At 45.7% G+C, this 70262-nt stretch overlaps 2 protein-coding genes and 1 pseudogene across 2 annotated transcripts; all 3 read left to right on the forward strand.

Moving 5' to 3' along the window:
* Positions 1–32842: 32842 nt before the first annotated feature.
* Positions 32843–36551, forward strand: LOC136507684 (cytochrome P450 76M5-like; annotated as a pseudogene).
* Positions 36552–38253: 1702 nt separating this feature from the next.
* On the forward strand, positions 38254–39254 carry LOC136509609 (uncharacterized). The gene has a single exon (XM_066504355.1). It carries the CDS (start codon positions 38457–38459, stop codon positions 39051–39053), a length of 597 nt encoding a protein of 198 aa, XP_066360452.1. The 5' UTR covers positions 38254–38456; the 3' UTR covers positions 39054–39254.
* An 884-nt stretch (positions 39255–40138) lies between these two features.
* On the forward strand, positions 40139–41084 carry LOC136509405 (uncharacterized). Its single transcript, XM_066504213.1, has one exon. The coding sequence runs from the start codon at positions 40202–40204 to the stop codon at positions 40745–40747; it is 546 nt and encodes a 181-aa protein (XP_066360310.1). The 5' UTR covers positions 40139–40201; the 3' UTR covers positions 40748–41084.
* Positions 41085–70262: the final 29178 nt, after the last annotated feature.

The following is a 70262-nucleotide window of genomic DNA, read 5'->3' on the forward strand; positions in this document are numbered from 1 at the left end:
CATGCACACAGCAGCACCAGCAGGTGCACGTAGTGACCCATGGCGACACGGTGACCCACAGCGGCGCACTAGCAGTAGCAGCATGTGCTTCCCCGATATCTACTTTTGAAACCACCAAATGAAACACTTGCAACAATAAAATACTTGAAACATGTGTTTGAAACATACGTGTATAGCCACAGCAACATGTGCAACACTAGATCTACTTTTGAAACATCCAAATGAAATATTTGCAACATACATCTCAAATAGATGAAACACTTGAAACATGCGTGTATAGGCATTGCAACATGTGCAACACAAAGATCTACATTTGAAACATTCAGATAAAACATTTGTAACGTACGTCTGAAACACCTGAATCATTTGAAACATATGCTTGCAACGTGAAACATACGCTTGCAACATGTGTATATAGCGATTGAAACATAGGCAACATCCACATGAAACACTAGAAAACATACGTCTGAAACACCTGAAATACGACATCGCCAGCGACCACAGCCTACCTGGTGGGGAACTGCGGTAGCCCCCTCCTCGACGAAGGCCGGGGACTCGATGGCGACGGACTTGAAGGAGGCGGCGAAGGCCTTGGCTTTGACGACTGTTGCAGCGCGCTCAGCATCGAGCTTCGGGACGGCACCGTAGCGCTAGGAGAGGACGTTGGGCCCGTGAGCGTCTACACAAGGCGGCGCACTAGGCGTAATGCATGCGCTACGATGGCGGCCAGATGCTGTGCAACTGGAGAAGCACCTCCGCGACCTTGGCGCTTGGGCCCCCGCCGGGGCGGCATCGGTGGATCCCTCAGAGGTCATGAGCTGGCTGCCCTCGGCGGCGGCATTGGGGGAGTCCTCCACCATGGATGTGACCTATGGGCAAGAGTGCGGAGTGGACCACACCGGAATCTGCAGCTGCACGGCCTCAGCGACGAGTGGAGGGTCGCATGAAGCTGGGCTCCGAACATTCTGGAGTGGATTTGTTTATTACAAACTTATGGAGTGGAATGTGGACAAGACGCAGTGGGCGTTCGGGCTATCATGGCCCACGACAACAGGAGCGTCCTGACGGTCGAACGGCGCTAAGCAGAGCATTTTTGAAGAAAGAACGACATGTAGGAGTTCACCGTGGCAACGTGATGACCTCTGTCCTGGAGTCATGGTACCATTTGCCATTTGGCCCATGTATCTCGCCAGGATGTTTCACAAAAAGCCCCTTGGGATAGAAATAAATATTTTTTTGATCGGATACAACTTAGACGCACACAGCCCACATACTCCACACTCACACCACACGCACACATGCATGCGCGTCCGTACACACACAAAGAAGAGATTGGGGGCATGTCGCCTCCGGTACATGGGAAACGTGCAGTACTACCAAACGCGCACGTGTGTGTACCTTAAAATTTCTAGAAATAATCCAGAAAAAGATGCGATCACCAGGGTTTGAACTCTGGTGGGTAGCTGAAAGCATCTAGGCTCCTAGTTGGGTTTTGGTGATTAATGACAATACGAGATTGCTGTGACTAACGTGTGTTTTGCAGATGCAATTAAGTTAGGTCATGGTAATAGAAATTGATTGGGCAATCATGGTTGTCATGCCCCTACGATGGAAATCGTTTTGGTTTTCAAAGGATGGACGACAAGGTTAAGGATGGACTAGTTCTAAGTGTCGTTTGGTATTAAAGAAATACTTAGAGTAGTTTAGGACTTTGTTTTTCCTTTGGCTGTACTATTAAGGGGGGTATGGATGGGTAGCTTGATCTAGGTCAGTCTAGTGGGTTAGGTTTGGTTCACACTTGTCAAATCTAGCACTAGGTAGCTCCAAAACAACCCTTAGATCAATTGGAGCAAACTTCATTCATATATGATTGCGAGTTGGAAGTCAATGGAGGGTCAAATGTTGACCGAACGCCGGTTCTGGTGTGACCGGATGCTGTAGCAGAGTTCGGTCAGTTCATTTGATCAAGGTGAAGTCATCTGGATGCGAGTGGACGCTGAGTGAAATGTGACCAGACATTGGGTGCCAGAGTCCGGTCAACTCTAGTAAGGTCCCAGAGAGGGAGAATCCTGATCGGACGCATCCGGTCAGTGCTGACCAGACGCTGGTGAGGTTCCAGCTACTGACCGGACGCTGAGCAGCAAAGTGACCGAACGCTAGGTGCCAGAGTCCGGTCAACATCAGTAAGGTTCCAGAGGGCAGTTTTTATGACCGAACATGTCCGGTTAGTGCTGACCGACCGGACGCTGGCCACAGTCCGGTCACAACTTAACTGCTTGGTTGCGGGGAGAACTGACTGAAGTGTCTGGTCACCCCGCAGTAGCACATAACGGTTTGTTTTGAATGAGGGGTTATAAATACTTCCTCTATTCACTCAAGGGATCACTTTTGCTCATTTCAACAGCTGAGAAACACCTTTGAGAGTGCAAAGAAGAGTAAGGTCCTAGTGAGGTGATTGAGATTTGAGAATCCAAGAGAGAGGCCTCATTAGTGAAAGCAAGAGTAGCAAAGTGTGCATCCACCCTTCTCATTAGGCTTGACGTGGTCAAGTGAGAGTTCGTGCTTGTTACTCTTGGTGATCGCCATCACCTAGATAGCTTGGTGGTGATTGGGAGCTTGATGATCATCCGGCGGAGCTTGTGGATGACGCAACTCAAGTTGTGAGTGGTTAGGGTGATTCACCATGATGGAGTGTCAAAGAATCGACCCATAGAGAGCACTTGATCCTTGCGTGGATCAAGGGGGAGCTACACCCTTACGCAGGTGCTCCAACGAGGACTAGTGGGGAGTAGCGACTCTCCGATACCTTGGCAAAACATCACCGCGTTCCTCCTTCTCTCTTTACTTTAAGCATTTACTTTGAGCAATTCAATTCTTGTCTTTACATTCATAGAATTGCCATGCTAGAGTAGGATTGGAACATAGGTTGCTAAACTTTTGTGCGGTAGAACAATAGAAACACTTTCTAGGCACAAGGGATGAAGTGGGCTAACCGTAGGGTTTAATTATTGCAAATAATTTTAGAATTAGCCCAATTCACCCCCTCTCTTGGGCATCTTGATCCTTTCAATTGGTATTAGAGCCTTGTGCTCACATATTTAGGCTTAACCGCCTAGAGAAAGATATCTCACGGGGATGGACCCCCTCCTATCTTTGAGGGCGATGATTTTCCTTATTGAAAAATCCGTATGGAGGCGTATTTAGAAGCTCTAGATACTGGAATACTTTGAGCCGCCTCACAAGGATTCCCAAAACATCATGATCCCACGCACCTTCAAGGCGATGAAGTGAACTATGAGAAATGGAATGCAAAGGCTCGAAACACCATCTTTAGAGGCCTTTGCAAAGATGTATTTAACCGGGTGGGGAACCACAAGGACGCCTATAACAGAACCGCCCAATTTATACAAGATCAAGTACAGCTATCTCCGCTAACACGTTGACACGCACATACTTTCACTTATATAAACCCGGTAGTCCGCCGAGTGTCCTGAAAGACCTCGGTAAATCAACATCACAACCAAGATCGCGTGATTAAGCAAATACACATCACATACACAGGGTTGCAGTGGAAAATAATATTACAAATGGATTCACAAATAATAGTACAAGTTTGGGTTTTAAAACCGCTTAGTGAAAACAACATAGCTTTCAAATGATTACATTAATATAAGTTCCAAATATATTGCTAGCATAAGTGACATCATCCGACAAAAGCATAGAGATGAGAAGTAAGTATAGAATCACCGAGCCCACCGGCGGTTATCCACCATCTTCAACAGGCCGAGAACTCTACCTGCAACATGGTGGGATAAACCCTGAGTACTCGAATGTACTCAGCTAGACTTACCCGTCGTAAACCAGAAATAAAGTGACACCAAGGATTATGCAAGGCTTTATTTGATGGAGCTGAGCTGACAACCTTTTTGCATAAAAGCTTGAGTAATCATTAGCATTATCCGCCTATACTAGCAGCGACTTTTAGCCATTACCTACCATCTATATTAGCACCTGTACTAATCAATCACTTAATTAAGTTGCAAACAATAATAACCATATCAGGTAATTCATGGCTCATTATCATAGTCATCATCATCATCATTTAACCATATCATTAAATTTAGTGAATCTACGTTGCCGCTGCTCAGTCAAGTTCTCACTATCTGGGAGAGACGGTGATTCGAATTGATTCCTATCCAGTTGGAGGGTTATTCCTAACACTCACCCAATCCACCTGATCAATGGTTTCCTCGGGTCACCTTTGGTACATCTCAGGAATCGCGGCTCCGAGTAGCACCGCACCCTCAGGGAGTCCACTCTGCTAGGTGGTCAATCTCACCTCGGACTTATGCCAATAGCTCCCCGCACATCCTTACTACCGCCAGGGTGCGCACTTTCACTTCTCGGTCTTCCGGCCTGAGTTGAACTACTCGGCTTCGCGGTCGGAACGAGTTATCCGGCCAACTAAGTGATAGGCATGCGTTCAACATGACATGAGGACGTACAGCGAATCGGTCCTTAAACGACACAGACGGGGATAGATTCACACCCAAGACCTCCATGCCTTGTTGCTGCACTACCATCATCCCATCCGGTCTCTTTTCATTATTAACACATGGTTCTTTTCCATGATAGCAATTATAGCCAACCGTGACCGGAGCTCATCCTACATCTCACAGGTGACAGGAAATCACCCGACTTCTACCGGTCTAAGCATAGCTAAGCATCATTCGATCCTACACTTAATTAGGGTTCATAGGATTTTATCTGGACAAGGTAAGGATATAATGCAACAATTGGTTCCAACCAATTCCTATACTTAATGCATCATCAACAATAAAAGATACTCAAGATCTTTGTAAAAACATGGGAGGCTTAGAATGCTCCAGGACTTGCCTGGGATCCGACACAAGTCAGTTCAGTTAGGTTGCACCGTCGTGGTGACATCTCAGGTCCTAGCACTTGCTTAGTCCTTCCATCTTCAGGATAGATCCATCAAACGTTGTCTTCGGGTTTGGCTCCAACATCTCATCTTCCACGTGGTTCATCTAGCGCACCTAGATGAGATACAAGATGCAAGTGTATGAATACATGGAAGTGCAATAGATAATGCATCGCATGCAGTAAGTAAGACAAGCACAAGGTTACATTAACATGCACAAGCACTTCGCATCATCTACTTTAAATATCGCACAATTTATCATCCCACGATAGCAAAGAAAATGACAACACCAAGCATGACACAAATTTCCTAAGATCTCAGGTGCTCTAACTCAGTCATCATTTAAGGCATAAGTCACACTTAACAATATACAAGCAAACACTATAATTGGAATCTACCAATTTCTGGACATGCAAACAGCAGCTACAAGATTTAGCTATAACTGGAGTTACACAAATCCAAATGACTTGCAAGAAGACATTCTGGAAATCTTATGAAATTGTCTACAATTCATATTTAAACCTATCAGCATGATTCCAAAGTTAACAAGGCTAAACAGGCACATTTATCAAGGCTGGTCCAGAAATTCCAGAAAGCTACAATTTCTGAAGACCAACTTAGAACAGTCATAACTCACAAACTACTTGGCCACATGCCATCAAAATTTAACACAAGCTAGTTAGGTGAGTTATCTACAACTTTTTTATTATCATCTTAAGATGATTCTACAGTTAGAAGGGTCAATTAATCCAATAATTGCATCTCTGTCCAAAACATAGATAGAAACTGACATGCCACTTTAAACAGCTATAAATGGAGTTATACATACCCAATAAATGTGGTTCTAGACTTTTTAGAAATCTTAGCAAATTCTAAACAACTTTGTTGTAAGCACCTAAAACTAATTCTACTACTAAGAAGGCCCCACAATACCAACAAGGTAACCCTGTCAGAGTTTGGGCAGAAACAGCCACTGATATTTAAGCAAGTATAACTCAAGATCTACTTAACCAAAAATCATGATATTTATCTTTTTGAAAAGCTTAATAAAAGTAATACAACTCATGTATTATCACAAAGTCATGATTCATAACCTAACTAGGCCAATTAATTTAATCTTGCAGGCCTATTCAGAATAGGGGTAAGGCAATACAGGCAATTTGTTATTTTTATAGATCTTAAACTATCAAGCCTAAAATACTGAAATTTTTACCAGACATCACTAATCACATCAGTAACACTCCATAAACATTTCACATTTATTTGAGTAAAATAACTGCAGTTATAAAAAGAACAAGACATGACTAGCATTAAGAACCTAACTGCCTAAATCTATTTTTACAGCTAAACCTTTAAACTAAAACATGTAATATTATTGATTTAGTACATAGAGAATTTCACAAGGATTCCAAAAAGTCCACATTTGTTATTCTAGGATTTTTATACTAATTAATACGAATTTTCAAAGTGGAGCATTCAAATCTATAAAAACCGGAGAAAAAGGGATTGAAATATTGCATCGGGGTCCCTGCGGAAAAGACAAATTAAATATGAACACATTGATCCTTTTTGGCACTGTTCACAGGAGTCACTAGTTCTTCACAAAACCCCCTGCCTTTTCCCTTATTGCCGCGCGAGGTCCATCCTTCTCCAACACACAGACGAACGCAGAGCACACTCTGTTGCCGGCCAGCGGCCAACTCGGCCGGCTGGAGGGGCGTCGGCGGCCACAGAGGGTGACACGCTGGGCTTGGCCGCAGCCAGCCATGGCCGCGCTTGGCCCAGGCCAGCCACGCTGCAGGTAGCAGCAGCGCAGTAGCAGAGTAGAGCCAGGGCATTGCCGGTGGCGGTGGCTTCGTCGACGGCGAGCACACGGTGGTCACGGCTCGGCCTAGGGCTTGGGGAGTCGGTCGCGGAGCCGTAGGCATTCATGGTGGCGACGCTGGAGGGCTGCAGGAGAAAGAACAGTGGCACAAGAGAGTTCGGCCGTGATGGCCATGGCGGCCGTGCACTGGCACGCGAGCAGGCGCGCGGTCGGAGCGAGAGGGCGATGGGAGGGCGAGAGAATGAGTGCTGGGCAGCTCGGGCGCTCAGTTAGGAAGAGCAGGGCATGAGGCAGTGCGTGGCGCGGTGCTTGGACGCGCGTCAGCCATGGCGGGAGCGCTTTGTGCATGGCGGCCATGCCCTGAACATGCGCCGCCCATTGGGGCATTTAACCGAGCACGTGGCGGGCAGCGACGTGGGCAAGGTGGAACGCCGTTTTGGGCCGCTTCCAAGCCAAATTAGACATTGGGCCATAAACGAAGTTTGTACACCTCGGCCTGCTCTACGTTTCTTATTTAAGGTGCCTGGCCATTTGAGCTCAGTAACAGCGGATAATTAAGCTCCAAAATGATAGTGTCAATATGTTAACAGCGATCACGGAAACTCACTTTCGGAGGTCGAAACTCGATCAAACTTAGTGCAACTTTTTGCATTCTCATCTCCATAACATAACCTTGAACTTTTATTTTTGGACTAACTCAAGTTGCTTAGCAAAATTTGGAGAACGCGGAATGTCCACGTTGTTGCTTAGCGAAACTGACTTAGAATAATTCTAAGTGTTGAAAACCACAGCAATTTCGATCTTGCGACCTTGATTTGACTTACTTTCAAGCTGATCTAGCTCTTAGTCCAAAAACCAAGTTTGTTCTACATGATATGTACTACAACTTTCATTTAAGGTCCAACCTCAAAACTAGTATAGAACCTACTGTTCTACTTTGACCAAAATAGGATCACGATGAAGCTTAAATTATCCTTTTTGATCCATTGGAGCATTTTCTGGCCACCTGCTCAATAGGAACCCTTCATATCATTTGTTCATGAGTGCAAGTAGAGTTGTTTGAGCAAGGTACCAAGGTTTGGTTGACTTCATAGGTTTCCATCCACTTGATAAAGCAATTCATGCAAAGATATGACTTATCATTTCATGTGATTTTTTTATTCCAAACTTCATGAAACTTTTCCATGGGTCTAGATGGATGCATGTGGATGTAATGTACATGGAATAAGCATGTTTAGCATTACTCTTGCATAATCTTAACAAGGGTCCATATGTAAGCAATTGTGCGTGGCCCAAGTTTAAGTTGGAGCTCCATTATGTAGATTTGATCTTGACACCTTGATTACCACTTGACATGTCATGTTTGAACTCAAACCCATTGCTTAACTGGTGATAAACACCGAGGGTGTTACAGCCCTCCCCCCTTAAAGGAATCATGTCCCGAGATTCGATGCGAAAGACTTTTAAGGGAAGAGAAACTTATCATCCAGTTTCCAACATCAGTGATAGCATTAGGCTACTTAACTTCGAAACATCAGAGAGGCTAATTTGGTCATGACACTTTCTGATACTTGCTCTTCGTCGTAAGCTATTGTCTGAAGAATTTCCTTTATTGGCACCCATAAAGCATTATTACATTGGAAGGAATCCAAGATAGCACTATCCTACGTACTTCGTCCTTGATGTACGAAGAGTGATACAAGTGTATACCAAATACTTGTAACATCTACTTCCCTAGTGGATATAGCACAGAACTTATGGACTTTGCACTAGATCACAGTCAGTTGATGGATATTCCTTGTAACGGTGCTATATTTGCTCTTAAGGTTTGAAAAGCAGTTCTCTACTAAAGTGGCTTGAGCACAACTTCTCGTAAAGGATGTGATCAAAGACGGGGTAAACATCCTTTGAGGGTATGAGAAGCTAGCTAACCAATATCCAAACTGGTTGTAGCAGTGCACTCACTCATATGTCCACTGATGGAAAGCTACACAATGATCCAGGTGTGCAGTGCTCTTTCTCTGATAACAATATTGTATGGTCTAAGTCTGCTGAGTGAGTGGTAAACATAGTAGTTGACTCTATCGACTCAACGTTCTTGATGATCATTCCTTAGGGAGCCTTTGGATCCAGGTTGCAATAGTGATCTGGATGGAATCTGATGCAACTTCTTGGGTAAAAACACATATAAGGTATCAAAGACATGTTAGCACTGGAGAACCATTGACGCAGAAGGATGTTAGCGAGGCTTGGAGGACAACACAAGTTGCAAGTAATCACAAAACTAGGGACTAGTTCACTACCAAGCATTCTGATCTAAGAGGGCAAAAGCAAGGCGCATAGGGGTGCAATTAGTCTTCTCAAGAGTATGGAGGGTTGTCTAACAGCAATACACCTACAAGTTGTAATTTCTTGACATGAATTACAAACACAACCGTCTAATGCAAGGGATGCTCGCAGTCACCGCGAAATTGCAGATTCTATACCCTTTTGTTTTCTATTCATATCTCACAAACTACTGCTTCAATATACACAAAATTTGGTGGGCATGTGGATCCATGGGTCTTCTAACTACACACCAAAATTCAACTCAACCGGACACCGTTTGACCATCCAAACAATTCATCTACCAAAACTGCTATGTTCTGAAATGGCAGCAACCGAGCCGACAAGATATCTCTCAAATCTGATGTTTTACTCAACCAATACTCAAACCAACTTAAGACATTGAAGGGTCCTAAGCAAGGAATGAGATCACCAAGTTTGGGGTCAATCCAACTTCGTTTGAGTCACTAATCGCCGGCTTGAAGATGACCGGTTTAGTGCCACCAAATCTGGACAGATTTCGTGTTCTCCCTTTTCTTTGCTTCTCACGTTGGGGTGTGTGTTTTGCACTCTCTAACTCTTTACTTAGCTGATATAGCATCCAGCACTATCTATGTGATTGTCCAAGATGGACTTGACTTGACAACATAGGGCTTGGAGAAGGAAGCAGTACTAGCATCGATGACCGGCTTTGCTGTTCGTTTGCTTAACATTGTTCTGTGAGATCTGGCCTTCATAATTAGCAAAAGTTGTCACCTAGCGGGAGGTGAAGCTTCATACTAGTGACTAATTAGTTGGCTCAACACTAAAAAGGTCCCAAATCTTCACTTTTGACAATAAGAATTGTGGTCGAAGCATAAACCGATGGTCGCCATTGAAGTCAGCAGAAAAGGGGTCACACTAGAGATTGTTGATCTCGACCGTGCGATCAACATGCACATAATAATCAAGACTTGGATAGCCATGTCATAATCATAATGTGACATTCGATTCTTATCTGACTAACAACTTATCCAACAATAAGTGTTGTGTGCCTTTCTGATCCAACAATGATGACATAAGTTGTTCACTAGGTGACGGACATCAATACTGGGACAACCAATTGGAGTCACTTGTCTACCACCTCTTGCAATCTGTTAATGATTATGCCGGTGATCTGCTCTTCAAAGGTTATCTTCTAGACGACATCAGGAGGAAGCTCTACTACATATGGTCCTAATAGATTGATCTTTTGATAAGATATGGGGAGATAACCAAGAAAGGATCACAAGAAAATATCACATCGGCTGTCATTTCATAATGGATCATGACTAGCAACCCTGATACCAGCGCATGCCGAGTAGCACAACCTTGTGTGCACGCCTACAGGAGGCTCTCGGTTTCGTCGTGGCACCATAGAATGTTAATCATAACACCATTACTAAACTGATAACCAAAGTGAAATTTCCAGTGGCACCAATTAGATTGTAAGAACAAGCATTGTGCAAAAGAGGGATAGCAAACAAGGATAGTCACAAGGTTAGGAATCAACAAGGAGGTGATCTGAAGATCAAAACATAGCGCAAGAGAACATAGCTTAATTGCCAAAGACAACTGAGCAGGGGACTTCTTGCCTAATTTCCATATACGCCTTGGGTCCACCAAAGTGATTATCAAATAAAGATTAACATGAGATTTGGTCTTGTCAAGCAGCAACATGAGATCAAGACTGATAAACATCCAGGGACTTGAAAGGGTTGGAGGCAAAATAAATGAGATTCAAGGGACATAGCCAATGCACTGACTAGGGATTGAGTTGATAAAGCAATGACAGGATCTACAAGGAAAAAGTTCCAAAGCCAGGGTAGATAGCGATTAGCGTTGCACCAGATCATCTGTAGGAGAAGGAGCAATGAAGTCCGACAAGAATTTTTGAGCAAGGTCCTCCCACATAGGAGCGGGACAACCACAACACATGCAAGCATTCTAGGGAATTAAGCTTGGGTCTAAGGTCAAGCAAAGGCATGGATAAAGGTCTTCGTAGCGCAACGTTCAAGGCTAGCAACCACATGTACATGCTTAGGTTCCTAAGAGAGAACTTAATTGGAGACGACAACCATGAGATTATTAAAACTTGGACGCTGCTCTAGGATAGCGCTCTTCCACACTCATATGCTTACCGAGGACAAAAGGGTAACAATTATGGCACTACCTAGATAACGAGCATCCACACATATATCATGTTCTTAAGCGAGCATTTCGAAATACTCAAACCAATTAGCTAAGGCGACTAATACTAAACACGAAGCTCACACACAACAAGCAGGCACCTACAGTAACACCACTACACATAAACATGTGAATGTGGTAGTAAGGTATCGTTATCTTTTTGTTTCCTATGGAAGCAAACATACAAGGCAAAGCTAATCACCCACTAACTTCAAGCATAGCTATTCAAGTAGCATGGGACAAGGCATTTTGGCTAGCCTCACATAGGGAAAATAGTGACATCACATTGATCACAAGTTACTTAGCATTAGAACAAGGTGAGGGAAGCATATTTATGCACAAGCACAATCATGATGCATGCTCATCCTATTTGTCCTCACGAAATTGCCAGCCTAAGATGGCAATCACGTTCTATGTTGGTGGCATAACACGTACTCTCTCAATATATAGCTAGTCGTCAGCTACATTCAATCTACGCATTCGTGGTTAGCGTACCTACAGGCAAATTCATTGCAGCCCATTCCCACAAGAGATAAATAAGCACACAATGAAAATAGTAAACTAAGATGCTCTCCATATATACATCCCTAGATGTATATACTTCGATATCCATAGCTACCCGATAGATATACCCGCAATTAAGTACCTTCATATATACATGTGTGTAACATGTAAATATTCCAGTAACCATAGCTAACTCTCCCCTAGACCGATAGTTGGACAGTTATGCTCTCACAACTCACACTTACCGAGGCGTAGAGGCAATTGATCCAAACATTACCATTCAAGTGAACGGCATCCATACAATAGCATGCCATATGAACGACGAAAGTAAAAACCCCCATGTTAGTACTTAGATAGCCACCTAATAGTCCTTAACTGGGATAAAGGAGGATGTCGCTAGCATAGTTTTGCAAATTAGTTTTGACAATCTGCCAGTAGCTAAAGTTTTAGTTAAACTAGGCTTTTTAAAACCAAAACTTTGTTTTTAAAACAATGTACATGACAGTATTATGCTTAATCTTGCTTTGATACCAGCTGTAACAGAACCGCCCAATTTATACAAGATCAAGTACGGCTGTCCCTGCTAACACGTTGGCACGCACATACTTTCACTTATATAAACCCGGTAGTCCGCCGAGTGTCCCGAAAGACCTCGGTAAATCAACATCACAACCAAGATCGCGTGATTAAGCAAATACACATCACATACACAGGGTTGCAGCGGAAAATAATATTACAAATGGATTCACAAATAATAGTACAAGTTTGGGTTTCAAAACCGCTTAGTGAAAACAACATAGCTTTCAAATGATTACATTAATATAAGTTCCAAATATATTGCTAGCATAAGTGACATCATCCGACAAAAGCATAGAGATGAGAAGTAAGTATAGAATCACCGAGCCCACCGGCGGTTATCCACCATCTTCAACAGGCCAAGAACTCCACCTGCAACATGGTGGGATAAACCCTGAGTACTCGAATGTACTCAGCCAGACTTACCCGTCGTAAACCAGAAATAAAGTGACACCAAGGATTATGCAAGGCTTTATTTGATGGAGCTGAGCTAACAACCTTTTTGCATAAAAGCTTGAGTAATCATTAGCATTATCCGCCTATACTAGCAGCGACTTTTAGCCATTACCTACCATCTATATTAGCACCTGTACTAATCAATCACTTAATTAAGTTGCAAACAATAATAACCATATCAGGTAATTCATGGCTCATTATCATAGTCATCATCATCATCATTTAACCATATCATTAAATTTAGTGAATCTACGTTGCCGCTGCTCAGTCAAGTTCTCACTATCCGGGAGAGACGGTGATTCGAATTGATTCCTATCCAGTTGGAGGGTTATTCCTAACACTCACCCAATCCACCTGATCAATGGTTTCCTCGGGTCACCTTTGGTACATCTCAGGAATCGCGGCTCCGAGTAGCACCGCACCCTCAGGGAGTCCACTCTGCCAGGTGGTCAATCTCACCTCGGACTTACACCAATAGCTCCCCGCACATCCTTACTACCGCCAGGGTGCGCACTTTCACTTCTCGGTCTTCCGGCCTGAGTTGAACTACTCGGCTTCTCGGTCGGAACGAGTTATCCAGCCAACTAAGTGATAGGCATGCGTTCAACATGACATGAGGACGTACAGCGAATCGGTCCTTAAACGACACAGACGGGGATAGATTCACACCCAAGACCTCCATGCCTTGTTGCTGCACTACCATCATCCCATCCGGTCTCTTTTCATTATTAACACATGGTTCTTTTCCATGATAGCAATTATAGCCAACCGTGACCGGAGCTCATCCTACATCTCACAGGTGACAGGAAATCACCCGACTTCTACCGGTCTAAGCATAGCTAAGCATCATTCGATCCTACACTTAATTAGGGTTCATAGGATTTTATCTGGACAAGGTAAGGATATAATGCAACAATTGGTTCCAATCAATTCCTATACTTAATGCATCATCAACAATAAAAGATACTCAAGATCTTTGTAAAAACATGGGAGGCTTAGAATGCTCCAGGACTTGCCTGGGATCCGACACAAGTCAGTTCAGTTAGGTTGCACCGTCGTGGTGACATCTCAGGTCCTAGCACTTGCTTAGTCCTTCCATCTTCAGGATAGATCCATCAAACGTTGTCTTCAGGTTTGGCTCCAACATCTCATCTTCCACGTGGTTCATCTAGCGCACCTAGATGAGATGCAAGATGCAAGTGTATGAATACATGGAAGTGCAATAGACAATGCATCGCATGCAGTAAGTAAGACAAGCACAAGGTTACATTAACATGCACAAGCACTTCGCATCATCTACTTTAAATATCGCACAATTTATCATCCCACGATAGCAAAGAAGATGACAACACCAAGCATGACATAAATTTCCTAAGATTTCAGGTGCTCTAACTCTGTCATCATTCAAGGCATAAGTCACACTTAACAATATACAAGCAAACACTATAATTGGAATCTACCAATTTCTGGACATGCAAACAGCAGCTACAAGATTTAGCTATAACTGGAGTTACACAAATCCAAATGACTTGCAAGAAGACATTCTGGAAATATTATGAAATTGTCTACAATTCATATTTAAACCTATCAGCATGATTCCAAAGTTAACAAGGCTAAACAGGCACATTTATCAAGGCTGGTCCAGAAATTCCAGAAAGCTACAATTTCTGAAGACCAACTTAGAACAGTCATAACTCACAAACTACTTGGCCACATGCCATCAAAATTTAACACAAGCTAGTTAGGTGAGTTATCTACAACTTTTTTATTATCATCTTAAGATGATTCTACAGTTAGAAGGGTCAATTAATCCAATAATTGCATCTCTGTCCAAAACATAGATAGAAACTGACATGCCACTTTAAACAGCTATAAATGGAGTTATACATACCCAATAAATGTGGTTCTAGACTTTTTAGAAATCTTAGCAAATTCTAAACAACTTTGTTGTAAGCACCTAAAACTAATTCTACTACTAAGAAGGCCCCACAATACCAACAAGGTAACCCTGTCAGAGTTTGGGCAGAAACAGCCACTGATATTTAAGCAAGTATAACTCAAGATCTACTTAAGTAAAAATCATGATATTTATCTTTTTGAAAAGCTTAATAAAAGTACTACAACTCATGTATTATCACAAAGTCATGATTCATAACCTAACTAGGCCAATTAATTTAATCTTGCAGGCCTATTCAGAATAGGGGTAAGGCAATACAGGCAATTTGTTATTTTTATAGATCTTAAACTATCAAGCCTAAAATACTGAAATTTTTACCAGACATCACTAATCACATCTGTAACACTCCATAAAAATTTCACATTTATTTGAGTAAAATAACTGCAGTTATAAAAAGAACAAGACATGACTAGCATTAAGAACCTAACTGCCTAAATCTATTTTTACAGCTAAACCTTTAAACTAAAACATGTAATATTATTGATCTAGTACATAGAGAATTTCACAAGGATTCCAAAAAGTCCACATTTGTTATTCTAGGATTTTTATACTAATTAATACGAATTTTCAAAGTGGAGCATTCAAATCTATAAAAACCAGAGAAAAAGGGATTGAAATATTGCATCGGGGTCCCTGCGGAAAAGACAAATTAAATACGAACACATTGATCCTTTTTGGCACTGTTCACAGGAGTCACTAGTTCTTCACAAAACCCCCTGCCTTTTCCCTTATTGCCGCGCGAGGTCCATCCTTCTCCAACACATAGACGAACGTACAGCACACTCTGTTGCCGGCCAGCGGCCAACTCGGCCGGCTGGAGGGGCGTCGGCGGCCACAGAGGGCGACACGCTGGGCTTGGCCGCAGCCAGCCATGGCCGCGCTTGGCCCAGGCCAGCCACGCTGCAGGTAGCAGCAGCGCAGTAGCAGAGTAGAGCCAGGGCATTGCCGGTGGCGGCGGCTTCGTCGACGGCGAGCACACGGTGGTCACAGCTCGGCCTAGGGCTTGGGGAGTCGGTCGCGGAGCCATAGGCATTCATGGTGGCGATGCTGGAGGGCTGCAGGAGAAAGAACAGTGGCACAAGAGAGTTTGGCCGTGACGGCCATGGCGGCCGTGCACTGGCACGCGAGCAGGCGCGCGGTCGGAGCGAGAGGGCGATGGGAGGGCGAGAGAATGAGTGCTGGGCAGCTCGGGTGCTCAGTTAGGAAGAGCAGGGCATGAGGCAGCGCATGGCGTGGCACTTGGATGCGCGTCAGCCATGGCGGGAGCGCTCTGTGGTTGGCGGCCACGCCCTGGACACGCACCGCCCATTGGGGCATTTAACCGAGCACGTGGCGGGCAGCGATGTGGGCAAGGTGGAACGCCATTTTGGGCCGCTTCTAGGCTGAATTAGACATTGGGCCATAAACAAAGTTTGTACACCTCGGCCTGCTCTACGTTTCTTATTTAAGGTGCCTGGCCATTTGAGCTCAGTAACAGTGGATAATTAAGCTCCAAAATGATAGTGTCAATATGTTAACAGCGATCACGGAAACTCGCTTTCGGAGGTCAAAACTCGATCAAACTTAGTGCAACTTTTTGCATTCTCATCTCCATAACATAACCTTGAACTTTTATTTTTGGACTAACTCAAGTTGCTTAGCAAAATTTGGAGAACGCGGAATGTCCACGTTGTTGCTTAGCGAAACTGACTTAGAATAATTCTAAGTGTTGAAAACCACATCAATTTCGATCTTGCGACCTCGATTTGACTTACTTTCAAGCTGATCTAGCTCTTAGTCCAAAAACCAAGTTTGTTCTACATGATATGTACTACAACTTTCATTTAAGGTCCAACCTCAAAACTGGTATAGAACCTACTGTTCTACTTTGACCAAAATAGGATCACGATGAAGCTTAAATTATCCTTTTTGATCCATTGGAGCATTTTCTGGCCACCTGCTCAACAGGAACCCTTCATATCATTTATTCATGAGTGCAAGTAGAGTTGTTTGAGCAAGGTACCAAGGTTTGGTTGACTTCATAGGTTTCCATCCACTTGATAAAGCAATTCATGCAAAGATATGACTTATCATTTCATGTGATTTTTTTATTCCAAACTTCATGAAACTTTTCCATGGGACTAGATGGATGCATGTGGATGTAATGTACATGGAATAAGCATGTTTAGCATTACTCTTGCATAATCTTAACAAGGGTCCATATGTAAGCAATTATGCGTGGCCCAAGTTTAAGTTGGAGCTCCATTATGTAGATTTGATCTTGACACCTTGATTACCACTTGACATGTCATGTTTGAACTCAAACCCATTGCTTAACTAGTGATAAACACCGAGGGTATTACAACGCCCATGCACTATGGTCGGACATTTGTGCGCTCCATAAGGGAACTAAGAGCGAGCATGAGGAACGCTATCATCTCATAATGAAAAAGCTTAATTCTTTTGAGATGCTTCCTAAAGAGAGTGCTAATGAAATATACTCACACTTGAATATTCTTGTAGAGGAAGTCAATGGGCTTGGACTCACTCAAATGCATCCATCCGATGTTGTAAGAAAAATCTTGAGTGTCCTCCCCATTGATAAATATGGGCATATTGTGACCATGCTTCATCAAGGTGATCTTTCCACCGCTACACCGACTCAAATCTTGAGAAAGATCAATGCTCATGAGATATACATGCACATCACACCACAAGATGGCTCATCCTCTACCAAGAAGAAAGACAAAAACTTAGCATTCAAGGCTAGCTAAGAGAGGGGCAAAGCAAGAATTAAGTATGAGAGCTCAAGTGATGATGAAGTTGATGATGTAAGTCTTGCTCTCATGGTGAGAAGAACCACCAAGATGCTAAAGAAGCTCAATAAGAGTGGCATTAAGTTCGATGGCAAGAAAAAGAAGTTCTTTACTAGCACTAGAAGGAAGCCAATCTCCGAGATGGATTGCTACAATTGTGGAGAACTTGGTTATCTAGCACATTAATGCACCAAGCTCAAGAAAGACAAGTATAAGAAGAAGAACAAGGGCAAGAAAGATGACTCAAGTGATGAAGATGAAGATAAAAAGAAGAAAAACAAGCCATACAAGAAGAAAGATGGCAAGAAGGACTTCCACAAGAAGAAGAAAAAGAGGAAGGTATACATCGTTGGTGATTGGCTCACGGACATTGATTCATCTAGTTGCTCATCCGATAATGATAGTGACAACGAGAAGGTGGCTGCCATTGTGATTGACTCTTCATCATCTTCACTGACACCACCGCCATCATCCTCTACACACCTATGCCTTATGGCCAAGGGTGAATGAAAGGTATCAAATGATGATGATAGTAGTGGTGATGATCATGCTAATAATGATGATAGTGATAGTGATAGTGATGATGAAGAATTTGAATCACCTTCATATGATGATCTTGTTAAATTGCTAAATCAATATACTAAGATCATTAGAAAGTCAAGAGCTAAGAATGAAAAGCTTGAAATTAAGAATGACTCTCTTTTAGCTAAATGTGACATAGCAAAAAAGGCTAGTGTTGAGCTTAGAGAAGCAAATGATGCTATGTCATCCAAACTCAAGGAGCTCAAATCTTCTAAGAAAGAGCTTAAAGAAAAACATGATAAACTTGAGACGATACATAATGAGCTCATCACTAGCCACAATATGCTAAAAGAAGAATATACAACTCTCAAGATCAATCATGATAATCTTGTTATCGCTCAAGAATTTTTATCCAATGAGCCACATGATGCTACTAACGATGTTGTTAAGATTGATATAGCTACATCATGTGATGATTTAATTGTTGAGAGCAATGAGCAAGGATCTAGTGGCAAAGGCAAGCAAGTGGTTGAAACCGACAACTATGATGAGTATGTCAAGCTCAAGCATGATAATGAAAAGCTCAAGAAAGACCTTGAAGAGCTCAAAACTACCAACACTATAGTGTTAGAAACTCTTGATCATGATGGTGATTTGATTCTTGAGAATGCGAAGCCCAAAGAATAGAACAAGAAACTCAAGGAAGAGAAAAATAATGATGCACTCAAGGAAAAGAACAAGAAGCTCAAGTTGGAGAAAGAGCATCTCAAGATTGGATTTAGCAAGTTCACAAGAGGCAAGCATCTTCAAAGAGAGCTACTAATGAACACCATCATGAAGATGGATAGAAGTGGCATTGGGTATTTGGCAAATTAAGAGAAGAAGGCTCAAGCTCAACAACAATAACACAAGTCAAAGCCAAAGCTAAAGAGGTGTTTTGAGTGTGGACAAGAAGGCCACTTTGCCCATGAGTGTCAAACTCCACCACCCCAACCCTTACCCAAGCATGCTACACCCTTTGCTTTCAATGCTCATTACATGCTTAGAAAGGATCCTAGTGGAAAGATAAAAGTTATGTTCTTAGGACCTCCCAACAAGAATAGGCCTAAGAAAATTTAGGTAGCAAAGTCACTTATTGAGAAAGTCAATGGCCCTCAACAAGTTTGGGTCCCTAAAGCTTGATCTCTTGTGTGTATGTGAACTACAAGACCGGTGGAAGTCATTGGATAATTGATAGTGGTTGCACACAACATATAACTCATATGTTCACCTCACTAGATGAAGAAGTAGATGGACAAGAAAGAATCACATTTGGAGATAATTCAAAGGGCAAAGTTAAAGGATTGGGCAAAGTGGCAATATCAAATGATCATTCAATCTCAAATGTGCTATATGTTGCTTCATTGAGTTTCAACTTGCTATCCGTTGGACAATTATGTGATCTTGGCTTTCAATGCCTATTTACAGAGAAAGAAGTGGTTGTATCCAAGAAAGATGATGATCAAGTGATATTCAAAGGATTTAGATATAACAACCTATATTTAGTGGACTTCACCTCCGAAGATGCTAATTTGAAGACATGTCTATTCACCAAAACAATACTTGGGTGGCTATGGCATAGAAGACTTGCTTATGTTGGGATGAGCTCACTCAAGAAGCTAATGAAGAATGATTTGATGAGAGGGTTGAAGGATGTGAAGTTTGAGAAGGACAAGCTTTGTAGTGCATGTCAAGCCAGCAAACAAGCTGCAAACACTCATCCTACAAAAGCTTTCATGCCAACAACAAGAGTGCTAGAGCTCTTTCATATGGACTTATTTGGACCAACAACATATAAGAGTTTGGGAGGAAATCTTTATTATCTTGTGATTGTTGATGACTACTCAAGATACACATGGATGTTCTCCCTTCATGACAAATCCGAAGTTGCATCATGCTTCAAGAAGTTTGCCAAGAGAGCACAAAATGAGTTTGAAGTAAAACTCAAGAAGATTAGAAGCGACAATGGAAAAGAATTTGACAACACAAACATTGAAGCCTATTGTGATGAAGTTGAGATCAAGCATGAGGTCTCCGCAACATATACTCCTCAATAAAATGGTGTAGTTGAGAGAAAGAACTGGACATTAATCACACTAGCAAGAACAATGCTTGATGAATACAACACACCCGAAGCTCTATGGGTGAAAGCTATCAACACCACATGCTATGCATCCAACCGTCTATTCCTTCAAAAGTTTCTTGGCAAGACACCTTATGAGTTGCTCAATGGGAAGAAGCCAGACGTCTCCTTCTGTAGGGTGTTTGGTTGCAAATACTACATCTACAAGAAGCGACAACACCTAGGGAAGTTTCAAAGATGTTGTGATATTGGTTTTCTTGTTGGTTACTCATCAAAGTCCAAAGCATATAGAGTATTTAATCATGACACCGGCTTGGTTAAAGAAACATATGATGTGGAATTTGATGAATCTAACGCCTCCTAAAGAGCACATGAGAATCTTGATGATGTAGGTGATGAACCATTGAGGGAGGCTATGAAGAACATTCTGGTTGGAGACATCAAGCCACAAGATGATGAAGATGATGTACAAGTGATTAATCCACCTTCTTCATCAAATGTGCTATAAGATGGTGATAAAGATGGGACAGTAGAAAATGAAGATACTTATGTCTCCCATGAGCAAATGGTGACACAAGCACAAGATGTTGATGCTCCATAACCTTCCCCTCAAGTGGTTGATAGAAGAAATTCACCTCTACTACAAGCTCATCCACAAGATCTCATTATAGGGAGTCCATCAAAGGGTGTAATGACTCGATCTTAAAAACTTGCTTCATTTATTGAACATCACTCTTTTGTCTATTGTTTTGAGCCTACTAAGGTAGAAGAAGCTCTTCAAGATCTGGATTGAATAAATACCATGCATGAAGAGTTGAACAACTTCACCCACAATGAAGTTTGGACTCTTGAAGAGCGGCCATAAGGTGCAAGAGTCATTGGAACAAAGTGGGTGTTCCGCAATAAGCAAGATGATCAAGGCATTGTTGTGAGGAACAAGGAAAGACTAGTTGCAAAGGGATTCTCTCAAGTTGAAGGGTTGGATTTTAGAGAGACCTTTGCACCGGTTGCAAGACTAGAAGTCATTCGTATCCTCCTTGCATATGCATCACATCATGAAATGAAACTATATCAAATGGATGTGAAAAGTGCATTTTTAAATGGCTTTATAAATGAACTAGTCTATGTTGATCAACCTCTTGGGTTTGATGACCCTAGATATCATAATCATGTTTATAGGTTGTCCAAGGCGTTATATGGGCTTAAGCAAGCCCCAAGAGCTTGGTATGAGCGTCTTTAGGATTTCGTCATTAAGAAGGGCTTCACCATTGGGAAGGTCGACACCACACTATTCACCAAGAAGCTTGATGGATATATCTTCATTTGTCAAGTGTATGTTGATGATATCATATTTGGATCATCAAATGAAGATTCTTACAAAGAATTTGGTGAATTGATGTCGAAGGAGTTCAAGATGTCAATGATTGGAGAAGTTACATTCTTTCTTGATTTTCAAGTCAAGCAAATGAGAGACGGGATTTTCATCTCTCAAGAAAAGTATACCAAGGATCTTCTCAAGAGGTTTAATATGGATGAATGTAAGCCAATCAAGACACCAATGCCATCTAATGGACATCTCGACCTAGATGAGGGAGATAAAATGGTTGATCAAACTCTCTACCGCTCTTTGATTGGTAGCTTATTATATTTAACCGCATCTAGGCCCATCATTATGTTTAGTGTGTGTATGTGTGCTAGATTTCAAGCTAATCCTAAGAAAGCTCATTTGATTGCCGTTAAAAGAATCCTTAGGTTTCTAAATCACACGCCAAGCATTGGCCTTTGGTATCCCAAAGGAGCTACATTTGAACTAGTTGGCTATTCTGATTCGGAATATACCGGTTGCAAAGTTGATAGAAAAAACACATCTAGAGGGTGCCATTTGCTTGGTAGATCACTTGTGTCTTGGTCCTCCAAGAAGCAAAATAGTGTGGCTTTGTCCACCGCCGAAGCGGAATACATTACCGCGGGTGCTTGTTGTGCACAAATACTTTACATGAAGCAAACTTTGCTAGACTATGGTGTAGTTCTAGAAAAAGTACCTCTTTTGTGTGACAATGAGAGTGCGGTGAAACTTGTTAATAATCCGGTTCAACACTCTCGCACCAAGCACATAGATATCCGCCATCACTTTCTTAGAGATCATATTGCTAAGAATGATATTTCACTAGAAGGTGTAAGGACCAAGGATCAATTGACGGATATCTTCTCTAAACCTCTAGATGAGGCAACATTTTGTCGGTTAAGGAATGAGCTCAATGTGCTTGATTTTAGCAACTTCTCTAGAAAATGAGCTTGTGTTGTCCCTTGCATTGCATTGTAATATACAACATGTTTACTTTGTGGTAATGCACTTAGGGCTTGTCTAACATGGTTAAGATAACCACCGAAAAGCGTGTGAAGAAGCTTAACCTTGGATCAAACTTGACAAGCAACTAGAATTACTTTCAAGTATCGCATTGCATATGCATGAATGTCGTTTTGTCGTTTCTCTTCAATCACCCTTTTATTGCCTATTTTCTTAAAAAGAATTATAGCCTAAGGCAAAATACTTTGAAAACTTTGAGGGTTTAAGAGAGGTCACTCACATCAGTCCCAATTGGTGTTTATTTGGGTCTTATTGAAGTTGGGACTCGATTGGGAACAGGCAGCATGAAGGACTTTGAAGATTTGCTGAAAAAGAGTGACTAGACGCTGTATCGGACTCTGAAGTCTAGCGTCCGGTCAGTTCACATGTGGTGAACCATTGCTACGAAGGAGTGACCGAACGCTAGAACAGTGTTCTCCCTACGTCCGATCAGAAGGTGATCCTGCGTCCGGTCAAGCGAAGAAGACGAAGATAGGATCGACCGGACTCTGGCTATGTCCGGTCAGTTGGGATCGAACGTGTCCGGTCGTGACTCGAGAGGTTTTGGACCTCTCTGGAGTCGACCGGACTCTAGGTGGCAGCGTCCGGTCGTTGCCACTGGAGTGTCCGGTCAGTAGAAAACGTACGGGATCTGAACTCTTTTTCGTTTCCTTTTCTATTCTGCCACGGGGCCCCCATATAACCACAAGCTGCCGCGATTTTGACCTATCCCGTACTCAGCACTGACTTCACCGTCCCAAGCCACCGTGCCACGCCTAAGTCGTCAAGTCCATACCCGTAGCCACGCCGCCCTGCTCCCACGCCCGCGCCGCTGCACAGCCACACCTCCCTGCGCCCGTGCGCCGCCGCTCACCACGCACACCTACTCCACACCGTGCCCACGCCACTGCTCCGTGTGCCTCATTGCCTCCCATGCCGTTGTGCCCTACTCCAGCGCCGCCGCCACGCCAGCCACCACGCGCCATTGCCCTAGCTCGCGCCAGCGTGACCATTGCATTCTCCATGGCCGATCTATTGCGTGTTGCCAACTCTAACCCTAATTGCCGATTCGATGGTGCCCACATGTCGTTCCTCTTCTCTTTGGTTCACCAGTTCGTCAGGTAGCGAGCCCTCATTTCCAATTTTGTATCTATTGCTTGCTTTCTTAGGGTTTCATATCTCTAGATGTATATTGAAATTATTCATATATCCAATCTATTCTAACGTGCAATGAGTCGGTGTTTCTGAGGTCACTTTGGCAGTTGTCAGTCAACTTAAGACTAAGCTCATGAGTACGGATTGAGGCCAAGCCTCGGGAGTGTTAGTGACAGTTGTTTCTTGTCCAAGGCAGCAGATCATTTTAGATGGCTCGTGTCAAGAACGCCGGAGGTGGTCCAGGTGATGAGGATCTGAGGCCTCCACCTCGCTTGCCTGCTGATATGAAAGGCAAGGCGACGAAGTAGATTGCATCAAAGAAGCGGAAGTATGTAGATTCTGATACAGCGAGAGCAGCCGTAGTTGCAGCCGCCGCAGAGTGTGCAGAGAGAGGAGGTGCTTGGAGTGGAGTCCAGATTACATATCAGCTTTCACCAGCACAGAGGGAAGCTATAGAGCAGGTTGAGCGTCATCATGGTAGTCCAGCTGGGACTGTCATGCTTGAGGGACACCGTGTTGCTTTGTAGGAGACTCGGCCTCAGGGGGAGCCACAACAGCAGACAGAGCAGGCTTAGGAGGGAGAGTAGGCAGAGGAGATAGAGAAGGCACCATAGCTTCGCCGCTCTAGTCATACTCATACCTAGGTGACATCGAGGGCAGAGACACATTGGAGGGGTTCTCGTCCACCTCCCAAACCACAGGGTCCACCTCCAGTGACTCATCTAGATTTGAGGGCCGCCATGACCAAACAGGTGCAGCAGCTCAGATTTGTGCAGTTTGAGGAGTGGTTCCCACCTAGGAGGGATGAGCGTGCTTCTGAGGGGTTCTATACACTACTACAGAAAGATTTTTATAATGCATATCTTAACAGTGGGGTTGCATTCAGGTCTCAGAGGGTCTGTTCTATTGAGGCCATTGTAGCAGCTGTAGGAGAGCAGATACGTCCACACCTCTCTTACTTGCCAGGACTAATAGATTTACTTGGACGGACAGGCAGATATGTTCCATTTTGGGCCCGAGAGTTCTATGCTACACTTTGGATTGACCCAGCTCACAGGTTCATTCACTTTTCATTCAGAGGCCGAGACTATAGGCTTATGAGCTTTAGGGTTAGGGAGATACTCAGGCTATAGGATTCACCCATCCGCATTCACGAGGTTTGCTATGGACACACAGAGCCTCCTAGACGCCTTCACGGTGGTCTTATGCCTCCTATAGATCTGGTTCGCCCTTGCTTCACAGATCCATTTGGCGAGGGATCGAGCAGGACTCCCAGGGATCTTACTCCTATAGCCAGACTACTAGACGCTATCATGAGGAGGACCCTGCTTCTGAGGATGGGATATCGCCAGGGCTTGACTCGCATTCAATTGTGGCTGCTGAACGCCCTGATGCAGCAGACAGTCTTTGATGTATGGGATGTTATTCTATCAGAGATGCAATAGACAGTCTTTGATGTATGGGATGTTATTTTCTCCCTCACCTCTATCTGATCGGTTGGGTAGCTTCTGCACAGATCCGCATGGCCACCCCGACGACGGCATCCTCTAGCACCGAGTTCTAGCCCACGGCGCGGTGGCGCAGCACCTCCACCTGCGACGCCCACCCGCAGATCACCAGCATGTGCGACGCCGTGCCCGCCTCGAGCACGTCCGGCACCGTAGTGCCCGTCCTCGCCGCCCACACGAATGCTGCCAAGCTCCACGCCAGCGCGTCCGGCGATAGCTCCATAGAGCCCACACGAACGCAGCAGCTCCGCCGAGCCCACACGAACGCAACCGAGCCCACACGAACGTGGCAGTTCCGCCATGGACGCCGCCTGCGCCGGTGACAGCGCCTGCTGCTTCCCGAAGCTGACGTACACGCGCCACTGCCACCGCGGACTTCCCACCGTGGTTGCCCCCCGATGATGTAGCCATGCCGGCAGCATCCGACGCTTGTTAGCCTACTACCGACATTGTGGCGCACGAACACCAGGGCACCCGCGCGCGCTGCGGTGGCTCCCGGCGGCAATGGCCCATGGCGGCGACCATGACTCGAGGAACGGAGCGGCACACGTGCAGAGGAGAAGAAGGCAGAGCCGGTAGTGGTTTTGGTTAGGGCCGAGGATGGCTGCAGGCAGTGGAACACGGCGACGCTGCGAGCTTTGCTCTCCGCCCATGGTGGTTGCGGCGGCGCTCTGTCGATCTCTATCCCTGAGCTATAATCGACCAAGGTAGGTAGTCCATCGGAACCCCCTTGCCCTCCTCTCCCTCCCTATGGTCTTGGATTAGAAAATGGTGAAGCTCTAGAGAGCTGCCATGGTGGTTGCGGCGGCGCTGTCGTGCCCCGTGACTCTGCTCTCTCTCCTCTCCCTGTTGCGCGGCGGGTGGCGGTATGGCCGCGGCGGCTTCACTCGCTCGCTCGTCCAGACTGGCCGGAGCACGTGGTGGTGGGGGCGCGTAGCCGGTGGCGGTGTGCACGGCCGGCAGTGGGGTGGGCGACCGAGACGCCGCAACCGCGGTGGAGCTAGGCGAAGTCCGCGCGAGCTCTTGCGGCCAGGTCGCGCGGGCAGCGGGCTCCGGCAGCGGGGCGCGCAGGGACACGGCTGGAGCTAAGGAGAGACACACAGCCGACAGCGAGCTACACGCGTCCAACATCGGGCTCGGGGTGGACTCGCCTCGCCGCGCGCATTCGTCGCTGCCCTCGAGGTTGGCCACGCGCTGACGCTCGCGTAGGCCACGCCTGCCGAGCCACCATCGTAGGCCTGTTTTTGGATAAGATGGAGGTAGAGGAAGATGACATGATGAGGAGGAAGACGGTGACTAGGTCACTTACGGCTTGGCCTCACCGGCTAAAGAAAGAAGGGTATTCTAGACATCGTCAGTGGTCGGGCTCGTATATCAGGGCTGTCAAACGGTGGAAACCTAACAGAAGGTGGACGAAATGGCGTGGAAGGGAAGAAAGTTTAGCGTCATGGCACCAAGGTGCGTTCAAACTTTTTAGTGTCCTGTGGGTCTGGAGCATCTTTCATAATGGCACACAAGTAAAAGGCTCATTGCGCTAGGGTTGGTACGCCTCTACGGGGGGTTGTTCGCAAAACTTCTAGGGGATTTCTGCAAAACGGTTACGTTATGGAATTTTTCCTTCTTCGCATTGAAATATTATTGTTTAGAAGGTATATATTGGACAGCGGGTTTACTTCCTAAAATGTGGAGGGCCTTTTGCAAAAGGTGCAGAGCCGCGTGTCAGCATGCCGATGCACCACCAATGCTCCAAATTCTCTCGTGCGAGCGAAGGCAAGTGGGTTTTAGACAAACCCTGATGAGAAGAACCACTGTGATGAACGAGGACGTCACCACTTCTTCGCCACGACGACGAACCGAGCAAGTTTGCCGAGCAATTCGACTTTGGATCCAGCCACACGCTTCTTTTTGTTTGGCCGATTCTGCTCCCTGTTCTCCTCTTTGTTTTTTTTCCTTCGTTCATGTCATGCGTCAACTTCATTGGGTGATACGGTACCTGGATTCCGTATCCAAGTGCTTCCATATCGCACGCACCAACTCTACTCACCGTAGACATCACAGCACGGACAGTGCCAGGCGCGGGCGGGCGGTAGAAAGTGACAGACACAAGACGCAAAAAGAAATTGCGGTCAGAAAATTCTATTTACTTCTAAGGTTTAGCTACTCCCATATCTTAATTTTAAGATCTATAAAATATATATGGCTCGACGAAGTATATGTTAGAGTATGTGATCATATTTGATCATCAAGAATAGTATATATGTCAATTATATACATAGTACATGGTTATACTTATTTCATATACTAATATGATGGTGTATATATATGGGCTCAAACCGGTAAATGAGTAAAATTTAGAGTGTGTCTTAAAACATGAGTATACTTAACTGATAAATAAGGCACTGTTTAGTAGCGCTCCCGGAGTTTCGAGAGCAGTTTCACACCTTCGCCTACCAAACGGGGTATGAAGTGTCCGCTCCTTCCATGAATCGTGCTCTTTAGAGCGGAAATCCTTCAAGGGAGTCCAAAAAAGCGGCGTCGCCCCGCTCCTCCATTTGGGCACATGGGCCCTTCCTGAACCTCCCTTCATCTAGCCGTGGAGGGCAGGGTGGAGAGTCGTCGGGTATGGAGTCGCAGGGCGGGGCGAAGTCGTGTCGGGGCGGAATCTGAATCCTAGTAGGTCATGGGGGACCGGACAGTTGAGGTGAGTCAGAGTCCTAGTGGGTGGGGTGGCAGAACAAGCGGCGAGGAGAAATAGATGTGCTAGAGTCGAAGAGAGGTGGGTGGGAGCGGTAGCACGAGCGAAGGGAGGAACATCGGGACAGGGTCGATGTCCGATGAGACGAGGAAGGGCAGAGTCGAAGAGAGATGGATGTAGCAGCGGAGACGGATGTGGTGGATCAGAGAAACGGAGAAACAGATGGTGGTCCAATGAACAGCATGAGGAGAAATAAGGAGAGAAAATAAATAAATAAATAAATAAAGGAGAATGAAGGTGAAAGAAAATAAAAAAAAAATTGAAGGTTATTATGGATATTTATAGGTTTTTGAACAGCTTTAACTTTACCGGCGAAGCTGCTCTATTAGCCAAAGCTAAGAAAGGCTACTCAACTAGCTTGTTCGAAGGATGCACACATATATAAGTGGTTTATTAAGGTAGTGTTTGGTTGGATGTATAGAGGTGAATATGATGGATCGTCCTGAACGGATGGACCATGGATGGGATAATTCTAGATGAGATGGTACATGTTGATTGTTTGGTTACTGTATATGGAATTGTATGATTCGGTATAAGATTATGTTTGGATGGTTGTATGGGTTCATCCAAATTTTTTGCGTGTGCCATGCATTTGCACAAATTTACTATTATAAATGCAACAATATAATAAGATAGCTGCAATTAGTTTGTGGTACTTCCCAATAAATATTTTTTAAGTGCCAGGAAATATATGCACAAGAAATGAAAAAGGGATATGAACGTGAAAGTAGTAACGAACGAATCCTGTGCGGCCGGAAGCAAAGGGCGCCAGTCACCGAGCCAGGGGAACGAGCGGGAGGCGAGACGTGCGCGAGAAATGCCGTCTTGGATGGCGTCGTTCGGCCTTTCACGGTGCACAGGATTATGCAGCATCTCAGAACAATATTCCTTGCATCAGTGCATGCATGATTTGGTCATGGCAACCAAACACTGCCTAAGATCAGAGTAAGAGAGAGAGAGAGAGTGTATATATATATATATATATATACACACACACTGCTCTGTAGCTGGCTACAAAATAACTTATTCTGTAGCCACTTTTAGTTACGATAATTACTATGTTAATTTACGAGATTATAGTAACTCCTTACTAAGTGGTTTACTGCAACGTTATGGTAAATATCATCATGTATTATAGTAACCCAATTATCATAATTATGGTAAATTAATATATAAAATTATCGTAAATTGAGGTGGCTACAGAATAACTTATTTTATAGCTGGCTACTGAATATACTCTCCATATATATATATATATATAGTTTCATACCTACCTTATATCTTTAAATCTAATGGCAGATGTTAATCTAATGATGGGCCATGTATGTAAAAAAGGTCTTACAGTCACGTCTTACGCGTTCCTGCCACGTAAAACCACTCCGTCGCCCTACCTCGCTACCTCGCCATGTTTTTTTACCAAATAGTTCTCCAACCCGCTCGTCGTACCCACATCGCCCCTCCCGAGTCCGACCACCCAAAATTGCTTTTCGCAGTTGTCCCATATTAAAGAATCAATAACAAAATTGGATTTTCCCCTCACGTAATCCTCCTCTTCCTGTAGTCCTAAAATAAAACCTCAAGTATACCGAGCCTCGGCACGGACTCACGTACACGCAGCAGGAAGATCAGGAAGTCCACCGCCTCCTTCCGGACCTCCGCATACAGCACGTGCCGTGAACGCGACCGACGGCCGGCGCCACCTTCACATCTGTAGCTGTCGACCTGCCGTCGTGGACACCTTCAGCTCTCTGCCTGACACACCAGAAGATTACAGCTTCATCTACGGGTCCCCAGTGGCCGGCGCCGCCTTCACACCTGTAGCTGCCGACTTGCTGTCGTGGACACCTTCAGCTCTCTGCCTAACACATCAGAAGATTGATTAATGCAGGTATACAATTATTTATTTTTGTGTTGATATGAACTAATAAAGATTGATTACGATCTAATAAAGATTGATTAATATAATATGTGATGCATGTTTATAAAAATTATTCTGACCTCTCTTTCAACTACATGTTTCTAAAAAGTAATCTACTATTTTCTGACTTGCAGATTGCAACTAAACTGGCCTCTCTTTCAACTGTCTGTTTCTAAAAAGTAATCTATTTTCCGACTTGCAAGTTGCAACTAAACCTCAATTGCTTAAAATTTTGTCGCTTGACTCTATAACATACTTCCAGTTTATGCATTTAACTTTAATTTTTTGTTTCGCCATTGCTTTAAAATTCCTTGATTGCAGTGCTCCATATTAACAATATAAACAAGACAACCTAAACCTTGTTATGGCTTCGACCATAAGACAAGATGGTAATCTGACCACAACATCAGGTGGCAATGTTCAAGGTGGTATGTTATTTGGTTTTTAAAAAACAGTCTATTTGGATTATTTATTTCAAAATCAATTAACCTTTTTGAATATTTGTTAGAGGATGAAGTCGGCTTGGAGAATAGAAATTCAATAAGATGTAAAAGGAAACGTGAAGCACAAGCTACTGATGTAATGTCTTGTGATAAAGATGTTGAAAGACAGGCTAGAAACCGAGAATATCAGCCTAACTATCGTGCACGGTTACGGGGTAAGGCTGATGGCAACCAAAAAGAACACCCTGATCCTGGCGTGATAATAGCGAAGCAACCAGGTTCGATTAAAAATAATGTTACTAAAAAAATGACAAGTTAGATTTAGGTGATGACTTCTGAAGTAAAATATTGCAGTACACACCTTTGCTTTTTAGATTTTTTTTCACCTTTTCGGGGTCGCCAATGGGAGCTTCCTTTGATACCATAGCATCCTTTGACAACAAATGTGGTTGCTCTGGTTCAACATAACATCTTGCTTCAGTATTGGAAAATACTAACCAAAACAAAGAAATTTACATTACAACCTGGATCTGTTTTATGTGATTTCCCCTTATGCTTTCCAGCAGGAGAAGTCTCGTTTGCCTCATCTTTTAAATCGGAGTCCTTCACTTGCATTGCACTGCTCACAAGCAAATAAAACAAATGACAGTCAGATCCACAATCTACTGAGTTTCAGCAGCAGCAAACTGTTAGGAGAGGAGCCTCACTATTCTCCTTCTTTTGCAAAAGTTCCTTCAGTGGAGCACTGATTCATTTCTAGCTTAACTCTGATTTTCCTACCAGGAACAGGAAATCCATTCTTTTGTTGAATAGCTCGATCAGCATCTTGAATAGTTGCACTGGCATATACGGGAACACATTATATTATCATTGCTATTTTCTGCAGTCAGGATGACAAGAAAGTAGTCAATCAGTAACTGGTCTGAACTACATTATCATTGCTATTTTATGCAGTAATGAGATGTTCAGAGTGTTCACTCAGATCCTACTATGATAGCTTCTTCCATTTTTTTGAAAAATGTAGATCCACCACTACAATTCTTATTTTAGAAAGCTAATTTGCTTACGAAGTTTGGAAAGGAAAAGCATTTTTTGACAGATATAATGCAGTATGCCAACTGTCAGCGTGAGATACTAAATCTTTCCCCATCCCTGGTCCCGCTGTAGATGATGAGGAGGAAGATTATGACAGTCGAGTCTGAGCGACTGAACTTACCATGAAATAGAGCGCGGCAAGGAGACGCGTGCTGCTGAAGCCACCACTGGACTCGCCGAGTAGGAGCAGAAGGCGCCCTTGTCGCCTCGCAGCCGAGAAGGAGGGCCTGCCCTGGCGGCCTCCGGACGGCACGACCAGCAACGGCAACCGGCCCGGCGGCGCGGCCCTGCCCCGGCGGCCAGCAGGCATCGCGGCCAGACCCGGCGTAGCCCTGCCCCGGCGTCCGGCGGGCGGATCTACCCGCTCCAGCGGCCGCCCCGGCGGAGGTGCTCTGCCCGGCACAACTTCTTCCCCGGCGGCGAGCCCTGGGCGGCGCGGCCAGCCCCGACGGCGGTGCTCTGCACGGCTCGCATTCTTCCCCGACATCTACGGCAAGGAACCATGGCGGGATTGGAGGATTGAAGCTGGGACGGAGTACGGAGAGGAGCTGGAGATAAATGGGGAAGACATTGAATTGGGATGCGCCGCTGTACATAAATTTATGCCGATAGGAGCAATTATGGGCCTTGGCCTGCTCGCTGCTCTGTGGGCTTTTGGTCCAATTAGAATTAGAAAATAGAATATATATACATGTACAAAGTTGCTAAAAAAACTAACAAGGGATTTAAAATTATGAAAGTAAAAAAGAAATAGAATTCATAAAAACAAAAATAAATTGGATACAAATACAAATGTTTCACAAAAAAACCATATATTGAAACAAAAAATCAAAAAATAAATGAATTTATATACAACAAAATTTACAGATACAAGAATAAAAAAATGTTCATTTCAAATAAATATAGAAATACTATGATAAGATGATAATGGCAAGCGAGCTAAAAAATAGCAAATAAAAAATACAAATGTCTTATAAGCATGTGTGCATGTGCGCACGTGCATGTTAACTAGTGATAATACAGTTATATATATAGTTGTATTCTTCTTGGCCGGAAGAAGTACACAATTGGGTCACAAACACGTGGTGAACTATGGAAACAACGCCATTTGCTGTTCTATGTACTCTACTAGCAGCTGTGTCGCTGTTTCATTGACAGCACGAGTTATCATGTAGTGTACTCCACATGTAGAATCAAGATGCTATCCAACTGACAGCAACAGCACGTCTCAGTGTCGCACTATCGGTCTGTCGCTAACAAAAGCTACCCAACATACCGAGTGGGGGACTTTGGCCCATCAAGCGGCGGCGATGGATACGCAAGCGCTCTCTATGACGCACACCACTATATATATGCCGCGCGCGCACGACACGAGCGAAAGATCCTGAGATGGCGGCGCCGGAGCTCTGGTGGCTATGGGTGACGCTCGCCGTCTCGACCCTCTGCTACCTGACCAACCAACACCGCCACCGCCGCTGGGGCTCCGACCGGCGGCCTCCCGGCCCGAGGCCTCTGCCGCTGATCGGCAACCTCCTGGACCTGCGGCGCGCGCGGGGCAACCTCCACCACACGCTGGCGCGCCTGGCCCGCGCACACGGCGTCCTCGTCATGCGCCTCGACCTGGGCCTGGTCCCGGCGGTGGTGGTCTCCTCCCGCGACACCGCCGGGGAGGCGTTCGCGGCGCACGACCGCCGCATCGCGGTGCGCCCCGTCCCGGACAGCAAGCGCGCGCTGGGATTCTGTGACCGCTCCGTCCTCTCGCCGCCCAGCTCGGACCCGCTCTGGAGGCACCTGCGCGGCGTCATGGCCACGCAGTCTCGCGGCGTCGCGCACGGCGCGGGAGCGGAAGGTCGCGGACCTGGTCGGGTACCTCCGGGCGCGGGCTAGGAAGGTGGTGGACGTCAAGGAGGCTGTCTATGGCGGCGTCGCCAACCTCGTCTCGACCGCAATGTTCTCCATCGACGTCGTCGATGTGGGCGCTGCGGCCGAGTCGCTGCCGTCGTCGTCGGTGGGACATGGGTTGCTGGAGCTCCTAGAGGAACTCATGGAGTGCCTGGGCAAGCCTAACGTGTTTGACTTCTTCCCGTTCCTCAGGGCGCTCAACCTCCAAGGATGTCGTCGCCGGGTGGCTGGCCAACTGAGGAAAGTTTTCTAGGTCTTGGTTGACATCATTGACCGCCGGTTGTCCGAGGAGGCTTCTTCCTTCTCCACGTCCAAAAAGGCGGCGACAAGCACGACAATTTCCTCGACGTCCTCTTGGAGCTCGAGTCCACAGGCAAGATCACTCACGATAATCTAACCCTGATCCTGTTCGACATCTTCTCCGCCGGGAGCGACACCATGGCCATGGCGCTCATCGTGGTGTGGGCGATGGCTGAGCTGCTCCGTTGTTGGGGTTTAGTGGGACCTATGGGAGCGCAGGCTCATGGTAACGAGCCGGGCCGGCTGTAAGCCAGCTCTAAGATCGTGAACTCGGTGTCACCACTGGTTCCAATAATTGGTATCAGAGCCGGTACCCGAGGTCAGAAAAAGCTACCTTGATGTGTGACTAAGGGGGAGATTGTTGGGGTTTAGTCCCACATCATATAGCGATGGTGGGGGAGCACAACATATAAGGCGGAAGAACCCCCACCTACGAGGCTAGTCTTTTGGGTTGGAAAGGCCTAAGGCCTTATATGTTGTAGCTCCGGTAGAGCTGGGACCTATGGGAGCGCATGTTCGTGGTAACGAGCCGGGCCGGCTATAAGCGAGCTCCAGGATCGTGAACTCGGTGGTCACCACCGGTTCCAACAATTCTGCCTTATATGTTGTGCTCCCCCACAATCGCTACACGATGTGGGACTAAACCCCAATAATCTCCCCCTTAGTCACACATCGGGGTGCCCCCGCCATCTGTGACGCTCGAGATTTTTTATTGGGTTTAGCTTTTCTGACCATGGGCTCTGATACCAATTATTGGAACCGGTGGTGACCACCGAGTTCACGATCTTGGAGTTGGCTTACAGCCGGCCCGGCTCGTTACCACGAGCTTGCGCTCCCACAGATCCCAGGTCCACCGAAACTGACAACATATAAGGCCCTTGAGCCTTCCCAACCCAAAAGACTAGCCTCATAGGTGGGGGTTCTCCCGCCTTATATGTTATGCTCCCCCACCATTGCTACACGATGTAGGACTAAACCCCAACAATCTCCCCCTTAGTCACACATCGGGGTAGCTTTTTCTTACCATGGTCTCTGATACCAATTGTTGAAACTGGTGGTGACCACCGAGTTCTCGATCCTAGAGCTGGCTTACAGCCAGCCTGGCTCATTACCACGAGCCTACGCTTCCACAGGTCCCAGATCCACCGGAGCTGACAACATATAAGGCTTTTGGGCCTTACTCAACCTAAAAGACTAGCCTGATAGGTGAGAGTTCTCACACCTTATATGGTGTGCTCCCCCACCATCGCTACATGATGTGGGACTAAACCCCAATAATCTCCCCCTTAGTCACACATCGGGGTAGCTTTTTCTGACCTTGGGTACCGGCTCTGATACCAATTGTATTGTTGGAACCGGTGATGACCACCGAGTTCACGATTTTGGAGCTGGCTTACAGCCGGCCCGGCTCGTTACCACAAGCCTGTGCTCCCACAGGTCATAGGTCCACCAAAGCTACAACATATAAGGCTTTTGTGCCTTACTCAACCCATAAGACTAGTTTTTTGGGTTGAGTAAGGTTCAAGGCTTTATATGTTGTAGCACCGGTGGACCTGAGACCTGTGGAAGCGTAGGCTCGTGGTAACGAGCCGGGCCGACTGTAAGCTAGCTCCAAGATCGTGAACTCGGTGGTCACCACCGGTTCCAACAATTGCTATCAGAGGCCATGGTAAAAAAAAGCTTCACCCGATAAAAAAAAATCTCGAGCGTCACATATGGCGGGGGCACTCCGACGTGTGACTAAGGAGAAGATTGTTGAGAGCACAACATATAAGGTGGGAGAACTCCCACCTATCAGGCTAGTCTTTTAGGTTGGGAAGGCCCAAGGCCTTATATGTTGTAGCTCCAGTGGACCTGGGACCTGTGGGAGCGTAGGCTCGTGGTAACGAGCCGGGCCGGCTGTAAGCCAGCTCTAAGATCGTGAACTCGGTGGTCACCACCGGTTCCAACAATTGGTATCAGAGCCGGTACCCGAGGTTAGAAAAAGCTACCCTGATGTGTGACTAAGGGGGAGATTATTGGGGTTTAGTCCCACATCGTGTAGCGATGGTGGGGAAGCACAACATATAAGGCGGGAGAACCCCCACCTATGAGGCTAGTCTTTTGGGTTGGGAAGGCCCAAGGCCTTATATGTTGTAGCTCTGGTGGAATTGGGACCTGTGGGAGCACAGACTCGTGGTAACGAGCCGGGCCGGCTGTAAGCCAGCTTCAAGATCATGAACTCGGTGGTTACCACCGGTTCCAACAATCCTGCCTTATATGTTGTGCTCCCCCACAATCGCTACACGATGTGGGACTAAACCCCAACATCCGCAACCCGAGCGTCATGTCCAAGCTATGCGCGGAGATCAAGGACGCCCTTGGCGGAAAGGCGGCCGTCGAAGAGACCGACACGGTGGGCCTACCGTACCTCCAGGCCGTGGTGAAGGAGGCCATGTGGCTGCACCCGGCGGCGCCCGTGCTGCTGCCGCACAAAGCCGTGGAGGACGGTGTCGAGATCGGCGGCTACGCGGTGCCCCGGGGCTGCACGGTGATCTTCAACTCGTGGGCGATCATGTGCGACCCGGTGGCGTGGGAGATGCCCGACAAGTTCGTGCCGGAGCGGTTCCTGGGCAGGGAGCTCGACTTTCAGGGGAAGCAGCTGGAGCTCGTCCCGTTCGGCTCTGGCCGCAGGCGGTGCCCCGGCCTGCCCATGGCGGAGCGGGTGGTGCCACAGGTACTGGCGTCGCTGGTGCACGTGTTCGAGTGGCAGCTGGCGGCCGGCATGTCGGCGGACCAGGTGAACGTCAGCGACAAGTTCACCAACACCAGTGTTTTAGCCTTCCCTCCTATCAAAGCCGTGCCAATAATCATCGCCAAATTACCTATAGTTATGCTGTTAGTAGTGTCCAATTGATTTTGGCCTACAAAATCGCTTGTGGATTAAGGTTTGAAACCTCTAGTGGCGAGTCGATTTGGTGGATCCTACACCTAAATAAAGCGGAGTGATGTATTGCTTTCCTACCGAGTTTAATCTCCAGATAACAGGCAAGAGAGGGAGGTTAGAGCTGAATATTTTGCTCCCCGAGCGTCAAACCATGTTTGGAGGTTATCAAAATAATGTTATGATAATATGGTCGTGCTACTTAATCTGTTTGAATAACTATCTATTGGATTCCATAAACCTGAGATTACTCATTATATCCCAACACAATTATACAGCACCATGCATAGATTATTATTATTTTTTTGAGGAAAACGTATGCTTGCAACATGCGTATATTGTCATCTCAGATATACTTTTGCAACATCCAGATCAAATATTTGAAACATAAGTCTGGAACTCCTGAAACACTTGAAACACGCCGTCGTCGCTGGCCGGACGGCCTACCTGGTAGGGAATTACGGTAGCCAACAAGCTCGGGTCAGGGGGACGTCGGCTAGCCTCCTCTATGGGACGTCGGCCCGTCACTCCTCCTGCGATTCTCCTGCGCCTGCTCACTGCTTAGGCTCGCTCCCCGTCAGCGCGGCTTCTCTAGCGCCGCTGCTGCTCGGCGCAGTTGTCCAGTGCCATCCGCTCGTGGGAGATAGGGCACGACACGATGGCGAGAGGGTGCGGCGTTGTGGGGGGAGGGCACGGCGCGGCGGGGGACGGTTGCGCGGTGGGGGAAGGGGTCGTGGCGAGGCGGAGTGCAGCGAGCATATACGCGGTGACGCCGCCACCAATGTGAGTGCGAGTGGGGAAATTTTCAAGGATGGAAGAGATGTAGATGTGCTATTGGGCTTGTCTGCTGCGCAGGCTCTAGAAAGGACGCGTCCGGACGGACAGACAACCGTGTGCAAGCATTTGTGATAGAAGAGATATAGAGGTGCCGTTAGGCCTGTCCGCTGTGCAGGCCCAAGAAGGCACGTGTCCGGATGGGATGGACGACCGTGTGCAAGTATTTGCATTATAGCAACGGTCCCTTTTACCGGGGAATTTCTTGACTTACTCACGTATGGTTTCTTTTGCGGTCGTTAAGGCTTTTTCGCAATTTCGCTTGCAACAACAATTGAAGCACTGTTACTTATTAGCACAGTTCTAGATATCCTTTTGCCTTTTTGTGCTAGTTTTTTTTTTCTAAATACATTAATTAATTATTCTTAAGTTTAGATGTGTTTGTTTCTGATTGCTAGGATTTTAGTTTATATTTTTTTTTTCTTACGAATCACAGTAATGCACACATACTCACGGCCCTCTCCCTCCAGGCTTTGATCCGGTACAAGCTACGTATACAACAGCTGGCCAACCAAGAGTAGTCTACGTTTACTCACTTGCGCGTACTAGGCTGTACGCTCACATCACAGCTCTCTCTCTTTATGTACAGAATGACGAGCCTGCTTGCTCGTTCGTTGTTGAGCCAACGCAATGGAACGAATGAAAGCGACGGCACATCCTGCTGCTACGTTCGCTTAAACTTATCATGGTACGGTCGTTTGCAACATGGAGTTGAGCGACCATTGAGAGAAACGCAGGTAGAAGTAGGTGCCTTTCTGATGGGAGTTGCCCGCCCCCACCACAGCAGCCGGCCGTTGAGAAGAAGCACGGAACGGAACACGGACAGAGAACGTGCGAGTGCGGCGGATCATCATGACTGACCGGCCAGAACCAGAAACCAGCGCTCGCGGCCCCGCGCGATGCATGCTCCCGCACTAAATGCATGCACGGCGGCACCATCACTCTCCAAGAACATCCGGAGTTCCGGACCCTGTGAGTCTGTGACAGTGATGCCTGCGCTAGCTAGCTGTTAGTACAACACCAAACCGGAGACGAGCAGCGGTAATGGCGGCCGGGTCGTCCTCCTGCTCTCCGGTCCTCCTCCTCCTCCTCCTACTCTTCCTCGCCTCGGCCGGCGCCGGCGCCGGCGAGGCTTCGACGACGTCGACGTCGACGTCGGCCCCGGCGCTGGACCAGGTGTGCGGGAGGCTGGGCAGCTACTACGTGACGCCGTCCCTCTGCTTCTCCGCGCTGTGCGCCGACGCATCGTCGCCGTGCCGCGCCGCGCGGGACGCGCCCGCCGTGGCGGCGCTGGCGGCCAGGCTGGCGGCCGACAACGCCACGGCGGCCAGGGACAGCATCGAGGCCGTCTTCTCCCCGTCGTCATCCACCTCCTCCTCCTCCTCCTCCTCCGCCGCCGCCGCGCGGTCGTGCCTGCGGCTGTACGCGGGCGCGGTGCCGGCGCTGCGGTGGGCGGCGCGGGCCGTGGCCGCGGGGCGGTACCGCGGCGCGCGGGAGGTGCTGCAGGCGGCGCAGTACGTCGCCGCGGGCTGCGAGGGCATCGCGGGCGACGCGGCCGCCGCGCTGCCCCGCGAGAACGACGGATTCGCTGACATGGCCTTCGTCGCGCACGCCGTCATCGCCTCCATGTCCACCGACTGATGACTGATCCGCCCACCACCGCTCGGCCTCGCCACGCTGCCCGTAGCTAAGCTACCACGTACTGTAGAACGATGTTCGTTGTAATAATAAAATCCGCTGCTAGTATCGTGCTGCCGTGTCCATCGATTCATTAACCGCACAACTCATTGTGTTTGGTTTTCTCTGTGTAAATTCAGTTTGCGCTTCATCGATCTACAGCAGCCTGCTCGCTTGCTCGTAAACGATTATAAATTTCCAGTCGAGAACAGTATTTTTCTCTCACACCAAACCAGCCAGCAGTAAATAATCCACGATACGATACGGCCTCCCGAACAGGCCGCTGATCTCCTGTCTCCCGAACCTAAACCTAACGAAGCAGTAGTTGGATTTTCCAGAGACACAATCGATCTGATCCAGCCTGCTCGCTTAGTTCGTAGATCGTAAATTTCCAACAGTATTTTTCTCTCACATCAAATCAGCCAGCAGTAATAATTCAGAAAGTACAGTAAAAACTAGTAACGTACTTGTAATGCAATAATGCACTGTAATAATAGGTAAGCATGCAGCATGCTTCAGTTTTGCTGAATCCTCGTGAATGTGTTTTGACCACCGGTAAATCTCACGGCGAAGGTAAATTCGCATCAATTAGGCCATGTTTCACCAAAATCCAAACTTTGGCACTATGTAAAAAGAAGATTCCCCATCACATCAAATTTGCGGTACATGCATGGAGTACTAAATGTTAACGAAATAAAAAACTAATTGCACAGTTTGGTTGTACTTTGCGAGACGAACGTTTTGAGCCTAATTAATCAATGATTAGACAATTATTACCAAATATAAACGAAATGCTACAATACGCTACAGTGCCGGGAAATTCCGGCGGCGCCGATTCTGCAGGGAACTAAACGCGGCCTAGGATTTAGGAGTACCAGAAAAGCTGAGGCCTGAGGAAGACGACGGCGCATTCATTGTTTGTTCAACCTCCAAACGGCCACCGTTATTGCAACGAGCACGCAACTCCGGTGATGGACGCAGGCGTCGCGTGCATGCATTGATTAGCTCACCTACCCCTACCCCCCTAACCTCACTGTGCGTGCATTGATAAACACCCACCCCACAAACCACGCTTGCAGGTCGCACAGCAAACGCCCACCAACGAGCAAGCCATGAGCAGGAGGACCACCGCCACGTTCCTCGCCGTGGGCGCCGCCGCGCTGTGCTTCTCCAGCTTCTACAGCGGCGCGGCGGCGGACACGGTGGCCGACTCGTGCGACGCGATCCGCGACTTCGTGGACGTGGCCTTCTGCGCGTCGCGGCTGGGGTCCGTGCCGGGCGCCGCCTCCGCGGACCGGCACGGCCACCTGCTGATGGCGGCGGACCTCGCGGCCGCGAGCGGGGCCTCGGCGCGTGACGCCGCGGCGGGGATGGCGCGGCGCGACGGCGACGGCAAGGACGCGCGGGACGCGCTGGAGGCGTGCGGCATCCTGTACGGCGCCGCGTCGGTTCCCGCGCTGCGGCTCATGCGCGGCTACGCGGCGGCGCGCGCCTGGGGCGCCTCGCGCGCGCTGCTGCCGCTCACGGGCCAGGCCGGGATCGGGTGCGACGCCGCGCTCGCGGGCTCCGCGACGGCTAAGGCACGGATGGCCGCCGCCAACCGCGAGTTCGACCAGCTCTCCACCATGGCCACGGCGCTCCTCAACAAGCTTACCTAGGCCAGGCACTCCAGCTGCGGCGGCGCGCCATGCCACTCGTGCCGCCGTCCCTGCGTGGGCGTGGCGTGCGCGCTGCCGTGACGGTGATGCGGAAGCTGCTGCTTCTTGTGTCGAATCAATAGTGCAATCAACCACTGATTTCCTGTGTTTTCTTTGTTGCGTCGTAGAAGTGCAGTAGCAAGTAGCCTGTACAATCTGCAATGCCGTTGTTTGGGCTCGGCGGCTCGCAATGGCATGGCGCTGTGTACTGTGTAAGTAAAGTGATGTTGGCATATGTATAGCTGTGATTTGTGAAGTGTGAACTCAGTTGCTGCTTGCCATTCAGCAGCTCTTCCCAGATCTTCTCAAAAACAAAAGATTTTCCACATGTCAGCTGGCTTGCCCAGAAACTTCGCAATCGTCGTTTGCTTGTCTTATAATCCGTACTTTTCAGCTTATTTTTTCAGCCGAAATAGTATTTTTTTCTCAAAAACAAATCAGGCGGAACAGTATTTCGGCTTGTTTTTTAAGCGGAGTGAACGGGGCCATAACCTCTGAATTTCAAAAAGAAAAAAAACAAAACTTTGCTAGAAGCATATACATAACTAACCCATCCTGTCTGCTCTGTTCCTCTTCTTCAGTTGCTCTGCAGATTGAATACTGTTCACAAGGACCAGCCACAAGATTTTTTTTATATTTTGTTTATTATACATACGAGGAAGGTTGAGATTTGCACACGAAAATGTTATTGGTCCGTACACTGATTTGGTTGAACACGTTGTAGATTTTTTTTCCAGAGCCCAATTAACTTGATCAGGATCTTCAGATGGGCGACACAGAGGTTAGCAGACTGCACCTTGGAGTACGGACGACTTAAGGGTGCACCAAATGTTCCATCCAAATAATCTGGATCTGAAGTATCTTGGGCTCAACAAATCTTGAACCAACTTGGAAACTCTTTCCACCAAATATCTTCATTTTAATTCACAACTGGCAAGCTTTAACAATTACTACTTGGGCCTCGTTTAGATGCATTCCAAATTCCAAGTTTTTTCACTCTCTCTCCATCACATCAATTTTTAGCCGTTTACATGGAGTATTAAATGTAGGTAAAAAAAATAACTAATTACACAGTTTAGTTGGAAATCACGAGATGAATCTTTTGAGCCTAGTTGGTCCACGATTGGACAATATTTACCAAATAAGACGAAAGTAGTACTGTTCATCGGGTTCACTTTTTTTCACGATCTAAACGAGGCCTTGATTCCATTTTCAGTCTTATGTATATGCACAACACATGCCCTATACTGCCTGCCCGTATTCCTATACTGCCTGCCCCAAGGTTAAACTTGCAATTGGTGTAAGAAAGATGGTATTGATTTGATGGAAGGGTATAAAGCGGAAAAAAGAGAGGAGGCTTTACAAGAACAGGAGCAGTACAAGTGAAGCTCGTGAGGTAACTGGCCAGCCGGAAAAGGCTCACTGAATAATCACTCTTTTATCTCTGGAGTGCTCCATCTTTACAAAAGGCAGTCTTCTTGCAGTAGTATGAAGCATGGCCATGGCGAGAGTTTATTCAACTTGTGTCAAATCACTCGGTATGTTTGCTAGCGCGACATATGTAGCTTACTAGCTTTAATAAGAGCTTATCCATTAAACCAACTGAATGATGACATATATAGCTGTGAAAAAAAATTACCACTGTTTTGCTTTTTACGATTTATATACGCCATTCAACATTGATGTTGCCTTGCCTGCCTACACATTTAGGTGTTTTCCATATAATTAGGTTGAATTTCAACCGCTACGACGACGTTGGTGCAGTAGCAACGTACATATCGGATAAACAAAAAATCTTTAGCCTAATCATAATCTGCTTTATTGATCATATCACTATCTTCTGCCCGCACTATGGAGCCGAGACATCTCTTTAAATGGATATATCACATGCTTTCTAGCTAGGTTCAGTAGTTACCATTTGTCGGATTCTGTTATTCTTAATTTGTTTGCTTGGCTCACATGAAAGGGAAATAGGTCATAAACTAATATTAGCTTGATTAAAAGAGGTAAATCTTTAGCATATGAAAATCTCAGCCGCAAGGTCGAGCTAGGATTATCTTATAACACACACACACACACTCTTTTCTGTACGTACGGCCGATGCCTTCCTTTAGAAGCCATCTACCCCTCCTGTGCCAGGATTCATATTATGTTGGCAAAATCTCCCAATGACACTTGGACACAAAACATACACAAAAGAAATTGGTGATGGGCACATGATAAACACATATAAAAGAACTGACATGCAGCTTTACTGCACCGAGAATCTATGCAATTAGTTTAGCAGGGATTAGGACCCAAACATATCTAATTCGTAGCTCCTCGCCTAACATCCCTGAACCCTCTGCCATCATTAGGATTCTGCCTAAAATTCGTTGTTATGATCGACGCCACGTTGTGATTACAGCAAGAGCGCATTACATGTACGGCAGGGACTAAACTAAGTATCGAAACAGGGGCACAAAAATGAATGAAGAGACCTTGCAGCTTCCGTCCTCCTCTAGTCTAGAGAGACATGGCAAAGGCAAGCCCAGCTGTGGGTAGTGGGAGCTGTAGCCTGTAGGCTGCAGCACAGTACTGCAGCTTGAACTGATCTTTTTATGTGAGTAGAATATGATCGCTTTTACATAGCATCATAATGCCCTTTTTGACACTGATCCTCATTAGTCAGTAATCTTGAATTATTGTATACTATATACAGATAGTTAGATACGCGCACACATACGTGCTAAAGGGGGTTGGAACTTGGAATGATCTGGTGAAAGAAAGAAACTTGTGCATGCGAGTCTACTTGTTCGGCACCGAAAAATGGTAGATTATTGGACCCGCAACTTTTTATCATGACACGAATTGTTTTTGTGGAATTCTGATTAAGGGCGCAATGCAATGCAAGATCACGGAATTGCGTGCAAATCACGGTTTGCTTCTCTGGGCTTCTCTTGTACAGGAAGCTGTAGCCTGTAGGATAGAAGGCATCCGGGGTAAAAAGATCTTGGCGAGGGCCTGCTTAGAATAATGGCCATGAATGAAGTGACTGAACGTATTAGTGACTCTGATGAGATGCTGGCTTATCCCCATAAGCTTCCTTATCTAAACAGTTCCTCCTCCCTCCATTAATTCCCCATTCCCTTATCTGAAGCTATTACATTCAGACAGTGTTCTACTTGATGCACGATGAACCACTGTGAAAGCTCAACTTGTATTTTGTTTTCCTATGATTGAGAGTAATATATGTATTTATGGCAATTCTTATCTGAGCGAGGGGTTTATTATTGCTGGACAGCTAGATTTGTTCTGAGAACAACTAGAGAAGCTCTGGAGAATCCTTTTTGGCAACTGAGATTTTGGCCCCGTCTTACCCCATATCCAGCTTGTTCGGTTTTTTTTCGGTCGGAACGGTGTTTTTCTCTCACAACATTTTAGCTAGAACAGTATTTTTCAGCCAATTTCAGCCAAGATTCAGCAAGCCGAACGAGACGTTTTACTGAAATGTATCGCAGCATGTGCATCGCATTTCAGTTGGAGCTGAAAGAGGTTGTTTTCACTCAATGGGCAATCATAATTCAAAGCCACCAATTGGCCAGTCAAAGGAGGGAAAGTGACTGGTGATAGATGTGGCAGAACCGCTTGAAATAGCACGTTTTCGGAGGCGCTCGTCTTCCACCAGACACTAAGCGTCCCGACAGCTAGCTAAATCGGACGGTTTCCGTTGAGCACACCCCAAGAGAGAACTCGAATAATCCACGTTTTTCCTCCAGGATCCAATAATGAGAACGAGTTTACAATACTTAGTCCATTTCATACAACAAGAGTTCTTAGAAATACATTATTCAATACTAAGTTCAGAGTACGAAATTTAAACAACGGAATTACAATAAACATGTAACGGTAGAATACAAGAATCTGTTTGTGCCCACCAGAAGAATCCTCTACACAACAGCTATATTTCAAGCTGCACCTGCAACAGGGGTGAATAAACTCTGAGTACACAATGTACTCGCAAGACTTACCCGACTAGTGGAAATAATTTTCCGACTCCAAATGATATAATAAACTTTATGGTTTGCTGGGTTTCCTTTTTGTAAAAAGTAATACTAGTAGTGAATCCTTATGTATGTTTCTTATTAGCAGTCATGATTAGTTCATTATCTAACCATTCTAGGTAAGCACATGTTCTACTTTCACGCAAGAGTTGAGCAAACAGATCCATTTCACTATCTTTCATCTTACAGTTTTTACTACGGTGCTAGATTATAGACAAGTCGTACCGGATTACCTGGCGATTCAAGAAACAATGTGCCCAGCTGGGTACCCCAAAACACACGCCCCGCTTATACCCCAGGCACAAGCAGGACTAACCCATCACTCTTCTGTCAAGGGGTCCAGGTCCCCATCCAAACTTGGACACAACCTCTTACACCCACCAATACTCGTACTATATCCCTGCCCGATCTCCCTTTCTTTTCACCATTTTATCATGAGAGTGATAATAATAATCACCTATTGTGAGTAACGACAGGTTACCCACGCTACCGAAAAACCCAAGTATAACAGCTACTCAACCTAAGCTAGTAGAACTCATAGGTAGGTATATCTATGCATGTAGTTTCAATATAAATCCTATAACGTAAATGCACATCATATATATATTTCAGTGATTATTCAAAATAAGGGTTATGCACCGGGGTTTGCCTTGGGCAGGCGGGTGGTCAGCTATGTCAGTCGTCGGTGGCTCCGAGGCTTCCTCCTGTACGAAGACCTCCTCGTACTCCTCAATCACCTCCTCGTATTCCTGCTCTCCAGCGGTCATAAACTCCACCAACGCGTTCTCTACATGCCTGCAATGATGATGCAACACTTAGCATTTTAGCAATAACAACTCTTAAAATAACAATACATCTACCAAGCTACTAAGCTAACTCTAATGACTAAGATGCTAAGCTACCCATCCTTTCCACTAAACAGGTATGAACCATTCGAGTATTATCTTAGCAACCAAAAATGCATTTCTTACTTTATTTATGATTTCATATATACTAAAACAAGGAGTACTTAGCTACCATATTTATCAACATATTTTAAGGCTATAAAAATTACAGTGAACATATAATAATACAATGAACCTACTGTAAAAATTTAATGGACAAAACTATTACCCATTTGCCATAAAAATTCCTACAAATATTAACCTAAATAATACTAAACACTCACAATTGATTTAGTAGGCCTCAATATCAACTCAGACATGCATAAACTAACTAGGCCATCCGATAGACAACATTTTTAGGAACTAAACAAACTTGGTTTCACAATTTTTGGATACCCACATGATTTTATATGATTTATCAAAGATCAGCTCAGAAATACAATTAAAAAACTATTTCTATTATCCACGAAAAAGCTAAACTGATTTTGGCCCAACGCGGCCCACGCGGCGCAACGTGCGTGCGCGAGCGCGCGGTGGCCCACAGGCAAGGCGCGGCCCACGCGCGGAGGCGGCCCGTGGCTAGGAAGCCCGCATGCGCCGGCACTCTTACAAAAATGCCCCTAGACTATGAGCAAAACAACCCACAGTCCACATTACTATTTCTATAAACAACGACTTTACAATGAAACCCTCGGATATTTCTTCTCTTTACAATGGCAAGGCCCCCGGCCTTCCCCTCGTGCTCCGGCGCGGCGAGCGGTGGCACTGGCGCTTGCGCTGGCCACACGGGACCCACACTGACCTATCTACGAGGCTGACGCTCAGCTAGGGTTCGACGTGAGACTATGGGTGGCGGTTGCACGAGTCGGGACGCCGTAGAAGAACCTCTCCACAACGGCGGGCACCCTGCGGTAATGGCGACGGCGTTCAGGTGAGCCGCAGCAACAACAAGACGGTAGGGGTAGCGGGTGAGCAACGATAACTCACTAGTGACCTTACTGAGAAGCCGGCTCGGCCGGAGACGACCTGAGAGAGGCTGGCCACGTGCGTGCTGCGAGGTGAACGGCGGACCGCAAAGTCACGACCACGTCAGCGGTGAGGAGGCGGCACTAGAGCTACGACTAGCTTGCGCATGACAAAGAGGGAGCCAAGGCGAGCTAGTGGTGCAGAGGAATTAGCATGTGGTGAAGTGGTGGAGGCTGGCCACGACACGTGTGGTGACGGGCCTTAACGGCACGACGGCGGCCAAAGCTCCAAAATTGGAGCTTGGCGTGATGCGAGTCAAGGCGGGGTGGGGTTGGCTGGAGGGGGGGCGTGAAGGCGAGCACAAGGAGTTGATGAGAGCTGCTCGGTCTCTGGCTTCACCGTGACACGATGCGACGACGGCGGAAAACAGAGGGAGAGAGAGACGGGGGCGGCAGTGGGTTCGGCTCGTCCACGCCTTGGCGGGACGCGGGCGACCGAACTTAGGGCGGCGTCTGTGCACCCGCTACACGACACTGTGGCCAAACCATATGCGCGCGCGGGGGCAGGTGGGGCGCGGCATGCGTGGCCGCAGCGCCATTAAGGCGAGACGACGGTGTGGGGCAGCCCATGTGCGAACTAGGATAAGGCAAGCGGCAACAGCATAGCGTCGGTAGCGGCAGCGTCGCGACACGAGGCGGGTCGGCAGTGCGGATGCGACGACGAGTTGATGGCGCCGGCAGCGGCTCCGTCGCGGCGCGTGCGGGGCAGTCGACAGCAGCAGCGGTGGCTTCACGCGGCGGGGCCAGTGGCAGCCGAGACCTGGCTAGGCCAGAGGCGGCCACGGCCGGCCGCACGCGGCAGCACGTGCACGCACATGCGCGACCAATGAGGCAACGCCGACCACCCGAGCGTGGTGATCGCGGCCACACGGTCAACCAGCCTGAAACCGTGACACGCACGAATTTTAAAGCCTTCAACACGACCAGACGGTTGCTCCTAAACCTAAACTGTCTTCATCATGCTTAAGATGGCACATGAGACTATCAAATCGAGCTATAACACTACACCACTCTTTAACCCAATCTCTCACAATAAATTGCTAAACATAGCAATGTTTAGCTGTCGGCAGACTCGAAAATTTCTATGTTTTTGAGCTGGATTTGATTTCCATTCACGATTTCTAAGTTAGTGGAAATATTAGCTAGTAATATCATTTTTCGATCGCAAGTATTTAATTGTCATCTATAAAGTTTGTACTTCAAACTTTATTTAAGTATCACATACATGTTCTATAATATTTTTGCTTAATAAAAATTAGTTTTAAACCCTAAGTTCGCATTCTAGTTGATCGTTTCGAGTTATGGAAATTGATCTACACACCTTATTACATGTATTAACACATAAATATGATGCTCATGATATGTTTTAGTAAATGATTTACGGTATAACACCGAGGGTGTTACCATAGACCGATAGGTAATAGGGATTAGGGGGGTGAAAATTGTGTGCATGTGAGTAATCTGTCAGGACCAGGCTGTGTGCATGCCTCCCTCCCCTCTTTGAAGCTACGGAGTAGTAGTAGCTAGGTAGGGATGGATTCGATCATCCAATGTTTTCCTCTCCGACAAATCTCCCACCTGGAGCTGGAGGTTCAGGAAAAGATTCATGCATGCATCTGGTAGCTTCTGTGGTGAAAAAAAAAAGTTGAAACACCTGGGGCCGAGGCTGAGTGAACAGATTGAACTGGCTGTGGGCTTGTGGCTGCCCTCTCCGGCCAGTGTGATTCATTCAAATCAAATAATAAGCAAAGCATCAGAGCCACACAACATGCACAAAGAGTCTAGAAAACTCTGGGTCACCAACAGGATTCATTCATGAGAAGCTATCATTTGAGCAGCACCCAGCAAACTCAGCGATTTCACTGCAGAAATCCTTGGCTAATAAAAGGTCAAACAGCAGGGAACAGCTCCACTCATGCGAGTACTACAGAAAAGAACGGCTGTGACAGCAACGCTGCAAGCTGCTCCACCAGACACCAGACACCAGCTGCTGCTCATCAGCCGTCGTCCTGCAGAATCCAGCGGTGAGCGGTGAGCGGTGAGCGGTGAGCGGCGAGTGTGAGTGAAGTCTGGCCGCACGCGTGCTCAGGTGCATGCTGTTGCTGTGCGCCACAGTCCCATCCCACCCCGTTCCCATGGCGCGTGCGGTGCGCGTGCGGCGTGGGCCACTGGGCCTCGGTCTCGGGCTCTCGGCCCATCCCCACCGTCCAAACCGCCCGCCAACTTGCGCGGGCGGGAATCCTTCCCGATTCCGTTCCGCGCGCTCCGTCGTCGGAGCTGCCACGCCACCCGCTGCGCTGAGACTGAGAGCCAATGAGCCACTGCCCAGTGCCCACTGAACTGCACCGCACCTTCGTCCCTCGCCAGCCAAGGCCGGCCCCCGCTATAAATTGCGCTCGCGCCAACCCACCCCCGGCATCATATCGATCGGAAGCCAAGCCAGCTGCCAGCCAACCAAACCAAGCAACACCAGCAGCAGCTCATCATCATCATCAGCTCCGGCTTCTCCGTGGTCCTCGCGCTAGCTCGACAGGTCGGCCCAGGGGCGTACGTGCCAAGAAGTACACGAGCCAGCTAGGAGCGAGATGGGCAGCTGCTTCTCTTCTTCGGGGTCGGCGGGCGACGACGCGGCCGTCTACGGCGACGAGAGGAGGGTCAGGAGGGTGTGGCCCAGCGACGACGACGGCGGCGAGTGGGACGTCGACAACAGGGCCGCCATCTACATCGCCAAGTTCCACCGCCACCAGTCCGGCGTCGTCTGCTCCGACTGCGCCGCCGACCAGCAGCAGCAGACACCGGCTGCCGCCCAGTGACGACTAGATAGCTGGCCGGCCGCCTATATATCATGAGCGCTGAGACTGGGATGGATCGATGAAGGAGTTCAGTAGTGATGTCTTGTTTTTTGGTGGATCCAATTCCGATCCCATCGGTTATGCCTGCCTGCCGCCATCGCTTCCACTTCTTTCTTCTTCTTCTTCTCCCTTTGGTTTCTCTCTAGAATTATCGAGCTAGCTGCTAATGAATAATCATATCGACGGATTAGTTAGTATGCATGTAAATTTGTTCCATATATACACATATGTGAAGAGACGATATGCGCTTGCTTTTCGAATTCTCTCTTGCAATGCTTCCTCCAATTCAAACAATAATCCTCTCATCTCCAAATCTCCCACTACATGTTTGTTGTTGCATGGTACTCCACTACTACACTTGTGATATATGTTTCAGACCAGGACATGAATCAACATGAAACTCTAATAATTAACGAAACAAGATGATGATGATACAATAATAATTCACACTTCATATGTGAGCTACATGTGGCCTTCCTAACAAGCACTTTTCCTTGCCACGAAGCACGGTGTGGATTTGTTGGACCCAAGCAAAGTGCATGCCACATGAGCGGCACTTTAATTTGGAAATCGATGAGAATGAAAGAAGCCGATGAGTGGATCCGACCGACTTGCGCACCATGCATCGTCTCGGCCTTCATGTACAGTTCTCTAGCTGCTTTCCTGCTTGTGCAGTGAAAGCTCCACGGCATGCATCCGACAGTTCAATGCAAATCCTTTCACAAATCTCATTCCTAGAGCTGATTATGAGTCATTTCAACTTTCAACCTTGTGCAAAAGCCAACGAGTGTCATTTCCTGCTTTCTATCAGTCCTTTCCTGTCCTCCTATGCCATGCTACCGCTCGAGTCGCTAACTATGCTGGAAGATCATGATTCGCTGCTAATCGATAGCAAGCTATACCTACCTAGCTAGATCAGTCTGCAGATATTTTTCTTTCTCAAGAAAAAAAAATGTTATTGCTACCCCTCATATATGAGAATTTCTCTTTTTTTCAAGACAAAGGAATGAAAACAAGAATTTCTAGCCCAAGTATACTTAATTTTAACACTCTTGTACACTCATATATTTCACATGTCTGAATTTTAAGATGATTCCAAGTAACACTATTGTACAACCAACTAGTAAAAATAAATTGTTAATTTTCTGATTTGTTATTTGCTTTTGTATCATGATAGATATATCAATTTTTTGTCCATGTCTGACTATAGCAAGAATTGTAAATTGTTAATTGTTTATGTGCCAACATAGATTAGATTTTGCCAAGTAGTGGTTTTGCCTAAACGGTTTTTTATTCTCGGAACCTATATAAATTGCAGCAAACTAAATCTGAAATTTTAGTATAAATTGTGCCTATTCTCAGAACCATCATATGAAAGAAAGCTAAAATTCAGACACCCTAATTTTAATTGCACATACAAACTGAAAGCAAGTGCCGTGTGCACACCACCTGATATATCACCTTTTGTTCTCATGCATAGTTATCAACAGTTTGGCACATCTTTCTTAGTTCTTTTTAATAAGAAAGCAAACAGCTGTTATCTAACTTGATTTCTTTTGAGAAAAATAGGAAAGAAAAGGCAAACAGCCGGCGCCAACTTGGCATACATATAACAAATGCCACGTATCAGAAATATGATGAAGTAATCTTGCTTAGTTTCTTAGAGCGATGGCACCATTAGTTTTACTATATATATGCAGCTTCATACTATCATCATGCCAAATTGCCAACTAATTAATGTTGTGATGCCTAGTTGCTATTTTCTTTTTCAAAGTAGCAACACATATGGCTGAGAAACCAACAATCTTCTTTGTCATCTCAATAGAATAGAAAAAAGTGGGAAGTTTTCTAATCATCATTTTTTCTGCAGATTACCACCCATAACTATTTTATAGGGTGTACCTGTGAAATGAAACCTTACTACCAGACAAACAAACATTCAAATTTCATCCAAGTAAAAATGTAAATTTTGGCCCAGGTGTTGCTAATTTCAGCTAGCTAGTGAGTTACATGTATTTTTCAGAACTCTGATCTGTTTCTCTTTTAAATTTTTTCTCGAATATGCTTATCTTTTCAAATTCAGATTTTAATTTGAAAACATAAGGCTGTAAAAGACCTACAATTCTTGTTCCACAAGGCCACACTGGCATCAAGGAATCTCAGTCCCCAGTCTTTTTTACAAGGAAATGAATCCCTAAAATGTGACCAAATGTGACATGCAAGATTCAATTTTCCCGGCAAATTATACAGGTCACATAAACTTGTCTCTCAACTCTCGTCATTTCTTTCTTTGTTCTGTGGAAAAGAATTCCCTGAGGGGGACTGGGGGTAGAGCATCAAATCCTCCTAGCGAACGAGCCATTCCTTTCATTCCTTTTCCTTCATGGCAAATGACACTTTTGGTAGATAAGAACAAGGCGCGATCGATCGTTCAATGTGACACGGATTCACCGGACCTATTGGTGTTTACATAAAGAAAAAAAACAAGGAACGCCGCATTGCGACAGTTGCTTGGAATAATACGCTCTAAAAAATGAACACCCGTTAACTGATTGGATGGATTCATAGCAGATAGCCCTCACTAGTGGAAGCATAGATATTATTTGCTCAGGTTGATTTGTATACGTTTTTCTGGCTGTCCAATCCATGGTTTTTACCAAAGAGTGAAGGCTAGCTAGCGAATCCAAATGTTCTGCGAGAGATTGCTGAAATGCTGTTCTATCTGGAGCATATGCTGGTGCCGTGCCTTTATTTCCTCTTCTGACTCTCAAGTAAAACATAGGTGCAAAATATTTTGTCTGCAAGCTTCTGAATGCATCTGAATAAAACGAACAGCATAGTGCTAGCACACAGGAACGCATGCAACTATATGGAAGGATTTTGCAGACCATGTGGCCTGGTGATTCCTCAACCCTAATTGTGGCCAAAGTGGCAAGTGTTTTCGACCAGCGAATACAATGCGTTACTGCATAAGATAATCTCACCCAATGATGCTACTTTACATACATAAGTGTAAATAATTCCATCTTATTTCCCGAGAGCTGTATGTAGAAGCATCATCCAGGTCTTCGAATATTTTACATGCTAGATTTTCAATAGTTCTCCTGCTACGCACATGCTATTTGATCAACAACTTGCGATATTGCTTTATATAGTTCAGGCAAGCCCTGTCACTTTTTACAGGCTCAACTTCCCAGTAACTTCTGTTAGTAGTAGTAGCTAGAACTTGGCTTATGGAATCTGGCGAGCTAATTAGTCACGGAATGTTTGGTGCTCCTGACTTGAGAATAATCACAATATGCAGGGCCGGGGCCCCGTTCTTGGCGACAGATTTTCCATGGCTCAGTTTCAGACAGCCGCTGCATCGTCCTTTCGGGGCGCTCTCTCTCTCTTTTACAGGGAATTGTCAATTGTGTGGATGCCTTGGATGGCAGTGGACGGGGGAGAGATGGCTGCAAACTGTCGCGCAGCAGTGTGAACTCTGAACTGTGAAGGAGGACCGAGGGTTTCTACTGGCTGCCAACAAGGAAGAATTAAGGTCCTTTTTTCTGCACTTTAGAAAGTACTGGCAGTTTCTTTCTGTCCCCTGAAAAATGGCCACCGTGCACGTGGACAAACCATTGTGGGTTGTACGAACTGTACGCTATATACCACCAACCTAGCAATCTGCGATCATGGCTGTCAAATTGTAATCTCTACTAAATGAGAAACAGAATCCGGCCCACTGTACGGAGAAGAAGAGAAGACCGGAAGGCACACGGAGAAGAAAGAGAGGGTGAGCTGAGCCTGAGCCTGCCTGAGCGAGGAAACTAACTAAAAGGAGGTTGCCCCCTTTGATCAGCTTTGTTCACCTGACGCCTGACGCTTGAAGATTACTGTCGTCCGTCGTTCACTCTTGCACGAGGCTGGGGCGCCGAACCCTTCCAACGTCAAAGCGCTAGGAGCGCTCTTTCCAGACATCAGAAATGAGTTGCGCTAGCAACAGCGGAGGCGCAAGCCCACTTCCTAGATGTGTCAGTTGTCATTATCTCGGTTTTCTACCATTTGTCAGCCTCTTCGTTTGGCTGTGGCTTGTCGTAAACGATCGTAAATTTTCAGCCGGAACAATATTCACTAGTAGAGAAACGACCTTTGATCCAGCTCGAAATTTGGCTTTAGTCCCAATATTTTTCGCATCCGGAACTAGAGAGACTTTTAGTCCCGGTTTATAAATCCAACTGGGACTAAAGGTCCCTGCCCAACGGCTACTGCGCCAGGCTTTTGCTGGAGGGGACCTTTAGTCCCGGTTGGAGCTACCAACCGGGACTAAAGGTTAACTTTTACTCCCGGTTGGTGCCTCCAACCGGGAGTAAAAGTCTACTCCCGGCTGGAGGCTCTGTCCAGGACTAGAAAGGGACCTTTAGTCCCAGTTTCTGTCTCTAACCGGGACTAAAGGTACCCTCCTATATAGCCCTTGTTCCTCCCTAAGCCCGAGCCACTTCAAGCTCAGTGTTCTCTTGCTATCGCCGGCCTCTCTTCTTCCTCATCACCGGTGTATCACAAGATTTCTTCTATTCCTCCATCGGTTCTAAAGGTTACCAACTTTATACTCTCGTGTTTCATCTATAGCTTATTTCATTTTATGGACTAGATATATGTGGTTTTTTATGGTATATTTTTTTTATTTGTAAGCCATTTAAGCTCAAAATCACTTTAAAGTTTGCGTATTTGGATGAAGGAAGGTTAAAGTAGTTATTCAAAACTAGTATTGAGCTTTCATTTATAGCATGCATAGCACACTTCATGCTTTAGAGATATAGAGAATTTTAGAGTTTTTTTAATTTTATTTGTTTATAAAATGAGAAATTTATATTATATTAAAAATGAGTATAGAGAGTAGATGGCAACTGCTTCCGGGTCCCCGGTCTCTCATCGGGTTACAAAGCGACTGAGGCCGGACCTTCCTCTCATTGCATGCGGCAAGTGTGAGGAGAAGATTGTGATGTAGTACCGGGTGAGGAAGGAGTGTCCCAACAAGGGCCATATCTTCTACAAGTGTCCGGATCGTAATGTGAGTTATTTTATCGTATTTGATGATTATGGTTAATTTATACTTATTTTCATGATGATTGTAATTAAAGTTCTATTTTTTATTTTAATTTCAGTGGGATGGCACTGGATGTTCAGGCTGGTACTAGGAGGTAGAGTATGTTGAACACATGCAAAACTCTCTTGCACAGGCGGCTACGGCGGCTGATGAGGCAGTGATCCTGCGGAAGAAGCCCATAGATGTTGAACAAACGCATGATCTGTCTGTTTTAATTGGGATTGGTCGCGAAATCCTTATGCTGCTGAAGTGCATTTTAGCTTTAGTTTTTTTAGTGATAGTTGAGATTGTCTACATTGTAGCGAGACTTTCATAAATCAATACCTTGTGTGGTGGCATGCATGTCGTATAATTAACTAATTATGTTCTAGGTTTTAATATGGTATGTATGTCATGTAATGCAGATGAGCCGGTATTGGATGTACAATGCTGATCGACGCTCCCAAGAGTTCATTGAGGGCGTGCATTCTTTCTTACGTGTGGCCAAGGCAAACAAACGCGATGGTTTCATGTGCTGCCCATGTGTCATATGTAAGACTTTGAAGGAATATGCTAGCTTAAGGAGTCTTCATTCATACTTGTTGAAGTCGGGTTTCATGCCAAACTATATTTGTTGGACGAAGCACGGAGAAACCGGGGTTGTAATGGAAGAAGGTGAAGAAGAACAATGGGACGATGATGACATTATTGCTGAATATGGTGCCTTCAATGATACTGCAATGGGGGGAAGCTGAAGAAGAGGTAGTGGCAGAAGATGAGCCCACTGATGATCTTGATCAAGCCATTTGTGATGCACAAAGAGAATGCGAAAGTGAAAAGGAGAAGATCAAGTTTAAGCGCATGCTAGAGGATCACAAGAAATTGCTATACCCAACTTGTGAGGTGAGACAAAAAAAGTTGGGTACCACACTGAAATTGCTGTAATGGAAGGCAAAGAATGGTGTATCTGACAAGGGATTTGGGGAGTTACTGAAAATCCAAAAGAAGATGCTTCCAAAGGATAATAAATTGCCCGTCACTACGTACGAAGCAAAATAGGTAGTCTGCCCTTTGGGATTAGAAATCTAGAAGATACATGCATGTCCTAATGACTGCATCCTCTACCGTGGCGAGGAGTACGAGAAGTTAGATGCATGCCCAGTATGTCATGCATCGCGGTATAAGATCAGGCAAGATGACCCTGGTGATGTTGAGGGTGAACGTCCCACGAAGAAAATCCCTGCCAAGATTATGTGGTATGCTCCTATAATACCACGCTTGTTGAAACATCTGTTCAGAAACAAAGACCATGCAAAGTTATTGCGATGGCACAAAGAAGACCGTAAGGTAGACAATATGTTGAGACACCCTACTGATGGGTCCCAGTGGAGAGCAATCGATAGAGAATTCCCGGAGTTTGCAAATGACGCAAGAAACTTAAGGTTTGCTTTAAGTACGGATGGTATGAATCCTTTTGGGGAGCTAAGTAGTAGTCATAGCACTTGGCCTGTTACTCTATGTATCTACAACCTACCTCCCTGGTTATGCATGAAGCGTAAGTTTATTATGATGCCAGTGCTCATCCAAGGTCCAAGGCAACCTGGCAACGACATCGATGTGTACCTGAGGCCACTAGTTGAAGAACTTCTACTTTTATGGAACAGACCAGATGTACGTGTATGGGATGAGCACAAATAGGAGCACTTTGACCTGCGAGCATTGTTGTTCGTAACAATCAATGATTGGCCTGCTCTAAGTAATCTTTCAGGACAATCAAACAAGGGATATAATGCATGCACGTACTGTTTCGATGACATTAAAGGTATATTCTTGAAAAAATGTCAAAAGGTCATCTACCTTGGCCATCATCGATTTCTTCCTGTGAATCACCCCCTAAGAAAAAAAGGTGAGCATTTTAAAGGTAAGGCAGACCACCAGTCCAAGCCGGGCAACCGAACTAGTGAGGATGTACTCAATATGGTCAAGGATGTGAAAGTAGTATTTGGAAAGGCACATGGCAGCGAACCTGTTCTGAATGACGCCGACGGTCACGCACCCATGTGGAAGAAGAAGTCCATATTTTGGGAGCTACCCTATTAGCAAGTCCTAGAGGTCCGTAGCACGATCGACATGATGCACCTGATGAAGAATCTTTGTATGAACCTGCTAGGCTTCATGGGTGTGTATGGGAAGCCTAAGGACACACTTGAAGCACGACAGGACCTGCGATGTTTGAAAGAACGAGACAACCTACATCCAGAGAAGACAGATGATGGACGCCATTACTTAAGTCCTGCCAGCTACACTCTTAGCAAAGAAGAGAAGGAAAGCATGTTTGAATGCCTAGCAAGCATCAAGGTACCATCTGGATTCTCCTCTAATATAAAGGGTATAATAAATATGCCAGAGAAGAAATTCCTAAACTTAAAGTCCCATGACTGCCATGTGCTTATGACGCAATTGCTTCCAGTTGCATTAAGAGAAATTCTACCTCCAAATGTACGTCTAGCCACTGTGAAGCTATGTGCATTCCTCCATGCAATTTCTCAGAAGCCAAACGATCCAATGGATCTAGCTAAACTACAGAATGATGTGGTTCAATGTCTTGTCAGCTTTGAGTTGGTGTTCCCTCCTTCCTTCTTTAATATCATGACACACCTCCTAGTTCACCTGGTCAAGGAGATTAGCATTCTCGGTCCTGTGTTCCTACACAATATGTTCCCCTTTGAGAGGTTCATGGGAGTCCTAAAGAAATATGTTCACAACCGTGCTCGACCAGAAGAAAGCATCGCCAAGGGCTATGGAACAGAGAAGGTCATTGAGTTTTGTGTTGACTTTATTCCTGACCTTGACCCGGTTGGTGTTCCTGAATCGCGACACGAGGGGAGACTAAGTGCAAAGGGGACACTAGGGAAGAAAACATATATTGGTATGCAAGACAATTATTTTAATAAAGCACACTACATAGTTCTATAAAACTCCTCCTTGGTGGATCCGTATATCGAGACACATAAAGAGTTGCTCCGATCCGAGTTTCCAGGGAAGTCTGAAGTTTGGATTACACGTCAGCACATGGAAACTTTCAGCGACTGGTTGCGAAAAGAATGTCAGGGTGATGAGAGTATTGATGAGCAACTGTATTTGTTGGCTAGGAAGCCATCGTGGCATATCCTCACATACAAAGGGTATGAGATAAATGGGAATATATTTTACATAGTAGCCCAAGATAAAAAGAGCACCAACCAAAACAGTGGTGTCTGCATAGATGCCACCGACCCTAATGGAAATAAGCAAACATATTATGGCCGCATAGAGGAGATATGGGAACTAAACTATGCACCTACTTTTAAGGTACCTTTGTTCAAGTGCCAATGGGTAAAGGCGACTGGAGGCGGGGTAGCAGTCAACAACCAGTATGGAATGACAACAGTGGACCTCAACAATATTGGGTACAAAGATGAACTATTCATCCTTGCCAAGGATGTGAATCAGGTGTTTTATATCAAGGACATGTCTACAAAACCAAAGAGAGGGAAAAACAACAACGACCCAATCTATGGGCCAAAGCGCCACATAGTTCTTTTAGGGATAAGAAACATCGTTGGAATTGAAGACAAGTCAGACATATCAGAAGATTATGAAAAGGATGACCGAATTCCACCCTTCACAGTGAACAAAGACCCAAGCATCTAGCTAAATGATGAGGACACTCCATGGTTACGACGCGATCATAACCAAGGGATATACGTTAAGAAGAAGTTCACTACTGTGCCCGCTTGATATATTTAGTGATGTATTAGACCTATTATGTAATAATTGTGACTTCAGATTTTTTATCGTGTTTTCATATTTTCTACGGTTTAAATGAATTTTCTGCTAGACGGTGGATTTCCCGTGGAGAATGTGTGATGAAAAACCAAATGATCAACGTTAATAAGATGCAAAAACTAATTTCCTATTGAAAAGCAATAGTTTTAATGATTTTAATTAAGTAGTATATTTTTTCATGGTGCAAATTGTAATTATTATTTACACTATGTCAAATATTCATACAGTAAAACAATAGAGTTTAGGTTACAATTTTTTGTTGTGTATAATAATGCAAAACCAAGTCCAGGATTTTTTTATAATTTTTTTGGTAATATTTTATTTATTAGGCAATTAATAACTCTATGCATTTTTATATAAAAGAAATATATAAAAAAGGAAAAAACTTATGGAAACTGGAGAAAGCCAACTGCAGACCACCTTTACTCCCGGGCCTAAAATGCCCTTTACTCCCAGGCCGTGGCTACACCCGGGACTAAAGGTGGGCTGCGTTTTCGTAGCCCGCCAAAATGACCTTTACTCCCGGGCCGTGGCTACACCCGAGACTAAAGATCAGACCTTTAGTCCCGGTTCTAATCATCACCCGGGACTAAAGGGTCTTTAGTCCCGGTTCATAGCGGCAACCGGGACTAAAGGTCTCCCTTTATAAAACCTCTATCTCCGCCAAGCCTCATCTTCTCCACCAGATCAATCTAGCAGCGCCGCCGCCCCCAGGCCGCCCTAGCCTTGCCTCACGCGCGCACGCTGTCACCGGCCGGCCAGCGCACGCCTTGCGTCATCCTCGTCCCTGGCCTACCGCGCCCCCAAGCAGTCTTCTCCAAGATCCGCAGCAGGCCACAGCTACGGCACGTCTGCAGGTTTGGCCCAGTCTCCCTCTTCCTCTACACTTCCGTTGATGATGCCGTCGTTAGAGTTCCGACGACGATGGAGATCGCCGGGCTAGGTTGGGGTGGGGCGCCCATGGCCTTGGCGGTGGTGGGAGCAGGAGGGGAAGAAGGAGGCCGCCGCTGTGGTCATGGAGCTCCGGCATGACAAATCCTTTAATTAAAAGCTCTACTAGATGATCATGTTTATTAGAATTATGATTTTATACATTTGTACATACTTGTTGCAAATGAGCTTTTGTATGAATCTAGAATCTGGGTAGGAGCTAACTTTGATCTAGTAGGAGTTATGGCTGATATCATGAGCTTTTGCAATTTCTACGAGTCATAAAAAAGATGCTTTTGTATGAATCTAGAATATGTGCATGATCTTTGAAGTTTGGATTGGAACCTGAGTGGTAGAAACTTTTTGTGACAAAATCTCTATGCTGATGAGAGCAGCATTGACAATGGAAGCATTTTTGAAGATATAGTGAGATGCTTGCTTTTGCATTTGTTTTGTACATTTTGCTATTATAAATAATAGTCTGCTAATTTCCATTAGTATCAATTTGGCTCATCAATTTGGTGCATACTTCTGTAACATGTTTTTTTAGTAAAGTCTAAAGTCTCTAACATGTTTTTTTGGCTGCAGGAGATGGACATCGCGTTTGACACCTTGGATGTGAGCCACCGCTGCCACCATATATAATCCGTTTATGATGGATTAATTGCTCCAACCTTTTATAATCAGATGGATGCGTGTGCCGAGCCCTTGTGTTGGCAATCTTGTAATGCGATTTTGCGCTGAGCCATCGAGCTCAGTGGAGCACGGGCGCGCCCGGTGTCTCGTCGTTTCCTCCTTTTTGCGCAGTAGCTTATGACGACTAGTTAGAAAATTGTAGAAAATCCATACTAGTTGAACTTGCAGACCGTGTTCAGCTCGGCGAGCATATTCTCTATGACGAGCAGTACAAGAAGATCGTCGATGGTCCATGCCCCCTCCACAAGAATGCCAAGCATAAAATAAAGGACTACCTCGGCTTGGCTAAGGAGTTGAAAGACAAAAAGCTAGACGACGACACCAACGATGGAGCCGGAGGCCGCTGGCCACCTGGGGGCAATAACAATGCCTTCTAGGATCACGACAAGGTGGTCGCCACCATCTTTGGGGGCCTCACCTCCACTAAAAGTAGAAGAGAACGGAAGCCCACCGCCCGATGGGTGCTTGCTGTCACTACAGAAGATGCCGCCGTCAACCCCAGCTATCGCCCATGGTCCGAGGTCCCCATCACCTTCAGCAGGGCCCACCAGTGGGTGAACATCCCCTACATAGGGCATTTCCCCCTAGTCCTCGACACAGCCGTCCAGAAAGTGCTTTTCATAAAAGTGCTCGTCGACGGTGGGAGCGCTCTAAATCTCCTCTTCGTCGGAGCCCTAAAGGAGTTGGGCCTCGGGATAACAGATCTCACACCCTCAGACTCCTCCTTCTGGGGTGTGGTACCTAGCAGGGCATCAAAACCACTTGGAGAGATCACCCTACCAGTATAGTTCATGTAACACCTCGGTGTTAAGCATGCATTAACATTTTGCAAATCATGAGCATAATCCCCATCATGCATTCATAAGCATGACATGAAATATAGGATTGAACCATGTATGTTGCATTACTGTTTAAATGAACATGGGTCGTGTTTGTACTTGTAATGATGTTTAACATGTTTGTTTGGGAGTATAAATGACTTAGAAATATTTCACATGCATTTTCGAGCAAGGTTGATATTCAAAGTTTTCTCAAATTTTGCTTTTGAAAATAATCTTCCAAAATACAGTTTTGAAATTAAATTGACCTTAATTTTGTAATTCAAAATCTAGTGGGAATTAGACCTAGCTCCTTTTGACAAAGTTGTAGAGAATAAATTTTAGAGCAACTTTTATTTTTGGGCCAAAGTTTGAAACTGCATTGAAAAGGTTCAAAATTTCATTTGAATGAATTTGGAGAAGAAATAAAAAGGAAAATCACATTTTTTCACCTTAATGGGCCGCCGCCTCCCTTTCGGCCCAGCAGCACAGGCCGGCCTGGCCTGCCCCGCGCCCACCGTCTGCTTGCCCACACCCATGCTCCAACCGCACCTGGGCACGCAAGCCATGTGGCGGTCGTGCGCCGGCGAGCTCGCCGTGTGGCACCACCGGCCTGCCCCGTCCCGACCGGCCGTGCTGCCTTCAAGGCCCTAACCAGCCGCACCCTAGCGCCGCACTCCAACCCCCTGCCTCTCGCTCGGATAGCAACAGCGGCAGCGCACGTGCCTGCCACCGCCCACACCAGCTTCCTCACCGGAGTTGGCCGTTCTGACCGCTCCAGTTCGCCTGAGCTAGCTCCGTCTTGCCCTGAGCTCCGCCTCCACCTCGTGCACCCCGTGCTCGCGTCGGTTCGCCGTGGTAAGCCTTCACCGACTAGGAATCCCTCGCTGGAGTGAGCTCCTCCTCATCGAAGCTTGGCTCTGCGCGGACAGCCCCGCTTCGCTTCCTCTCCCTCCTCCCTTTCTCGCGCATGAGCACCGCACCGCGTCATTGAGTCTCCTGAGCACCTCCTCTCACCGTGCCATGGCCGGGGACGCCTCACCGGCGACGACCCGCATCGCCGCTCTGCCATGCACGGCAGCGGCCGGCTTCCCGAGCTCCTTGGCCCATGCCACAGGCACCGTTGGGTTTGCACGAGGGTGGGGAGCACGCTGGTCACCTTCATCGGGCCGGAGACCTCGCCGTCGGTGAGATCTCAGCGGTCCGCCGCCTCCTCTGTCCTGTGTGGCTACCAGGTGGGGCCTGTCTGATGCGGGAGCCCACCTGTCTGTCGCTCGGTGTGTGTGTCTGTGTTCGGATCCAGGTGGATCTAGCATTTTTGAGCCAGGATTTTCAGAAAGAATAAAAGAAATGATTTACAAATTTTGTTTAAATGCTTTGGAAATTTATAACTTGCTCAAAATTGCTCCAAATTTGTTGAAACAAATTTTGCTAGGTTTCTTGTGACTAGATCTATCTGTTAAAAATATTGCATGTCAAATTTATGGTACTTTTCTGTGTAGCTTTATTTAAATTGAATAAATGCTGATTTCTTAGAAAATGTCTAATAAATAGAATATACATTAGAAAAATATGGTTCTAGTTTTGTTAATCTCCTTTAGTGATGTACTTTGTAGGAAAAATAGAAGTCATGCATGTTCTGAAGAGCAATATTGATGTGTAGTTCAAGTGCCTTTAATTGATGATTTTTGTTATTTTGATAGAGAGCAAAAAATTGTATAAAACATGTGTATGATAATTTTTGTGCAGTGATTGTTTACTGTGTAGAACATAGGAAAAATACCAAATCTGTTGTTTGACACTTTTCATAGTACAAAGTATTTTCATGCTCATAATTATGCCATAGCTTGTCATTTTTGTGTAGGCTATTTTACTTATCCAAATGCTATGAAAATTTTATGGTAGTCTACTTAGAGTAGTACTATGCTACTGTAATTTTCTTAGATTTTATGAGCACTAGAAATATATGTTGCTGTTGTATCCCTAGTTTAAAATGAAATAAAATAATCCTCTTTAATGCATGTTTAGTTAATAATGTTTGTTTTGGTGTATCTTTGAAGCATCTTAGCTTGTTGTGGTGACTTGGCATGTTAGTACAGTGGTTGTAGTAGTAGTATAGTAGTACATGTTCTTGGATGATGTTGGCTACCTTGTATAAGAGCTTTACTTCTACTATGTCCAATAAAGTTAAACATGTTCATCGACATTCCATGCATCATGATCATTACATGTCATCTCTCCGATGCACCTATGCATGAGCACTTATGCATCTGCATCATACAGGATCGTAGGAGGAGTTGCTAGTAGCAGTTCAGGAAGAGCAGACCAGAATAGATCCACAAGAAATCCAGGCACAGGGGGTGTCAGAGGAAGAGGAGCAAGGAGTGGACTTGCCCGAGTGCGTGGATCATCAACCTAGTTCGTTCGAACGAGGCAAGCCCCGGAGCATTCTAAGCCTCCTACTTTATAAAAGCAATTCTTTCTATATATATGAGTTTATATATTGCTGCATTAAGTTGTAGGAGTTGATTGAAACCGTTGATGCATTTATTACTATCCTTGCCTACCTAATTACCCTGTTAGGACGGGATTGAATAACTGCTTAGCCTTGCTTAGACTGGTAGCGATCGGTGATTTCTGGTCACCTACATTTATAGGTGGTTACTGAAAGAATTTAGCTATGGAAAGAATGATATCCTGGAATTAACCATGTGTGATGGATAATTGGAGACCGGACGGAAAAAGTTGGAGGCAACCAGACAGGGTTCTAGGGTGCTGTTAGTTTCCGTCTGTGTCGATTAAGGACCGATCATTGCTCGTTCCTCTTGTCATGTTGAACGCATGCCTCACATTTAGCTGGTCGAATAAAGTACCTTTCGACCGCGAAGCTAGTGAAACTATTCGAGCCGGGATAAACTCGGATTGGCAGACTGGTGCTGAAGGGGGTATGACGGGGACGCGAAGAGTGAGCCCAAGGTGCGTCCTGGCTGTCGGGCGGTCCCTGGGTAGTGCGGTCCCTGACTATTATCCCGCGGCTACTTAGAAAGTGTCATTGGTGATCTGTAGCTCACTTGATCGGTGAGTGTGGTTTGTGTGAGGAATAAATCACCAGCTGGTTAGGAATCGATTCGAATCGCCATCGCTCCTGGATAGTGAGCACTTGACTCGAGCTACAACATCGTAGTAATTATGATGGAACAATGATGGTTATCTGGATGGTATGGGATATGCTAAATCTAAGTTGGTAACTGGATGTTATTGGTTAATCAAGTGATTGCTATAGTACAGGTGCTTACCTAGATGGATAGGTCATAATAAAGATGATGCAAAGTACTTAAAATGGTTTCTTCGTGATAGCTTATGCTTTTCGCAAATGAGTCAGCTAGCCCACTAAAGAAAGCCTTGTATAATCCTTGGTGTCGCTTTATTTTGGTTTAAGACGGGTAAGTCTAGCTGAGTACCTTCTCATACTCAGGGTGTTGTTCCCATTGTTATTGCAGATGGTCAAATGTACTATGGTTATTGCATTAACTGCCTATACCTGGCGATGGGTGACAACTAGGACCAAGGGCAATGGTCACTCTGTATCTCTCATCTGATGCTTTTGTTGGAGATGACTACCTACTGGCACTGTATCTGAACTAAAAGTGTGTGTGTGGCTTTAAAACTATTTGCTTCTGCTATTTTAGTTTGAACTTGGATTGTAATAACTTTATGTTCTAAACTCTGATGTATCCAAGTGTCATTGCGAACTTTATGTAACATGTGACGATAATTGCTAAACTTGTACGATCTTGGTTTGTAAGTCGATTGGTTTGAAATCCTTCGTGGTTTCACAGACTACCGGGTTATACGGGCTTAAGTTTGCTAAATTATCTGCTTCGGCGGAAGATTTCCTTACTTAATCTCGTATAATTGGTCGGTTCTGTTACAGCTGGCAGCAGAGCAAGGTTTAGCAGGTTACTGTTCATGCGTGTATTTAAAACAAAAGGGTTTTGTGTTACAAAACTAATTGCAAACTATAGTATATAGGTGTTTCAACCTCTAATTTAAAACTTAAGAGCGTGCCAGTGGTCATATCCTGTATGCCCAATTAAGGACTCTAGGTGGCTTATTTAAGTACTGACTTAGGGGTCTTTGCATCATATTTCTATTTCGTTGCTCATACGACGTGCTATTGTATGAGTGCCATTCACTTAAGTGGTAATGTATGGATCCATTGCCTCTACGTCTCGGTAAGTGAGAGTTGTGAGAGCATGATCGGATACACTGCTGATCTAGGGAAGTGCTTATATGATGTCGGATTATTTACATGCCATATGCGTGTTTGTATGAAGGTATCCAATGTGTGGGGAATTCCATCCTGTGGTGACGATGCCATCGATAGGACAATGGTTTGGGTAGTTGCTACCGTTGTACGCGTATCTGGGGATGCGTGTAGAGCGAGTAGATTACTTTACTGCTTTTATGCATATTTTCATACTGTCAGGGTTTGGGCTGAAGTGGATCTTTTGTAGGTACATAACAACGCTATCGTGTAGTACGTATTAGCTACGTTTATGAGAGACCGTTGTATGCCACCGTTTATGCCGCTAGTAATTATTATTTTTCCTAAGTTTGTGAGAACATACAGAACGTGCATGCATCATGTTGTTACATATCATTCATGGCATTATTCCTCCCCTTATAAGTTGATTATCTCATTTTGATAAAAATGACAACTTAACCTTGTTCTCATGCGAGTAATAAAACAAAATTTGCTACAGATGGCACGCACAAAGCAGACCGCTCGCAAGTCCACCGGAGGCAGAGCTCCCCGCCATCAGCTTGCTCCACGTACCTATTGGCGCCACATGTTTCTTGGAGAGTTTCGGATGCCCACACTCTTGTGGAGAGTGCTCAGCTATGTAGGCTATCCTGATGGAATGGAGCCCTGCTATTTCTGGACAAATGAGCAGTTGGGGAAAGGTCTCTTGGTTACTGTGGAGGCCATTGTTCATCCCCGAGGTGACGGTTCTGAGTGGTCTGGTTGGCGTTATGAGTCAACTGGCAGGACCGCTGAAGAAACAGCGGATAGGGCAGCCTTTGGGATACTGAGGGATATCATGGATCATTTTCCTCAGGAGTTGATAGCCGCTTTAGCTGGAGTCTTTCCGAGGGGAAACCCCTCCACTAACTCATGGCAACAAGCAAGAAGAAGATCTCTGGAGATTGGATCAGCAGAAGGACAGAGTAGTGATAACCCTGCTATGAGCGCCATGTTCGCAGTGATGAAGGCTTTCGATGGAGTAGAAGGTAGCCTGAGACGTGTATCTGGTGCTCTTGGTCATGTCCACGATGACCGATGACAGCTTTAGAGGGATCACGACACAGAGATTGAGAGGCTCAATGCTGAGATGGCTCGGTTGACTTGTTAGAGGGATCAGGTGACTCAGAGGACTGTAGTCTATGAGGGAGACATACATGCACTGAGAGAGCAGGTTGAGCGTCTAACCACCACCAATAGGAATGCTGAACGCAGGTTGATCCATGTGCTCCACCAGAGGAATGAAGCCTGGTCCACAGAAGATGTTCTGAGAGCTCGATAGGTTGAGCTAGAGCAGTAGCTGGCCAATGCAGAAGAGTACAACGACAACCTACATGAGGAGGTTCATCAGCTAAATAACCAGCTCCACCCTTACGTTCCGCCTGGAGCAGCAGAGATGGATCTAGATGAGGACGAGGATCCTGAAGAGCTTGAGGCACCAGTTGATGATGACGACGATGATGTGGATAGTGACAATGTCGACATCTCTGACTTAGATAGCGACCACAATGAGTAGGCTAGTAGTTGTTGCGCTAGCTACTAGGGTTTCATTTGCAATGACCTTTTGCATGGTTGACATGTCTGGCATGTAATCATGAGTAGAAAGACTAAGACCTTGATGTAATGTTGGAAAACTTGGATGTGTTTGTGGCGATATCTGAACGTCAAAAATTCCAGTGTATGTATGCTGGCAATTTGGTTGTAATGGACGCGATGTGTGCGCTTAAGTAATCTAATTAGTGATGTTGTGTTAATTGGAATGACTTATTGTGCCCCTATTTTATTGTATAAATTTATTCTCTCCAATGAATTCGGTACGGCATAATTTTTCATTCACCTGCAATTTTCTATAACATCGCCTGATAATTACTGTTGCTAAAATATGCAGATGCCGAACACTCATCGTACCATGTATGACGCTACTGAGGTAGGTGGTAGTGCTGCTAGGAATGACAACCGTGATCCACCACCACCACCTCCTCCTCCACCGTGCACCGCAGAACAGTTCTTCGCACATTTCCTTGGAAGTCAACTCAACATGGAGGGCATGCAGCAGAACATGGAAGCTGCATTGCGCAATATTACTGACAACACCCGCCGTGGGTTAAACTCAGGTGGACATGAAGCGAATCATCATAGCAGTTTCAAGGACTTTATGGACACCAGACCACCAATTTTCAAAGAAGTGGCAGAGCCATTGGATGCAGAAGAGTGGATAAACACCATGGAAGATAAGTTTCGTGTTCTAAGGATGACAGAAGTATTGAAGACTAAGTATGCAGCTCATTAGCTGCAAGGCCCTATAGGAATGTGGTGGAAGCACCACCGCACCACTTTTCCCCCCAATGCCCACATTACTTGGAGGGAATTCACTGAGGCTTTTCGTGGAGTTTACATTCCACCTGGTTTGACAGAAATGAAGTTTGGAGAATTCCTAGCACTGAATCAAGGCACCAAGACTATGACACAGTATCTACATGCATTCAACAATCTAAGTCGCTATGCCGCTGACATGGTGAATACCGATGCCAAAAAGATCGCTAGTTTCAAGAGAGGTCTGAATCCCAAGATGATGAAGCACGTGGGTACTAACACCAGAACTGGTTTCAATGACTTTGTTAGTGACTGCTTAAAGCAAGAAAAGAACAACAATGTATATGCTACATCCAAGACTAGCAAGAGGGCTTTTGAGTCCGGTCTGTCCCAGCCAAGGGCCCCGATGGCAAATCGTTCTACGTATCGTCCGCCTACCCCTAGTGCAAGGTTCAGGCCACCCCAGCGGAGGAATCAAAATGCCCAGCAACCTCAGAGGAATTAGAAGCCATTCAAGATGGCGGTGCCACATGCCAAGACTGGACAAGGCAGTTCATCTAGAGCTGCTACTCAAGTAAGAGGACCGTGTTTCAACTGTAATCAACCTAGGCACTTTGCGAAGTTTTGCCCATATCCCAAGAAGCAGCAGAATCAGTACCAAGCTCGTGTGCACCACACCACCATTGATGACATCCTAGAAGGAGAGCCCATGACAGCCGGTATGTTTTCTATCAACAATCATCCTGTAGTCGTTTTGTTTGATTCTGGATCATCTCATTCATTTATAAGTCAAGCATTTGCAAGAAAGTATGAACAAAAGATAGTTGATTTGGAATGTGCTTATCGGATAAGTTCAGCTGGGGCTGATCTATTAACTAATCAGATAATCCAGGGGGTAACCCTGAGTATAGCAAACAGGCAGTATAAGCTTAACTTGATAGTTACGCCAGGGCTAGTTCTGGATGTGATTATGGGAATGAACTGGATGAATAAGATGGGAGTAGTAATTGATGTTGGAGGAAGAAGTATTTCTCTCAAGGAACCTGTTGGATAAGGTACATTTCAAGTAACCTTACCTCGGAGAATAGATCTAGCCAGTACAATGTGTGTAGTCCAAACTACTCTTCTAGCCAAGATTCTAGTAGTGTGCGAGTTTCCGGACATGTTTCCAGATGAGTTACCCGGTCTTCCACCGGACAGAGATGTTGAGTTTGCCATTGAGTTAATCCCTAGAACACCACCGATCTCAAGAAGGCCTTATCGGATGCCTCCAAATGAATTAGCAGAGTTGAAGAAACAACTCCAAGATCTGTTGACTAAGGGTTTAATTCATCCAAGTTCATCAAAATGGGGATGTCCCGCACTGTTCATGTAGAAGAAGAAGGATAACTCCTTACGGATGTGCGTGGACTACCGGCCACTGAATGTGGTGACAATTAAAAACAAGTATCCTCTACCTCGGATTGATATCTTGTTTGATCAATTGTCAAAAGCCAAGGTGTTCTCCAAGATAGATTTGAGATCAGGGTACCATCAGATCAAGATTAGACCACAAGATATACCCAAAACCACGTTCTTCACCAGATATGGTTTGTACGAGTATCTTGTCATGTCCTTTGGTTTGACAAATGCTCCTGCATACTTTATGTATCTGATGAATTCGGTCTTTATGCCAGAGTTGGATAAGTTCGTGATTGTGTTCATTGATGACATTCTAGTATACTCGAAGAACGAACATGATCATGAAGAGCATCTAAGAATTGTCTTGACCAGACTCAGAGATCACTAGCTGTATGCTAAGTTTAGTAAATGTGAGTTATGGCTGAAGATAGTTCCTTTTCTCGGTCATGTGTTATCTGAGAATGGAATCTCAGTGGATCCTAGTAAGGTACAAGAGGTTATGGACTGGAAGGCACCAAGCACAATTCATGAGGTTCAGAGTTTTCTTGGATTAGCCGATTACTATCGTTGTTTTATACCAGACTTCTCAAAGATTGCCAAGCCAATGACAAGTTTGCTACAGAAGGATCATAAGTTCATTTGGACAGAGGAGTGTGAGGCAGCTTTCTGCACCTTGAGGAATTTGCTAACCACTGCTCCTGTTCTGGCGCAACCGGATATAGAGAAGCCATTTGATGTGTTTTGCGATGCATCAAAGAATGGTTTAGGATGTGTTCTGATGCAAGTTGGAAGGGTAATTGCTTATGCCTCACGATAGTTGAGGAAGCATGAGGTTAACTATCCTACGCATGATTTAGAGCTTGCTGCCGTTGTGCATGCTCTAAAGATTTGGAGACACTACTTGCTTGGGAATGTGTGCAATATCTTTACAGATCATAAGAGTCTCAAGTACATATTTACTCAGTTTGAGTTGAATATGCGACGGAGAAGATGGTTAGAGCTAATAAAGGATTATAATCTAAATGTGCACTATCATCTGGGAAAGGCAAATGTAGTAGCAGATGCCTTAAGTAGGAAGTCACATTCTCTTGCTATGCAACCATTGTTTGAAGATGGGTTCAATTTGTTGCATCCTGCTATGTTGCATAATATCTAGGTTAGTTGTACCTTGGAGAGCAAGATCATTGAGGGTCAGAAAACAGATAAGGGAATATTCCATATCAAGGAGAAAATGAAGAAAGAACCGACCAAGCACTTTAGAGTGGATGAACAAGGAGTGTTATGGTTTAAGGACCGTCTGGTTGTACCTAAAGAT

Source organism: Miscanthus floridulus, chromosome 15 (assembly GCF_019320115.1).
Source record: "Miscanthus floridulus cultivar M001 chromosome 15, ASM1932011v1, whole genome shotgun sequence".
NCBI classification, from domain to species: Eukaryota; Viridiplantae; Streptophyta; class Magnoliopsida; order Poales; family Poaceae; genus Miscanthus; species Miscanthus floridulus.

What these genes read in the sequence shown, in the direction of transcription:
- LOC136509609 (XM_066504355.1), top strand. Translation starts at nt 38,457, where the DNA reads ATGGCGGCCGGGTCGTCCTCCTGCTCTCCGGTCCTCCTCCTCCTCCTC.
- LOC136509405 (XM_066504213.1), top strand. Translation starts at nt 40,202, where the DNA reads ATGAGCAGGAGGACCACCGCCACGTTCCTCGCCGTGGGCGCCGCCGCG.